We start from the raw sequence: 64,253 nt of genomic DNA, 5'->3' as shown, positions 1-64,253 counted from the left end.
ACTTTTGTTTTTATTATCCGATGTATCCGAAATATTGATATGCTTCTTGTTATGATTACCTTATGTACGTTTTTAACACAAAAATTAACTCTAATTTTCATTTTCAACAAATATTAATCATAAAATAATTTTACTGATTATCTTATTACCATATTAGTAAGTGAGTCATTTTAAATTTGCGCGCGCGATCCGAGCGTCTGCTCGTTTCCACGGCAGACATTTCGCTCTCGCTGGTCAATAACTGATTACGTTTACGATTAAATATCGTATACTATTTCTCTGATTAGCCCAAACTTTTGTTATATTATTAAAAAGCTGAAAAATTCTTCTTTCACTACTAACTTTTTCTATTACGATCTTAAGTCTACTTTACGGGATATTACATGATATCGTAGTATGGAAAAGTAATCTACATAAGAATACATGTTAAAAGTGCATTTTTTTAATGACTTGTTTTCAAAAATTTGCCTGATAAAGGGACTTAAAATTTTAAGAGAAGATGCCTTATAACTTTAATAACAATCCATCCAAGTTTCCCTGTAAGTTTAAGTAAATGGGTTAGGTGAAGAACCACCTTAACCCAACGCTGTGCCCTACATCCGTGCTACACGTAGCACCCTCTAAATCTTGCCTTGCATTTAAAAGGACTACCTAGATCTCCACCTGCCAATTAAAGTCACTTTTTAATGAAATCAATTATCATTCTAAGTCTAGGTCAAATAAATCTTTTTAATGTATTTTTCACTCATTTTTTATGATCTACATATTGTTTTGTCTTTTTTTTTTCGAACAAAACTTCTGTTGTTACGTTCAGTACAATTAAATTATATAATTTTTTATTCCCAGTTACTATCAAGGTCGTACAGTTGTACATTGAGTGACCTACAAGATTTTGATAAAATTTAACATATTAGGTTATAAGTACCCAAAAATGATTTAGTTAAAATTTTGTGAACCTATGGTGCGTACAGAAAAACTTATGGGCATTTTACTACTCATCAGTTAAATACGGCGCGGCGGTTGATTTCGTACTTAAAAGAAATGACCTGCAACATTTTTGTAAAAATTTAAGAAAAAGACGCTAAAAAACATGAATTACATTTTGATCACCTAAATATTAATTTGGTGCCCGTAAGATCTTTGATTAGCCATTGAATACGAGTATTGTATTTATATAACAATACATGTAGATATACTAACGCATTGCCATTGAGATGAATTTTTTAGTTGTTCAATGAGGACTACCAAAAGATCTGCGTCGAACATTTGCAGATACTAGGAACCTCTTACCTCTAATGGTTGTCATGCTAAAGCTCACAGTTTATAATACAGCACTAATTACATTCCTTAGCTTATTACATGTAGTGCTACATATAGTGCCATTTTAGAAACGACTAACTGACGTAATTGCAGACGATTGGTTTTCAAGATTATTGAGCTCTGTACGTTTCACTTAAGGTAATAACAGCTCGTTATTTCATTAATTTCGTAGCTAATGCTTTTGTAACGTAGGAAAATAGAACATCAAATTTTTCTATCAAGTAGTAAATCATGGTTACGTTTTTTTCCCAGATCCAAAAAAATCTTCTTAAAATGACTGATATATTTGTTGCTGCATAAAAGGGAGTACCATCGCTGCAAAGAGATCTGTAATGTTAAGTCCATTAGTACCAACATCGCTGTGGATTAAAATAATACCGAAAAACTATAAAGTGTTTGTTAAATTAAATTGTCACTATTTATTTCTATCAAAATTTGACAAAAGACTTTGTTTATCCAAAAAAGTTAAAAACGTATGAACACAACATCATTTCTTCTATAAATAAAACTCTGTTACACATTTAAGAGTCCCCAAATTTTTTTTACAATATTTGAAAAAGATTATAGAGTATTTTCCTATTTAACTTTCACTTTTTTTAAGTTACTCTGATCTTGAAGCACCACTATCATGATAACATAATTTTTAAACATTATCTTTCAGACCTTACGGAATCGAAAATGTTAATCGTAAGATTGATCAATGTATTGATTATATTGCCTTACGGTTTCGAACTATCAAAATGAGCAGTTTTCCCTGTATAATAAAATTTCAATAAAAAGTTGATTGGCATAACTAAAAAATAATAAAAATTACATCCATTCAGCTGAACCTCACTACTAACATTTTCTTTTTTTTTTTTTTTTTCAAGAACTACTTCAAAAATTTCTAATAAACCTGGACAGAATAGAATAGATTCGACGAACCCATACGCACACGCATTTAACGCACATAACTCTCACGGTAATTTAATCCTCTTGTGTTCTATTGCCAAGAACGTTCTGGAGGTAGTAAATTACGATTGATTCAAATAATCTGTACATTACTACGAACGATTGTCATCATTAATCCAGGGTGCTTATTCTCTGCTTTAATTATTTATGATTTATAAAATAATAATGCAAGCAGCAACCCCTATACAACCCGGGGTACTTACCAGTCACTTAATTTGTTGATGATTAATAAAATAATAACGCAAGCGCTTAACACCACATAATCTGGGGTGCTTACTGGTCGCTTTATTTATTTATGATTAATAAAATAATACCGCTAGCGCCTATTACGGGTCGCTCATGATTGATTGATTCAATGATTGATAGAATATTTCATCGTTTAAAAAGCTTTGTAATAGTGGTATACTGAAAGTTTATATACACATAAACAGTGATTATCATAGTAGTGATATAGATACTTTAAAAATGTACAATTTTTCAATATGTATTGTGAAGTCGAACAAGATTAGATAAACATCATACTAAATTTTGTATCGACCTATAATTAATTTGAACAATTTAATGATGCGTTAAAAAATTACTAACAAAAATACTAAATTTTCTTCGGAATTTATAAAAAATAAAATATGAAGAATTTTTGTTACTTTTTTAACATTTGATTGTCAAGAATTTTTCAAAATACAATTTCATCTTAACATTTCACGTAATGGACAAAGTAAATATATAATAAGAATGCTTTCAATTACCATAAAATATTTGGATCGAATTCCCATAGTAAAAGTAGTATTTTTTTTCTTCTGTAACTTATGTAGTTAAAAAAATTGGAGAGAAATTGTAAAATTTGGGTATTCATAATATAACAAACTGTGTTTTAAAAAGCCTTTGGCTTAACAAAATGTTAAATATGATAGTTTTTACATATAGAATAAGATCTGTATAGACATCATTTATTCCATCTTAAGAGATGATTTCAATCAAAGGTTTAAGTCAAAATTTTATTTGGTGATATATTATAAGGAAAGTATAATATCACACGAGAAATAGAGCAGTAAAAGATATTTTCAATAAAATATGTATCCTGTGTCATTTTCAAGTCACTCAAAGAAAAGATAAAAACAACCTCTACAATTCTGACGAGCAAGAAAATTGCTATTAATTAAAAGGCACTCAGGAGCTATCATAGGATCACGTGGCAAAGCATGCTTTCCCCTTATAAATTGTACTGGAAGGGGCAGCCAGTAATCTCCTTTAAAGTGCCTACCACTTCTGCAATCAGCTACCATTTGCTCTTCAAAGGCCAGCCAAGTAGATTTTACTCAAGAGCCACCAAATAACCGTGCTTTGGTTCCTACTGTGTTTCCATGCCACTATTTGCCTTTTCATACTTAACCACTTTTAAATTGTGACTTAACTTTATTATATACTTTTTTTCCGTGTCAATCACCATATAGCGCTGTTTGTAAAGATCGTTTGTTGTTCAAAATGACTTCTCTCAAGATTCGCGTCGAGTCACCAAAAGTCAAGTATACTGCAGACTCTATCATTACTGAGTACGTATATCAAACTACGAAAGTCATCCGCACTGCCAAAAAGACAGACCCAGAATATAAGGTGAGTCTAACAATTTAATTATTTTATTAGTCTACAATAGTTTCTTCTCTTTCCATTACGAATGCCCCTGTTGTTGCGATCCAACAAAAACCAATAAAAAATTCATCGATCTTACAATAGGATTTTTCTATTAGTTTGTGATCGGTATTTGCACCCGTCAACCCAGATAAAATCTTTAATGGTCAAAAATGGATTTTCAATGTAACCAGGACATCATTGAACAAAAATAATCACTCAAATTAATATCCTACCATCCAGATGGAAACCTCAAAACGGGGGGACTAATATATTTTTTACAAAATTCTAATAAAAACTAATAACTAACTTTTCTTTCAATTTACATAAAAAATACTTAAACCCCCCCACTTTGGTGTTGCCATCCGGATGGTAGGACATAACTTTGTCAATTTATTTTTGTTCAATCATGTCCTAGTTATAATAAATGATATAGAAAATCTATTTTTGACCATTTCAGATTTTATTTGAATTTACGGGTGCAAATACCGAGAAGAAACCAATAGAAAAATCCTATTGTAAAATTTTATTGGTTTTTATTGGACCGCAACAACAGGGTGAGATAGTTCATTTCATATGTATTCAACATTTAATAAAATGAGTTCTCATTCCAACTTCGAAATTTATTCGATCTAGGACCCCGTATGAACTAAACAAACTAACACTCACAGAAATTTCTTATTTTTCTTTAAAATACTCGAATAAAATGAATCTTGTAGTGGTCTGAAATTAAAAAAGTTAAGTTTTTTTTTGGTGTGTATTCTTGGTAAATTTTTTTGGTTTTTTACTAACGTTCCTACAGTCACATGCGTTAAAATATTTGGATCTCTTTAATTTCTTTTAAAAGTAAAAGGTGATATCTACTGCTTCTTTGATAGCAAGTATTCCATCAAGTGATGTATTCTTATTTGGAAGTTAATCACCTCAACTATTTAACTTTATCACAATAAAAGAAAATATTATATAAATAAAAAAGTTGACTGATTGTTTAAAAGAATTCAGTATTAAAAAAATAACAGCTTACTTTTACCCAATTTGCTTGGGGTGGATGTTAAGTTTTTTCATGCAGTACTTTTTTTGTATTTATTAATACGCAAACTGAAAGTTCTCCTTGTATAGCCTTGTTTCAAGAATTGCAATATGTACTCCAGATTTATCTTTCAATCATTTGGTTTTTATTAGCATTCAAAGCTTTTGTTGAAAAAAATTGTGGAATGGGTCAAACTTTTTTCTTGCAAGTTAACAAAAAGTACAGTTTTGTTTGTTTTAATACTTGTAATTAAATCAAAGCTCCAGAAAAATAAAAGTTATCACAAAGCACTTATTTTGTAAGACGTATTAGCAGTGAAATTAAAAAAGGATTGTTATTCCAATTTTTACATAAAAAACTTGAGGCATTTAATTTAAAGACTCATCGAAAAGCTTAAGTATAGTTTTTTATCGGTAAAATAGAAATAGGAGTCAAGTATCTTATACTTGAACGTATGAAAATCATAGCTATACTTTCACCTAATTTTCCCAAAAAAAGGTATTACTTGCAAGGCACGATGTCTGATACCCTCGTTATTACCATTCAAAACGTAGGGAAACAAATAAGCATTAATGATGTAGTTTTGATTCTTTATAGCAGTGAACTATATTAAGGTAAATGTCTCAACTATCGCTCTCTCAAGAAGACGTAATGAAGATATATTTTCAATGAATAAAAAGGTGAATTTATATTAAAAAATAGCTTTTTATGCCCCAATCACATTTCATTTATGTTTAAAAAATTCTATATTAAGATATAAAGAAAAATGATCGATAATTAGGATATGAGCGATAATTGGGACCTAACCTACATAAAGTCCAAAATTAATAACTTCGAATTATCCACGATTTTGAGTTATTAATTAACCCATAAGTGGTAGTAGCCATTGAAACCAGAAACTGTCAATTTCGCAAGTTCATAAAAACGTGGTCCAAGCCTTGAAAAAAATTTCTTAATCACAGTTATGTCAAGTGAAAAGCAGATACTTATTTTTATCTCCACGAATATGAAAGAAAATTAGGAAATGAAGTGACCAACAATCTCAAGAAGTTAAAATCGTCAACGTTCAAGTTAACTGAATCGCTGTTTTAACGTAAGTTCTCGTTGAAATGTAGATGGCCTGGAATTTTTCCCAAACACATTTTCCACTTTGGAAAATAATGAAAAAACACATTTTATTTAAAAAATCCAACGCACACTCAAAATAAAAAATACAGACATCGAAAATTCATTTCATAACAAAAAATAATTTCTGACTTCTGTTAAAAAATCTATTGTACCACTTATCTATATAGTTCAATGTATATTTTTTACATAAACTGTGTGAAATATTTTTAAAAACTTCCATAATTATATTTAAACAAGTTTTGAATTAGTTAAAAAGTTCAAAAATTATAAAATACCGAAAGACCACAAATTAATTTCACTTGATATCACCTCTTTATTTACAAATATTCCACTAAAATTAGTTAGTGAACAGCATCGATCGCAAAGCGCATTATATGCACTCTTTGCAAAATGTCAATTGATATATAAAAACATTACACAAACTTATCTATTGTATCCCTGTAGAATCCTCAATCTCACGACCGTTTGCAGATTTGGTGATGGATGATTTGGAGACTGGTAGTTTACTCGTCTGGGGAGAATAGTTCAAATGTCATCCAATAATTATAACAAAATTTAATAATTATAACAAAAATTTCTCAATTTACTGAAAATTTGGTAATTGAAAGTAAAATTAATTTTTTTGACGTAAACATTATCACAAAAAAAATTAAATTTCATTACTTAGCTCATTAAAAAAAATCTCTAGTAAATATCTAGAAGAAAATTAAACTTTCTTTCGAACCATCTGCCAAGCTTAAAGAAAAATACTATCTATAATTTAGTTGACTACGCAATAAGTATACTCCTGTCCAACAAACGCTTTTACACAGCGAATTTCGCCAAGATTTGATAAGAATATGATCTGAGGCTTTCTTTGTTTCCTCCTGTCAAGTGTAAATAATTTTTAACCTTTCATGTGCCAAGAGACGAAATTTTGTTTCCCTTTCTTTTGACGCAGTATGGTTAAATGGTAGTTTTCGTCGGATAAGTGCCATTGTCCCCGAGGCTATTTTTCGGCCCGAGGAACGTAGGGTAGCCACGGTGCGATGGCGCTTATGCGGTGAATCCTATTTTTCCTACCAAGGGCACACCAACCTCTCAAAGACGCCAGAGGTAGGAAAACATTTTTTTTCTGACCTCGGGCGTTTTCGAGAGTTGGGTGAGCCCTCAGTAGAACAAATAGGATTCTCCACATAAGAGACATCGTACCGCGACTACATTACGTCCCTCGGGCCGAAAAATAGCCTCGGGAACGATGGCACTTATCTGACGAAAACTATTATTTTTAACTTTGACGTCTTCCACCAGAATAAGGGATTGGTTAGTGGATGCGGCAATATACCCCTACACAGAGGTGGTGAGTGGATAGCCCTGATAATCAAGCCAATAGACTGTCGCGGTAACCCGGTGAAAAAAAGCTACAGTATCATAACATACATTCGCTGTTGGTAATGTCAGTTACTGTAATACCCTACGAAAATACACATTTCCCTACTCGAAACATCGTTTGTACCACGATCATGGAGTTATTTTTTTCCGTATTTAAAACAATTATATAATAAAAAATAAATATAATTTAATGCTTTATTGAAATATAATGCTGTAAGAAAACTTATACAAATTTTTTATAGTTATCAATTTTTTTCAAAAATACCACGTAGTTTAAAAAAATATATTTAATAGCCAAAAACCATAAAAGGAACTTTTTATCCGAAAAAATCATACAGCTATAAGGAATCCTTTGTCTTAAATGATAAAAAATGATGTCAATAATTAAAGCAATTTGAAAAAATAATATATACAAAAATTTTGTGAAATAAAATTATCATTTCTACTATTTAGTTTTGATATATGCATGCTGCAACAAATAGTTAGTATTTTATCAAATATAAATTTTACTGCATTTAGGTGATTCCTAACCAATTGAAGCTTCATATTCGGACGGACATCAAAGTGCCAAGATTAGGAGTTATGCTGGTAGGGTGGGGAGGCAATAATGGCACAACAATTACTGCAGCGTTACTAGCCAATAAGCACAAATTTTCATGGAAGACAAAAGATGGTATCCAAAAAGCTAATTGGTATCTATTTTTTCCATGATAACTTTGTTATTAAATTATGTCATCAAATAAGCCCTGCCTATCATAATTTTTCCAAAATATCTTAAATGTTTCATATTACAGATAGTTAAAAAATAAATTTTTAAATCTTAATAAAGTAGATTCTCATATTCTTGTGTTTGTCGTATTCACGACATTGCCCAGTAAAATATTTAAAATAAGAAAATTGAGTTACAAGTCACTTATGCATTTATTTAAGAAAATTAGAAATAATAACAACACCAATGTTTTTAACTCAATTTTATTTGTCATTACAACCTTTTGTCAAGTATAACTCTTGACCTCATCAGAATGTGTAAAAGAGGACAAACCAATCATTAGTTGGCCAAGAAAATTTAACGTCATTTTTATAGTAATAAAAATATGTAAAAAGACTAAAAATGAAACTTAAAATCCAAGCGAACTCTCTACAGAGTTATGAACGCAATAAAATAAAGATGTACGTATATGGTTATTGGAATATTATATCTGAATAGCTTTTATTTCACTTCCAAATTTTTCTCCTCTATCTCAAATACATAAGTGTGCACATAAAAAATAATTGGTAAACATGACTAATTAGTAGCAGAATTATATTTTAACACCCCAACGATTTAAAGAAAAAGGAATACGTTAGGACTCAGCAAAATTTACAATAGTTTTTTCATTCCACAAACTTAAATTACGTGTACACGTAAGCAATTGTATATAATTTCATTGATCACTGTAAGTAAATTTCGTTTGGATTGTCATGTAAATCCTTGTCTCTAAGTACTATTTGAGCGCTTATTTAGGTGCTATGTGAGTACCCCTTCTTAGCTGACTATTCATCTATACGACGTACACAGATCTTGTCTATTTCCATACGTATATGTATTACTGTAAAATGGACGTTTAAATTTTCTCGATAACTAATGACTGATTTATCTTCTTTTGCATAGCCTAATAAGATTAGAAATTATACCCAACGAAATGTTACAGCTATGAATAAAACCACGTTTGGGTCATTGGTGTTTTTATTATTTTTTACTTACCTACACAGACTAACAACTGAATACTTCTAATTTAATGTATACATTTTAAGAATAGATTTTCTTTTATTAATGACATTAATCATTTAATCATGTAGGTACGGTTCTTTGATCAAGGCTTCCACAGTGCGTTTGGGTAGCTGCGAAAATGAAGACGTATATGTGCCGATATCTTGGCTGCTCCCAATGGTCAATCCAGATGACATCGAAGTTGATGGTTGGGATATTTCCAGCATGAATCTTGCCGATGCAATGGAGCGAGCCAAAGTGCTAGATGTTGATTTGCAAAATCAATTAAGACCTTTTATGGTAAAAATGGTACCCAGGAAAAGTGCCTACTTTTCCGATTTCATAGCAGCTAACCAGGTACTTCTCGAGAAAAAATTATCATTTTCAATTTAATTCTAAATTGAATATCAGCTGAGGATATCAACAACTTTTAAATATTTTGGCAGGAGTATCGAGCAAATAACCTTATTCTAGGTACAAAAAAAGATCAGTTAAACTCTATAAGAAAAGATATAGCTGATTTTAAGGTATCAAAAAATTTAGATAAAGTAATAGTTTTATGGACTGCAACCACTGAGAGATTCGTCGAGATTATTCCGGGTGTTAACGATACAGCTGATAATTTATTAAAATCAATTGAACTTAGCCACCCAGAGATAAGTCCCAGTACTTTATTTTCTGTTGCTTCGGCACTAGAAGGGGTAAATTGCTAATCATTTGAAAAAGGTTTAATTAAACTGGATATTTGTTATTTCTAACTTGAAAATTTCTAGTGTACATACCTAAATGGTTCACCACAAAATACTTTTGTACCTGGAGCTATTGAGCTCGCTGAAAAATTGGAGACCTTTATTGGAGGAGATGATTTTAAGACTGGACAAACAAAAATAAAATCAGTTCTTGTCGACTTCTTAGTTTCTGCTGGTATCAAACCGGTGTCAATTGTAAGTTACAATCACCTTGGTAACAACGATGGCTTCAATTTGTCAGCTCCCCAACAATTTAGGTCCAAAGAGGTAAGTTGGTGTAAAGAATCTTAATGAAATTAATAACTGAAAGCTTATGTAAGTCTGAGTAAAAAGAAGATATTTTGTTAATCGCATACTATCTGAAGTCAAAAAAACACTATATTTATTTAGTTTCTAAACAAAGTAAATAAAACTCACGTTTAACATCAAATTTTACTATAATAACTGTACAATGATTTTTTAAGCAAAAGTTGAAAAGAAAATTACTACCTCTTTTACATGTGGGTTGTACTAAGAAGTGGAAAAATGTGTATTATTCATAGTTTAATTAGTCGGCTAATAGCTTGTGAGTTCAATTTTATAAGGTCACATTGAAAGTCAATATTTGACTTAAAATAACGGTACATAGCAAGCATTACTTATTTCTTAGAACTCAGGTATTTTCCGTTGTTCTCAGATGACACGGTCAGCATTTTACTGTTTAACGAAGAACTATCTCAGTGATAGAAACAATGAAAAAACTATAGTAGTATCTATAGTTCAATTAGGCTGCAATTAGCTTACAAGCTCAAGTTTAAAATGGTCACATTTGAAGTCAATATATAAGAAATATAGACTACTTTAATTGAGAAACTATCTATTTATAATTTTTTCATTATTTATTATGCTGCTCTAGCCTTTTATCGCACCTTGATAGAAGCATTTAATATATATAGGAAAGGTGACTTATACAGAGTTACAGACACTTTATGTGCTGCACACACACATACACACGCACACATACTAGTGGCTCTTCCGTTTCGGCTTCGCCCGAGACTCACTAGGTAGAAGAAGACCGTAGTGTATTAATATGTAACGTGAAGCTATCAGTTGAAAAATTTTCATCTATTCCTGACACTTCTCATAACAAAAATCTTCTAATTTAAGTTATATTTGTTCGGAATCTATACAGTTTATTTTGTCAAAGAATAAGGTGTAAGAAGTGAAAAAAATATGATTATACCAAAAAGTACCGTGCGTTCCTTATGCCATGAAATGATCGTTGGCCCTAAAGGGCTGTGTTACGTACAAAAATAGCTATTTTTCCAGCTGTGAATATTTAAAACTCATTTTATATATATATATATATATATATATATATATATATATATATATATATATATATACATTGAAAATTATTTTCCTTATTTCACAACATCATTACTAGATCAAAAAAATCCTGGAGCTCTATTTCTACATTTGTATCACCACAAAAATACAAATACATATATTTTACCTGTTTAAAAATCTGGAAGATTCAGGAGATAACTGTTAGGGTTCTAATAAAAAGTTGATCTCTCACTTGATACATTTTTTATTTGTCGATTTAGATGCTGCTTTATTATCAATAAATGTTATGCATTAGTTTCTTGACGCCTAAAATTGTATACATTAAAAACATTTGAAGTTTTTCTTCCAATTTGCCCTCTTGCATTTTTTAGCATGTTTAAGACTTTTGAGAGCCCTAAAGGCTGTTTTTTATCAACTTTGTTAGGTTCTAATATATTTGTTGGCAAGATAGTTCGACGTCCAACGACCCTAAAAAAGACTGGTGAGCTTCTTAAGTAACCTCTTCCTGGACTAAAGTTTCTATAGCTAACGTGACTATCTCTATAACTCGGGATGATCTTCTTTGGCCTGTGACTGTAGCACCAGATTCATCGGGAGGAAAACTACAACGTCTGAAGCGTTGGGGCTAGTTGTAGAGCTCTTTTCCAGTGCCTCCTGGTATTACGCCAAAGACGTTGGTGTCTAAAGCACCTTCTTTTTTGCAGACTCAGTTGTTATGGTGATCTAAGGTGGGAAAAAAGTTCAGGATGCTTGCCCGTCGGAGACTGTCCCGTTTGCTAAAGTTTATTTTTCCTTCATAGCTACTTATTAGGTTTGCCCAGCGCAGATCTCGGAGAGGATCGGTAATTCCTCGTTGAATGTTTAGAGTCACGAGGGTAATGCAAGGTCGTTGGTGGCTTGGGTTTCCACAGTCTCACGAGAAACAACTCCACTCGAGACGTCTGCCAGTGAATGACTGACTTGATTTAATAGTGGCCGGCTTCGTACAGTCTTTTAATTGACGAATCGTTGCCAGAAGTAGTAGTAAAAATGTATTTGTTGGCAAGGTATAATAGTTTAATCTTAGGTGGCCCTTATAAGAACCTATGAGATTGATGGTTGAGTATAGGGAACATAAATACTTATAATGGCCTTGAAAAAGGCAGTGGTGAAACTTTTAACTATTCCTTATTATTATTCATGATGGAGAGCTGGCTGCGGGTAGATTGACTCTTACCCCCAGAGTTTCTGTATTCGCTATGTGTCTATGTCAGGCGGCGCTGTTGAGCGAGAGAAATTGTCCCTCACTAAGATCACCAGAATGTATGGAGCCTTATAGGAAATTTTTTTAAAAAATTTAAAAAAACGTTATTAAGAGTGAATTGATCAAATGAATCAGTGATTTGAGTGTGTATTATGTTTGCGTACAGTTATAAATTTTATTTAGTGTTATTACGTGTACTATAAGGTTGGAAAAAATAAAAATATGGATTGCGACTGTGATAACACACCATATTTGGGTGCATTTACATGCTTACACTTGTGTACAACTTATAGAATACAAGTAATCCACGGAAACGTAATATAAATGTGTAAAAGTTAACCTAACCTGTCATTAGTATTAACATTTATTTAACACTGTGTAGTGAGAAATAGATAAATGTAAGCAGTACTTATGTTTATCGAGCTTCTCACAAGTGCAAGCATGTATATGCACTCATATATACTGTGTTATTACAGTCGCAATTCATGTTTTTATTATTTCCCATCTCGTAGTACACATGACGACACCAAACTTAATTTATTACTGTACACTGACATGATACACACTCAAATCACTGATTCATTTGGTCAATCCACTTTTGATAACCTTTTTTTAAAAATTTCCTATAAGGCTTTATGAGGTGATCTTAGCGAGGGAAAATTTCTCTTACTCGACGGCACCACCTGACATAGACGCATAGCGATGACTACGGAGAAGGACGCTGTTAGGGATGCCCAAATACCTCAGGGTTGTTTTCCCTAGCTTGCTATTATAGCAAAGTCTGTTCTGGTTGACCCAGAATGGTTGGAAGAATGGCCACAAAAACTCATAATGCTAGAGCAGATTATGCTCTGGCTAGACGCGTCTCCTGGTATTTTGCCAGAGACGTTAGCATTTAGAACACCTTTTTATTGGTGGCACTTGTTAATCTTGGTGGTTTGGGATGGAGATCGACGTAAGTCGCTTAAGCGACAATTGTCCATTAGAGAACAGTGTCTTCGGTAGCTGGGACACCTAGCTGCATGATTCCCAACTCTATGTTTCATGTACTGCCGGTGATGGACTGTCGTATTCGGTACTTTGCTCGGGGATATAGCAATCAGATTTACTTAATTCTATTGCAGGTGGCTTTGATTTTACTTCCACACCATCTACCAGATTCTACTGAACTGAAGCAAAAAGCTTGCGCATTTTTACTAAACTTTGAGCTTATTTACTGCTATTGTTAATAATTTTTTCAACATAAAAATTATACTAAACCATCTCGACATTGTAAAGAATTATGCAAAATTTCCGCAAGATCGGTTGAGTAGTATTCGTGGTTACCCTATCTAAAGTATCTATATTGATTCATCGTTGAAATCAATATTGGTTAAATGTTAAAATCAGCGTTGATTCACCATTAATCAGCGTCGATTCAACTGAAATCAATGATGAAACGCCACGTTGATCAATGTTGATGAACGTTGATCTGTGGATTACAATCAGCGTTGACTCAACGTTGAAAACTATCCTAATTTAATTATTTATTGTAAAGTAGTGGAAATTGTTTTATGAATTATTACGTAATAGAGTAAAATAAAATTTGTTGTAAATAATTTGAAACTTCATAAGTACAGTAAGTAAAATTTATTTCACTTTTATTTTTTTCTGATCAAATTCTTATTCAACAAAATAAAATCAATTTTAAAACTCGTTTCACGAGTTACTCTTAAAAAGGTTTTTTAAATTATTTTTAATGATATAAATGTAAAAATGCAGTTACACGTATATATTTCCAGACTCTTCTTGATTGTATAACAAAATACAAAACTATACTTATGTGATAAGCAACTACAGATATAATAACTAAAAATACATTTAAAAAAAGGTTAACAAACATATTAATTTAACTTTTGTTACGTTTTGTCTAACTATCTAATTTTGTAGACAATTTTTTTTTTAGAAATAACATTTAATCTTATTTTCTTTAGCATCGATGTCATAAATAATGTTTCTCTTAAAAGAAATAATAGTTTTTTACGATGTAAATATGATTAATGTAATTACATACATGCTCACAAATTTCTCTTTTTTTCTTTGACACCGAAGTTGTAATCAGCGTTGGTCCACATTGAAATCAATATTGATCAACGTTGCGTTTTATCATTGATTTCAATATTAAACTCAACATTGGTCAACGTTGATTCAACGTTGATTCAACGTTGATTTTAACATTCAATCAATGTTGATTTCAACGATGAATCAATATTGATACTTTATAGATAGGGTAGCGACTACAATAGTGTGCATGTGTGTGTGTGTGCACGCGCCCGCACGTCCGTGTGTGTGTGTGTGATACGTCATACTATAACTGTGTTCAATAAACGTAAGCTTTTAAAATTTTGATAAGACAAATACAACCATATATGTAATACAACTCCTAAGATTGGAAAAAATAAGTTAAAAAGTATTATCCTTTTTTGCAGATATCGAAGAGTAATGTTGTTGATGACATGGTCCAATCAAACAAACTGCTTTACGAACCAGGAGAAAAGCCGGATCATTGTATTGTCATCAAGTACGTCCCCTATGTTGGTTAGTCATCATACTTTATAATCTGTTGCCAATAAGCTGGCACGAAGTTTCCTTTCACTAAGTTCTTCTGCTTAGTATTTGATTAAAAGAAAAGTTAGACATTTTTATATCACTTTCTTTAGTGGATAAGCCTATAAATACTGAGTTTCAAAGAAAATATTTAAAATGAATTTCTATCAACCAAATTAAAAATACCTGCAAGTAACAGATTAGATGAAACGGTTTCAATTCATAGGGATCGAAAATACTAAGTGTTTTAATTTACATACCGTGAATAATTGTCATATCACTGTTTAAAAACTAAGTCTTAACAATGAAAAGTATTTTAATGAAGAATTATGAATATATGGAGCTATCATTTTTATTTAAACTAAAGTATATCCCTATCTCAAGTTATGACGTCAATGATGACATCATTCCAGACATCGCAAAATACGTCATTTATGACGTCGTGAATGACATCACATTGACGTCATTTGCGACGTCACATCAAGATGGTAACACCAAAACAGAGGAATTCGAAAAGTTTTTGAATATAACAAGGCCATCAAATGCTTTTAAACACCCCTTTGTTAAACAACAACCTATGTAAATGACGTCTTTTGAGACGTCGTGGAGTACGTCTTTAGCGACATTGTAAATGACGTCATGTTGACGTCAATGTGATGTCATTCACGACGTCATGAATGACGTATTTTGCGATGTCACACATGATGTCATGATTGACGTCATATATTGAGATAGGGTAATAATTAAAATCATTTTATTTTTAAACAAAAAATAAAACGATTTTCCAAAAATCTATCAATAGAATTATAAACCATAATGTGGTATAATACTAAACACTTAAAAAGATACACACATTTTGAAAAGGTGAATGCATAATGTAATGTTGAAAAATTTCTCATTTAAAAAAATTTGTTATACACGTTTGACAACTGATTTTTTGGTAAGTATTTTATAAGTACACACAAGTTGAACGTAACTTTTAAAAGGGTACAAAAATTTGTGTAATATTTATATCACGCTATATCACGCTCGTAATGTAGCAAGGTCAACATAATTTTTTTTTTTCATTTATATTTGGAACAGGTAGAAATCACTTCTTTGTCCTAAAAAAACTCATTAAAAATTTCAAGTGAAGTAATTTTTTTCTCTTGTTGAAAAGATCAATCCGAAGTTTTGTAATAGGATTTCAATGAAAAGTACTATGCATGATTTTTGACAAAAATTCAACTTTTTTAGCGTTGAAACAAAAAAACAGATATTTCTACTGAATTCCACAAAATGAATTATGACAAAAACGTATTTTACACTCAATTAAAAATATTTTTTGGTACTTAAAAAATGATAAAATAACAGTATAACCAATAAATTACAGACATTTTTTTTCTTTTCAATAATATATGTTTGTATGGTATTTGTGTCAAAAAGATACGTTGGATTTTTTTTTTTTTAGTGTTACTGGTATTTAATAGCTGGTGAAAACCATTAGAATAAATTTTTTCATTGTTAATCTCCGAAAAAACTTTTGGTTCTTAGCGTCACGGAAAGAAGATCAAAATTATTTTGGCACTTGAATGGAGACTTATAGACTCGATATAATCGATTTGCATTCTGTACGATAACGTAATGACCCATATGGGCAAGTTGGATTCCAGTATTTTTATCGTATTGTATAGAGTTTTGTCCTAGCCACTTTATCTTATAATCGACTTGCCTTCCAGTCGTTAAATTGATATAAGTTCAGCAAAATTCTTTTCGTCATTCGTTCTTTCTTTGGCTTCACACTTGAGGACTAAAGTCAAAAAGTGTTCTAAACTGATCGCGGATTTTTAGGGTCATTGATTACGATTTAGGTGTCGAAATTGCGATTTTACAATTGACAGACCTACTATTTATAACATAAGCTGTTGAAAAGTAAGAAAGTTTAGTATATAATACCAAAACGTCTTTTCTACAAAACTTTTTAATTATTTAGGAGTTCGAAATTTGTTGTTTTATATGTTTTAAGGGATAAAAGTTAAAAAACATACTTCAAGCAATTTTTTCATTAGTTTGTCAGTTATTGCTTATAAGAAAAGTAAAATAAAAATTTTTTATTAAAAAATTCAAAGCGGTTGCACTAAAGAAAGAAAGTTGTTGGTTTATATATTTTTTTAATTAATAATAACAAGATATCTTTTTTTTGTGAGATTATTAGGTTTTTTCCTTCATCGTAGAAAATACTTCATTTACTTTTCCTTCGATAGCCTTAATGCTTTTGTTAATGTCCAAGCCGCCGATGTAGATCAACAAATTACCAGTAAACATACTGTTAACATATTGAGGGATTTATTCCATGGATCGGAAAATAAGCAAACACACCTTGTAAAAGTTAATAATGTTTAATAAAAGGAGAATATACTTATAAGAACGACGCACATCACAGCCAACGACCAAAGGCTGCTTGCATGCATGACCACATGCTTCGACGGACAGACGAAATCTGCCTTGCGCTCGCGTTCGAGCGCCAAGCGTCCGCAAATATCTTACAACTGTAGTTGGCTAGAGATGGCGCCACGAGTCCATTTCTCATACGTATACATATATATTCGTTAGTATAAATGTACAATATACCCAACACGCCTCTTTACATTTATACCAAATTCAACATACTTCTAAATTTTTCAAATTTTAACCTTCCAATAGATTTCGTAAGAACATCTGCAATATTACTTTCTGATTCTACTTTTACAATAGCAATAATTCCTTTTAAGTAACTTTCATGAATATAATATTAATGCACCTTAATATATTTCGAATTTTTTGTAAAATTTACCAATTTTGCAATGTTTAAGGCTCCTGAATTATCTTCATAAATTTTTATCGGTCCAGTCAACTTTAACTTAAAAATGTCTACCAAATCTTTTTATCAACTTTGATTCACTTACATCCTCTGACAAAGCAACATACTCCGCTGAAATCGAAGACTTTGTTACACTATTTTGTTTTCGCGTTTTCCAATAAACCATATTACCTAAAAATCTGATTACATAGCCAAATGTGGATTTTCTATCAAGACTGTCACCTGCCCAGCTTGAATCAACACAGCAATCTACTGTATCTATTTTATCATTTTTCTTATACATTAGGTTTAAATCTCTTGTTAGGTACATGTATTTCAAAATCCTCATCACACACTTAAAATGTGATTCATTATAACAATTTTGAAATCGAATTAATAAATTAACGCTATAACTTATATCAGGTCTCGTGCCTGAACTAATATACAAAAGTTCGCCAATCAAATTTCTATACTTCAATCATTTCTAATTTCTTTTGCTTGTTCTAGCTTTCAATTTATTTTCATTCGTGTATAAAATAATTTAGCATTATCTAGTTTGTACTTATTTGCCAAAGATTCAATAAATCTTGTTTAATTCAAAAACTTTACATTTTTTTTTACATTATAAGTAATATTTATTTCCAAATAATTCTTTACTTTTCCCAAATCCTTCATGCAAAATCTTTTTGACAATTTTTCCTTAATCACATCAATAGTCTTTCAACTTTTACAAAAAATTAATAGATCATCAACGAATAAAATAATGTAAGCTTTATCTTTTCCATTGCTTAAAGAATATAAACAATTGTCTACTTCACTATTTTCAAATCCTAATTTTTTTTTTAATTCATCAAAACATTCAAACCAAGCTCTAGGACTTTCTCTAAAATCATACAATGCTTTTTGCAATTTACATACTTTATTAGAATTATTGTCAAAACCTTGCGGTTGTTTGACATATACCTCTGATCTAACTTTCCCATTTCAAAATGCAGTTTCAACATCCATTTGATCAATGGTTAAGCCTTCTTGGCAGCAATACGATAACAGAATTTTCAAAGTTTGCATCTTAGCTACAGGAGAATAAATATCTTCAATAAGCTCTTTTTGTTAAAACCCTCTTACTACTAACCTAGCTGTAAATTTGTTTTTATCCTTTTTTGAATAAACCCATTTCACATCTATAACTTTCTTATCTTTTGGCTTATCTATCAATACCCAAGTCTTATTCTTATTTAAACACTCAATTTCTTTTTTCATCGCATTTTTCCAATTATCAGATTCAAAACTTCCTACAGCTTTATCAAAACTTTTAGGATTTTCTGCACTACAATAATTAATATAAATCGTATTATGTACATTGTCATCATCATATCTTTCTGGACGCTTTACATTTCTTTTTGGTCTACTGTTAACATTATTCTCTTTTTGATTTCGACAATCATTTTCTTTTTCAATAATATCATTGTCATTTTCATACTCAGCATCTTCAAATTCGTCTATTGACTCGGATTTGTCATCAACAATTTCATTTTCATTTTTTGATTCATCATCATCATTATCCCTTAATCCAATACAATATTCATCTTCTTCAGTGACATCTACATGTTTTCCTACAGTAACTTTATTATTAATCAAAATTCGATATCCTACATTTTCATAACCTACAAGAACTCCTAAATCTGCTTTTCTATCCCATTTTGACCGCTTTCTTTGTTCAGGCACAGGTACAAAGACCCTACTTCTATAAATTTTTAAATGTTTAACATTAGGTTTCATACCAAAGAACAACTCAAAAGGAGTTTTTAAATCAGCAGTATTTGCAAGTGTCCTGTTCTTTAAATATGCTGCCGCGCATACAACTTCTGGCCAAAATCTACTTTTAATTCAAGCTTCAGACAAAAAACATCTAGCAATGTCCATAATGCTCCTATTATATCTTTTGGCAGTACCATTTAATTCGTGCACATACGGTAGACATGCATCTAGACTTATTGCTTTTTCATTCACTAGATCAAAAATTCTTTTATTCATATATTCCTTACCATTATCACACCTTAATTTTTTAAATTCTTTTTCCAGTAATATTTTCAACTTCATTTATATATGACACAAAACAATTATAGACGTGATCTTTTGATTTAATTAGATATACTCTGACTGTTTTGCTATAGTCGTCAATAAAAGTTAAAAAATATTTTTTCCATTTAATCCAGTAGTATTATGAGGCCCATTTAGACCAGTATGTACTATCTCTAAAATTTCCTTGGCTTTTTGTCTGTTATTTTCAAATGGTAAATTATGCATTTTATTTTCCATATAAACAGCGCTTTCATATAGTCACTCTCAATTTATTTTGACAGACCTTCCGCTAGTTTATTTTTACCACAAAACATTCGAATATTTAAAATTTACATGTCCCAAAATACATTGTTATTTTTCCTTTAAAGTAATTTTATATTTATTTTCGGTACTGATATAATTAAAGGTAATCTAATGTTCATTTCGAACTTCACTTTGCATTCTGTACAATTTATCTGTTTTATACGCGATAAGATAAAGCGTACCCTCACAGTTATAAATTTTTGCCGTATTATTTTGAGCAAAAACTATTTCTATTTGTAACTTTCGATAAACTAAATAAATTTTCTTTCATTTCTTTAACATAGTACACATTAGATACTTCAATACTCACTAATTTATCGTACACTTTGAAATAACTCGAAATTTTTTGTATTTTAGTCGTTTTTAAACTTCTACCGTTTTCTATATTTATGTACGTTCACTGGATTTTTTAATTCAATAAAATTTACAAAAACATCATCTTGATTTACCACATGATCAGTACAACCACTATCTAAAACCAGTCAATACGTTTACCTTACGTTTCGCTATGCATCGCAGTAGACTCGACGATCTTCGCAGAGAAAGCGCTGAACGAGCTGTTGCCTTGCTGCCACATTTCTTGTTGCAACGCGTAGCCTCTGCCTCGTTGTCCGCTTGAGCCTCTGCTTCTGCCTCTTCCTCTTGATGCTCCTTGTTCCATGTTATTTCCACGAAATTGTTGGCGTCTGCCCCTTTATGCTCGGCCTCCAGCCAGCATTGTTTACATTCGGGCAATCTTTCTTAAAATGTCCAATTTCACCACAGCTGTAACAGGCTCTTTCTTATTTTCTTTCTTGTTTCTCGTGACCTTTTGATTTTGACACGAAAGCATTCGATTTCATGCTCACACTAGCACTTTCACTTTTATTTTTAATTTCCAACATTTTTATTTTATCGATCACATAGCTAACTGTTTGATCCTCCGGTTTTAACGTGTCTATTAAATCGCAAATATAACTATAAGATTTTGGTAATATTCTCAATAAATAATTTAACTTTTCTTTTTCATTCACTGTAGCACCAGCTGATTTTAACTCGTTCACTGATTTTTAAAATTCACTTATAAAGACTGACGATTCTTGAAAATCCTTTAACCTGATTTTCTCCAGCTTATTCCGGTATATTATCTGCAAAGCTGTTGATTCCTCTAAATACATAGTATCAAACTTTTTCATAATCTTGAATGCCGTGTCAAAATCACCGACAAATTCCAGTTACTTATTCGAAATAGCACTGAAAATATAATTCATGGCCTTCAAGTCATTCTAGGCCCATTCGTCCGTCGATATTTTTTCTCTTTCTATCACCATTGCACATTTCTTTAACCTTAAAAACATCATTATTTTTTTCTTCCAATAAGCATAATCTTAGCCATTAAAAACAGGTATCAAAATTTCTGCCATTTTAGAATTGGTTATTTCCTCTCTTAAATCTTCTAGATTTTTCGATTCTTCTGCAGACATGTCTCCTTGAAAATATACTTTTTCGGCACTAGTATGTCTTTGATCACATTTACAAAAATTTTTCTTAAGCTTCTCAGTGTTGGATTGACACTCTTTTCTTCTGTGATCGCTTGCATATAATTTCTTCAATTTTTATGCAAAAATCTTACAACTGTAGTTGGCCATAGACGGCACCAAGAGTCAGTTTCTCATACGTATAAGTACATAAATATTCGTTGGTATAAATGTACAATATACTCAACACATACAAAAGTTGACACTATCCTTTAAGTATTCCAGCGAAAAAAATATATGTATCAATTAGAGTAAGAGAGTGGTTTTACATTCCTAATGTGGTAGATCAAGTTCTTCTGTAAGAATTTAATTTTGACCAGACATATAAACTAGTATTATTTTTCTGTTGTTCATCAAGTTCTTTAAAAAAGAGATACTTTTTGGAAAGTTGAAGTATTGCAAGATCACTAAAGAACTTGTACGGTTGTGGAATATTCCTTAAACATCAAGATAGAGTGCAAATTGTACTCTGATTGTTAAAGAAGCCTTTTTAGATGTTTCTGGTTAAAATAGCGATGTTGTGTATGTATGCGACAATGACGTTTCAGCCAGAGCAAGGCCGTCCAAACATCACGTCGCAAAGATTCTTCTCATCTCTCCTACCTCGTTTTTACTCACTGGATAGTAGACTCCTCTTTTCTGAAAGATCAGCCACCGGTTTCTGGCAAGGAAACGCTAGAAACTTCTAGAAAGGAAACTATGAAGGAAAACACTCCTGACAAATCTCACCCGAGATCTCATGCCAAATTCTCATCTAAGATCTCAGGTGAGATTTCTGAAAAAAAAATAAAAAAAAAATTTTTTGCAACGATTATAATTAATTCATTAATAGAATGATTAATGACAGTTATAGGAAAAAAAAAAAAAATCGGCTTATATGGGACACGAACTCGAGCCCCCAATTTATCAGGCAAGCATCTCACCGCTTGGCCAGAGTGGATGCAATACTAATCCGACAATTTACGTCTATATAAACTGTAAGTACAATTATTAATAGATATAATTTTTCCCAATCTTAGTTCTAATAGTGAACTAACTAGATAATATTTAGCAATATTATTTTCTTTACAAACAATATTTTCTCTCTTAAAGTTACTCCAGAGGTGGATTTATATCCAAGTAAGGCATAAGTTTTCTAAAATTATTATAAATGTTTATTTAAATGCTATAATAAAGAAAAACTACAATATAAAACAAGGGGACTTAATGTGTTGTGAATAAATTATTTTTAAAAAATCCAAATTGCTTGCGTGTATATTATCTTATTTTGAAAAAAACACTTATAAAAGTTGGAAATCCTTAAAGCTATTCATGTTATTCCAACTTTTCAAAGCTTATTATACTCCATAAATAATTACAGATGAAGTCATCACTGGAAATTTGTTGATACAATTCATGTTTAGTGAGTTAAATGTAACTGTTTTTCGAAAACGCAAAAAACGAGTGAAAACCTACAGTTTTGTATAAACAATTCCACCTAACTCATTACACATGTATTGTATCAAAAAATTTAGAGTAATTACTCTATCTGAAATTTTTCAAGGAGTATAATAAGTTTGAAAAGTTGGAATAACATAAATAGCTTTAAGGATTTCCAACTTTTATGAGTCTTTTTTTCAAAATAAGATAATATACACGTAAGCAATTTGGATTCAATTGTTAAACACATCAAGTCCCCCTGTTTTATATTGTAGTTTTTCTTTATTATTGCATTTAAATAAACATTTATAATAATTATTGAGAACTTATGCCTACCTTGGATATAAAGCCCCCTCAAGAGTAACATTGAGAGAGAAAATATTGTTGGTGAAGAAAATAATGTGTGACGTTGTACTTTCGCGACCTGAGACACTATAGGGTGTCGCAGCCAGGGCGGTCCCGAGACAACATCCAAAGACACTTATACAAATCCTCTCGCCCAAGTCCGCCGTACCCTAAAACGCGAAAAACCCCTGTCCCCACTCTTACGATGTCCACTGCTTGGCCCAGGAGACTCGTCCCTGAGGAGGTCCCGTTCGCGGTAGTCTGTCGGGATCAGACTACTCTCCCAAGGAGAAACGAGGCGCGACCTGTAAATTCGGAAGGAAGGAAAAACACACGCACGACAATAGACGAGGTAAATGATCTTTAAGAACACTTCACTTTGTTTTTGGCGAACTTTTACACGTGGGTTTTTAGGCCCGAATCTTGGCGCAATCCGGCGCTATCGCAACAATCCGTGACAATCACGCTTTTCCCGGACTATCCCGTTCTCGCACTCCACGCTTCCTGGGGGCGTCCTACACTACCCGATCCCCCAGCACACGTGTAAATACACACACGCTCGCACACTCTACTTTACCCTTACCTCCGGGTTTACCATGTTCCGGGTCAAATCAACTATCGGGCCTGCCGATGACCTGGTCTTGCAGATGACAGCTGGGGGTGGCGGTAGGTCTCGTCTCCTCGATCGTCAGTCGCAAGGTCGTTCCCGGTTGGCTTGGAAAGCTGATTCCGCTCTTCTCTTTCTCTATCTCTCTCGATTCTCTCGATTCCTCTTGAAAACGCGAAAAAAACTTGGAAGCTCTGGTTCGCTCGGATGCTACTACAAGAGTGTCGCGTTAGGCCCACTAATTAGTGCAGACTCGCGCATTACCGCACTATATTTCCATACATACTTCTGAATCTTACCGCCAGGACATTATTCTCACGCACTTAAACGCGACGCAATTTATAGTACATACTCTTAATACGGATACATAGGTATACATACAATCTTCGTCGATAAAGCAGTACTGGATTAGCACAATGGTGCGGTAATTACAAATATTCTATAATACGCAATCCCACAGATAGATCCTTATGTGCTAAAACTACACATTTTTGGGCTTTTTTTCGGCGCTATGTCTTCTCTTCTCTCTTTGGCGCTTCTTCTTGTATCCAATTACTCTCACGTAGCACATGAATTATACAGACCCGGACCTTTATTAGCTTCTTATAAACAAAAATAGATTCCACCTTGATGACGCGTTTCAGCGCTTAATGCTATAGGGTCAGAGAAAAATGACTCCGTCATAAATGTTTCTGTATATTATCTAGTTAGTTAACGATTAGAATTAAGATTGAGAAAAATTACATCTATTAATAATTGTATGATTCAGTAGTGAATAAGAAAAACAATAACACATGGTACTTACACTTTATATACACGTAAATTGTCAGACTAGTATCTCATCCACTCTGACCAAACGGTAAGATGTTTGCCTGATAAACTGGGGGCTTGAGTTCGTGTCCCATATCGTGTCACACAAACCTCGTATCTACTATTCACACAGGCGTTCAATCAATGCAGAATATCCTGGCGACGCACAGTGGGACAGAATGAAATAATTTGTTCAGACATCAAATATCTCCAGATAGATACGGGCTAAAAAGACGGTTTTTTAGAACGAAGTTCTTTATGTCGCGTACGGGAAGGTGCTGGAATTTTAAAAACGGCAGATTTAATTAAACGGAAGTGGAAATTAACTCCTACACACCTTTGCCCACCATTCCCCTTCACACTCGTAGGCCATTAATTTTTGAACAAATTTTAATTTTCTCTTCCCACAGTAATTTTTAACTTTGAATTTTTTTGTTCTTAAATTCTAAAAAAAAAAAAAACACTTTTCTGTAAAGAGATATGAACCCTCGACCTTCTACATACGAGTCGAGTACCTTACCCACTCTGCTACGAACATTGCTGACTATACTGTTTTGGTTTCTTGTACTTATAGTGTGGTTCGTAACTTATTTTTTATTTTCATATGAATTCACTGATAATACATTTAATTGATGATAAATTGTTTATTTAATTATTTATTAAAACGAAGTTCTTCATGTTGCATGCTTCGGGGGCTGGAATTTTAAAAACGACAGATTTCCATAAAACGGAAGTCGGTTACTAGAAGTCTCTTCCTCCTAAGAAATAATTATTTTCTAAATGATAAATTTAAAAAAACAAAAAATTTAATTATCATAAATAGAGTTATGTAGATTAAATCGAATAAGGCGCGTTATTACGCATTTAATATTAGTATTTTATGCATTTGTTGCATAAAATACCAACCGATTTATTTGAAACATGATGTTTCTTTGGAATTTAAATAATGCTATAAATTACTGTTATAAATAAATTATTTCATAAACAAATAAATTATTAAAATTAACTCAATATACAATAGAGTTGCAGAACGTACCAATGGTTTGTAAGGGCCTTTATTTCTAATTCGACAGAAAAATTATGTTACAATGTCACGTAACTATATAAATATAGTAATTTATTAAACCAATAATATGAAATGAAGTAAAAAACAAAATTGAAAAAGGAAATAAAATCAGAAAAAAAAATTTTAAAATGAAATGAAATGAAAAAAAAAAATATATATATAAAAGAAAATGAAAGAAAAATACAGGAAATACAAGTTTAAAAAATGAAAAAAACTAAATGCATTAAAAAAATATTAAAGAAAAAAAATAATGAAATGAAATATGAAAAAAACAATGAAATGAAATTAAAAAAGACATGAAAAAATACCATGGAATGGAAAAAAAACGAAATAAAAAAAGGAATAAAAAAAAAAGATTAAATAGAAAAATAAAAAAAATATGAAGTAAAGAACATACAAAAAATGAAGAAAAAAAGTTATGAAATGAAATATGAAAAAATAATGATATAAAATATGAAATAAAATAAAACAAGAATTAAAAAAAAAAAAAAAAAAATTAAAAGAAACAAACCAGCGAGTATAAATGGGTCATGGGATCCACGGTAAGAACGAAGTTCTTTAAACATGAGATGAGTGTAAAGACACACAATTTTTCAGGTAACAAGAGAAACGCGAGACCCATAGGAAGAACAAAGCTCTATAAAAATTAGTACTGCATTCATGTATTTCACTGAAACAAAAACTTGAAAAACAAATTAAGAAAAAAATTTAAAAAATTGAGTTTTGTACTCACGATGGTTGAACTTCGTGAGTACTGTATTTATGCATGCATGTATTTATGCATTTGTTCTTCCTATGGGTCTCGCGTTCCTCTTGTTACCTGAAAAATTGTGTGTCTTTATACTCATCTTATGTTTAAAGAACTTCGTTCTTACTGTGGGTTTCATGACCCATTTATACCCCCTGGTTTGTTTCTTTTAATTTTTTTTTTTTAATTCTTGTTTAATTTTATTTCATATTTCATATCATTATTTTTTTTTTTCCAAGAGGAGACAGAGTAGATTATGTAAAAACTTTATGCTGTGATCAACATTGTTAGGTAAAGGTAGGAATCACTATTGAACATAACAACTTTATGAAAAAAAGTTTTTAAAAAAATAGTGCAATGAATAATTTTTATTTATATTTTGCTAACGCTAAGGTCATTTTTAGATAATTTGTAATAAATTAATGTTGTGGCAAACAAAATATTTTTTAATTTGTTTAAAAAATATTTGACCATTACATGGGAAACTGTACTTTTTTCGTTTAATCAGTTACTTCGAACGAAATGGGACAAAAAAATTTAAGTTAAAAAAATTCCTAGTAGTTTTTTCATAGGTCCTAGATTACATGGTTTATTAAGGGGGGGGGGAGAGTGATGTCCGATACAAAAATCGTATTAATTTGTTACTAATTATCTTAAAATAATTTAAGCACTCAAAAATTAAAAGATGAAAATTATTTATTGTACTATTTAAAAAAAAACTTTTTTTTTCTCTAGAGAGGTTATGTTTCATGGTAATTCCAACCCTTATCTGACAATATTTATTACAGGATAGAGTTTTTACGTATCCAACTCTGTCTCATGTTTAATTAAAACAAAAAGTCTCTCTAGCCCATATCTGTCTGACGATGTGTGATTTTTAGACGAATTATTTTTTTCTGTCCCACTTTGCAGCGTTATGATCGAACCCTCGTGATTCATGATTGGTCGCACACGCACACACACGCTTACTCAGATCGCCCTAAACGTATAGAGATATTGCATGAAAAGCATGATACAAGCATGAAAACGTAATTGAAAATGTAATTGATTATCTATTAAGGACTGACATAAAAACTTATACAAAAGTTTACATAAGTCTTTATTCCTGTTTTTGTTATGAAGAAATAAACTTAAAATTTAATGATAATACAAATAATGGGGTGTTACAGTATTTTTAAAAAACTTAAACTTTTTATCTTCTTTATAAATATTTACCTTACTACTTTGTATACACTTAAAAAAAGTCTAAAAGAATTGTTAAAAAAAATTATTAAAGTATTTTTTTAGTATTCTTCAGCTATTAATTCTCATGTATTACTGGAGAATTAAAGTGGTGTAGCCTCCGAACACGGTACAAGTATCGTGTACTTTTTTTTGTTAGTTATAATCCAATAGTTTACAAATTCATATAGCTAAATTGATTTTGTGTATTTATTCAATAATTTGCTGACAAACTATTACAAAACATGTAATAAAATCAAACTAAACTTGAAAAAAAAAAAAAAAAAAAAAATTATAATCTTTGTAGCAAGATAAAAAAAAGAAATGTTATTTTTAAGACACAAATGTTTATATTTGGTTAGTCAAAAAAATAAAAAATTTTTTTTTTGATAAAGTTGAAGTTACATGTAAAATACAATTAGGTACGTAATATTTGTACCTTGTATGGATATAAACTGTTAACCAAGTATTTATTCCTCTTCAGACAAGTCAAGAAGGTACATGGTTTCTAATCTAACGGATCAAGTTTGCGTCAGTTTTTTTTCTTGTTTTACTATTATTGTAGTTATTTTTTATGAATTTAGGTGGTAAAACTATAATTAAAAATGTTTTTTTTAATTCACACTGAGTTGAGGTACTTTTCAAAAAGGATTCTTATTTTGTTCTTCTTGATTAATTACAGTAATATTTTTACTGTGAAAACAAGAATTCTTTTAGACTTCAAATGAAGCGGACATTCATGTTTACTGAAAGACGCAAATAAATATTCTTTTTGATTACTTTTTGGAAAAAAGAAGTCTTTCAGAACTTTTATTGTCTACATAGAATAATCTTCATGCATATTAGGTTAACACCTTCATTTTTAGTAATGATACGTATCATGATATTTTATTGTAAAAGTTATTGCAAAATTAAAAAAGTGCCCTTTTTCATAGTTTTTCCTTATAAAAAACAATTATTAACCAGTTAAATAAAGACAAAAATATTTTTCCAAAATTTGATCATGACTTTAAATTGGTGAGGAAAAAAAAAACAAACGTTGTTTCACAAAGACAAATAATTAAATTTAGTATTAAATCCACTTTAATATTTCACCACGTTCATTACGTTCAACTAATTTTTCTGATTTTTTCTCGATCGAAAATATGATATTTATGAAGAAAAACTTTTTATGCTAAAAAATCTAATGACAATGGCTAATTAATTTCCATTAAAAATTACATTACAGGTGACAGCAAGCGTGCAATGGATGAGTATACGTCAGAAATACTCATGAGTGGTCATAATACCATCGTCGTTCACAACACTTGTGAAGATTCGCTACTTGCGTCACCCATTATACTGGATCTGGTACTGATTGCCGAGATCTGTTCACGGATACATTTTAAATACGCTGACCAGCCAGACTCGCAGTACAAGGGTTTCTGTAGCACCCTTTCCATTCTCTCATATCTACTAAAGGCACCACTTGTACCACCAGGTAGTCCCATTGTAAATGCATTGTTTAAGCAGCGTGCAGCCATTGAGAATATTTTTAAGGCTTGCATTGGCATTCCACCGGAGAACAACATGCTATTGGAGTTCAAGATCAACATTGACTAAATTACTATATCAAAGTTTTTTTTTTTTTTAATTATTTTACTATTTCAATTTTAAGGAAACCTACCTATTAATTTTAAGCCCAGCAATGACAATAACAAGTGATAATAAATATTCTATCGTTATGTAGACAAAACCATAACCTAGAGGTTACAGTTCCTTACTTAATTAAAATTTTTTCTTAGCTAAATAGTACTTTAACAAAAATAATAGCCATACTTTTGTTGTGCAGTGTATTTATTTTTTAGCGTAGTGTCGTCAATTTAACTGAGTATAAGACTAGTGAGTAATTATTGATGAGTATCAGTACTTTTTTTAATTCTAATTTTATAAAATAAATTGAATTTAAGATAAATAATTGTTTTAATACTATATTATAGCAAAAAAGTGTAATTTTTTCCAGTTCACGAAAAATCATATTAATAAACTACTCAATCTCTTATCAAAAAGTTTGCCACACAACTACTTGGCACACACTAGAAAACTACATAATACAAGTTTTCTGATTACTGGCACTATTAAGTGCTGGTAATTGTAGTCAATAACACTGACAACTTCTACTAGTTGTTTCAAGAAAAAATATTTCTGTGAAAGATAATAAAATATTGACTCAGTGCTATGTACATACAACTATTCATTGACACTGTTAAAGATCTATCAAAAATTTCAGAACACTTAACCGTTGAAAACCTAAAAAGTAGCTTGTTAAAAGTTGTGACTTCTACGTTAAGTCTTATGATGATTTAATATTTTAAGCACCAAGTGTAGCATTTCTTATGTATGTACAAACTACAAAAAATCAATTTTTACAATATGCACCTTTAATATCATAATAACATGTAACGTTCATCATTATTTAGACATTAAACAATTTTTTTTTTTCTTTGAATAAAATGGTGATATGGGTTATGTTAACTTTTGACAGAAGTTTTATTATGTATTGTAAGGCTTGATAGATTATAGTTGTGTACAGTTTATAAGCAGCTGTAATTAACATTTTTTTTTTTATTATAATTAACAATCTCTAATTTTTTTTACAAATAAAAATGGGAAGTTAAATGACGCAAGTAATAAACAAGCTATTTCAGTTAATGAAAGGCCTACATATTCTAATTTTTTAATGATATCTAATTTTTTTCTATAAATCCAGTTTTCATCCGACTTTAAATTTCCTCTTTTTCTCAAGTCTAGTTTTCTTGGCTATCTGAGTTTATGTCAATAAAATTGTCTTTTTGAACTTATTTGAGTTTTCCCATCAAATACTTTTTTGTGAAAACAATAATATCATAAACATATTTCAAAATAATCGTTGTACGTTAAAACTGATATCATAAACGTGCTATAATTTTGTGTTTCTTTTTCATAAAACAATATATCTATAATAAATAAAAAATTTGAGCTTATATTTATATATTGACCAATCCTTCTATAGTTCATGTATGTACACATTTCTATATCATGTAGCTAAAGATGTAAGAAATTTCAAATAATCCTCCCATTTCCACGAAAGTACCCTCCATCGACCCCGACAAATAAAAGAATAAATGATAAATTCGACTTGTTTCTCCATTATTTTAACCCAATCAACGTTAGGTAAAGTATCCTCACTAGCCTTCGCATGATTTTTCTTAACCCCTCCGCCACCTCCACACAATATTTCTTGCCCTTCACTCACTTTCAGGTATTTATATGTACCCTTGGAAAAAATTGTATGTAATACAACCCCCACCCCATTTTTCTGAAAAGACAATTGTACACAGTTTTTCAGTAAAATTTTGTTATCAAAATTAAACTTTTTTATCATGTTAGAAACAATTATTACTACAGGAGAACAGATAAATTTATACATAATAATTTACTTCTTTCATTTCATTGAGAACAGTTAAACTTTAAATGTACTAATGCTTTACATTGAAATACATGATAATTAATCCCTCTTATATAAAATTAAAGTAAGTCTTATGAAACAATGTTGGAAATTTTTATTAGTAAGTATTAAGTTCTTGGTACATTAATTTTTTTTTTTTTTGTTTGTAAATATCGACGCTCCAGACGAAGACTATGCCCAAATCGAATAAAAACTATGACATTTCGACTTCCCAGGCAAAGGTATGCCTTTTTTTCTAGTCCGGATGAAAACTATGCCTTTTTTTGGTCCCAGGCGAAGACTACGCCCTTTTCTTTGTGTCGAAACAAGTATTATACTCTTTTCTCAAGCCCAAACGAAAACTATGCCCTATTTCCTAGTCAAGACAAAAACTATGCCTTTTTTGGTCTCAAGCGAAGACTATGCCCTTTTTTTTGAGTCTGGACGAGTACTGTGCCCTTTTTTCAACCCTGGACGGAAACTATGCCCTTTTTTCAAATCCGGACGAAAACTATTTCATTTTTTCTCAGTCTGGGCTAAAATTATGCCAACGTTTGGACAAAGACTAAGTTAAAAAACATCCAAACATTATTTATTGATGTCTCTTGCGTTGTACTTCCTCTAGAACAAAAAAGCCCCTCCAGATTTGCTGATTCATGCTTTTTTCAGCTAATACCTACTAATACGCTGAAAGAAGCTCATGAATACGAAGTTCCTGAAAATGATTTAATATTTTAAGGTTTCGCTCTAAAAAATTTTGATTGTTGATAATAATAAGAATTATTTAGTGATTTTACCAAAACTGTTTTTTATTAAAACAAATTTTTTTAGCTTTTATATTAAAGAAATACAAATTAAAAGAAACAAATCAGGGGGTATAAATGGGTTACGGGACCCACGGTAAGAACGAAGTTCTTTAAACATGAGATGATTATAAAGACACAATTTCTCAGGTAACGAGGAGGTCGCCAGGCCCATAGGAAGAATGAAACTCTATTAAAATAAGTACTGCATTCATGTAGTTCACTAAAACAAAAACTTGAAAAACGAATTCAAAAAAATTTTAAAAATTTAGTTCAGTACTCACGATAGTGCAACTTCGTGAGTACTGTATTTATGCATGACATATTTACGAAGTTCAACTATCGTGAGTACTGAACTAAATTTTCTTATTTTTTTTTATTCGTTTTTCAAGTTTTTGTTTTAGTGAACTACATAAATGCAGTACTCATTTTTATAGAGTTTCATTCTTCCTGTTGGCCTAGCGACCTCCTTGTCACCTGAGAAATTGTGTCTTTATACTCATCTCATGTTTAAAAAACTTCGTTCATACCGTGGGCCCCATAACCCATTTATACCCCCTGGTTTGTTTCTTTTAATTTGTTTCTTTTTTTTTCATTTCTTGTTTTATTTTTTTTTTCATTTCTTGTTTCATTTTTTTTTTGTCATACTTCATTTCATTACTATTTTTTCTTACTTATTTTTTTTTAAATTGTATAGCCAATTAATACAATTTTTGTTTTATTTTTATGTAATTATTTAATGACATTTTATCATTATTTGTTTATTAAATTCAAAATAAGTGCCCTTAAAAACCATTAAAATGATATATAACTCGAAATTTACATATATAATGATTTTACATAATTTATCTGTTATTGATTTAGTAAATTACTATATTTATGTAATTATGTAAAATTTTAATATAATTTGTTTATCGAATTCAAAATAAGCGCCCTTAAAAACCATTGATACGTTCTGCAACTCTTTTGTAGATGTTTATTTTAAGAATTTATTTATTTATCAAATAATTTATTCATAACAGTGATTATAAGCATTATTTTAATACCAAAAACATCATGTTTCAAATAAATCGGTTGGTATTTTATGCAACAAATGCATAAAATACTAATATTAAATGCGTAATAAGGCGCCTTATTCGATTTAATCTACATAACTCTATTTATGATAATTAAATTTTTTGTTTTTTTAAATTTATCATTTAGAAATAATTATTTCTTAGGAGGAAGAGACTTCTAGTGAGCAACTTCCGTTTTATGGAAATCTGTCGTTTTCAAAATTCCAGCCCTCCATGCACGTGACATAAAGAACCTTGTTATTAATAAATAATCAAATAAATAATTTATCATCAATTATATTTATTATCAGTGAATGCATATGCAAATAAAAAATAAGTTACGAACCACACAATAAGTACAAGAAACCAAAACAGTATAGTCAGCAATGTTCGCAGCAGAGTGGGTAAGGTACTCGACTCGTATGTAGGAGGCCGAGGGTTCAAATCTCTTTACAGGAAAGTGTTTTTTTTTTTTAGAATTGTAGAAGAAAATTAAAACAACAAACCAGGGGGTAATAATGGGTCATTGGACCCACGGTAAGAACGAAGTTCTTTAAATATGAGATGAGTATAGACACAATTTTTCATGAGTACTGTTTCTCGTGAGTACTGTATTTATGCACGACGTTCTCACGAAGTTCAACCATCGTGAGTACTAAACTATTGTTTTTTTTTTTTTTTATTCGTTTTTCAAGTTTTTGTTTTAGTAAACAACATGAGTGCAGTACTAACGTTTACAGAGCTTCGTACTTCCTGTGGGTCTGGCGACTCCCTTGTTACCTGAGAAATTGTGTCTATACTCATCTCATATTTAAAGAACTTCGTTCTTACCGTGGGTCCCATGACCCATTAATACCCCGTGGTTTGTTGTTTTAATTTCCTTTATAATTTTTTCATTTGTTTTTCTTTTTTTTTTAATTTTTTTTTTTATTTTTCTTTACTACTTGTTTCATTTATTTTTTTTTCATTTCTTGTTTTATTTTTTTTCATATTTAATTTTATTACATTTTTTTTATCGTTTTGTATTTCCTTTATTTAATTTCTTTTTTTTATTTTCATATTTATTTTTTTTTTCCTTCCCTTTTTGTTACATTTTTTTTATTTCCACTGTATTTATTCATGTCTTTTGTAATTTTATTTTATTTTATTTTATGATTCATTTCATTAATTTAAAAAAAAAAATTTTTTTTTTCACTTATTTGTTTGCGATTTTATAGCCCATTAATACAATTTTTATTTCATTTTTATATAGTTACTCAATCACATTGTGCCATTATTTGTTTATCAAATTCAAAATAAGTGCCCTTAAAAACCATTAAAATGATATGAAACTCGAAATACATTTTTATAATGATCTTACATAATTCATTTATGATTGAATGATGTTAATGACTCCAATAACAGCGGGTAGGACGAAACGCAATAAATACTAACACCAAACTAGTTTTTAACAGCAACGGCTATTGGAGTTAGTATTTATTGCATTTCATTTATGATTTATTTAATGAATTACTTTATTAATGAAATTATGTGATATTGTAACATAATTTGTTTGTCGAATTCGAAATAAGCACCTTTAAAAACCATTGAAACATTCTTGAACTCTATTCCACATGCTTGTTTTTTTTTTTTTTTTATTAAGTTTTTATTTATTATTAATTTATTAAGTATTTAGAAAACAAATACAAATATAATTTATCATGAATGGAATGTATTATTAATGAATGCATGTAAAAATGGAATATTTCAGGTATGAACCACACCACAAGTACAAGAAATAGAGTTTCTACAAGCGGCAGCGTTCGTAGCAGAGTGGGTAAGGTAAGGAACTCATATGCTGGAGGTGGAGGGTTCAAGTCTCTGTATTGGAAAATGTTTTTTTTTTTTTTTTTTTTTAGAATTTTAAAAGAAAAAAATTGAAAGTGAAATAAAAATTATTGTGTGAAAATAAAATTCAAGATATGCAGAAGAGTACGAGACGGTTGGCAGATATAGATATATAGTGGGGAGAGGGGAAGTGTATAGAGAACTGTTGGTGAGGGGGACGGGGTAAGAGGAGAAACTTGAGAGGAAGAGTAAACCACTTTTGTTTCAAAAAAAAAAAAATCTGTCGGTTTTAAAATTCCAGCCCCCCTGAGTAACGCAACATAAAGAACTTTGTTCTAAAAATTTAAAGTTAATAATGACTATGGGAAGAAAAAATTAAAATTTGTTCAAAAATTAATGGCTTGGGAGTGTGAAGGGGAATGGTGGGCAAAGGGGTGTAGGAGAGTAGCGCGGTACGGTAGGAAAATGTATGGTGGGGTGAGGGGAAGTGTGTAGGGAATTGATGGTGAGGGCGACGGGGTAAGGGGGGAAACTTAGGAGGAAGAGACTTCCGGTAAGCCACTTCCGTTTCATCAAATCTGTCGTTCTTAAAATTCCAGCCCCCCCAGTACGTGACATAAAGAACTGTGTTCTAAAAAGTTTTTTTTCTTCTTCAAACATCAAAATAATATTTGAGTTATAAGCTTTTGAAAATAAGTTTATGAGTCCCAAATCATCATGATGTGTCCCTTACGAGGTTTACTTTGGGAAGGCCATAACAGAATTCGTAGAAAAGTTTGTTCAATTCCCCGAGAAGCGTATGATCGATTGCGAGTAGCTTACTGCTCTAGTTAAAGAAAATTTAAAGAAAAATTTTGAAACATGCAAGAAGCAGCAAAATTCTTTTAAAATTGAACTTAATATTGACGACAATGTTCTCCTGCCTGTTCGCCATCTTTCCAACGCGCTAGATAAAGTTACAAAAAAATGTTTTGACCTCTATAAGGGTCCCTATGTAATTTCTGGTATCATTGGTAAAAATGCGTATAAGTTTTCAGATATTAATAACAAAGAAATAATTGGCACTTGTGATAGGACAAATCTTCGTGAATATCGATCTATATAAGATACTCAGTATCATTAATGTATTGTCAGATGGGAGGGCTATTTATGTACGATTTAAACAAGATGTAAATAGTTTTATGTTTAGCGATAGTATATTGCAAGTTGTGTACATGTTGTGCGTGGTTTGGCGTGTGAGCAAAAACAATTATGTGTGGGAAATACGCCAGAAAGCGAATATGCGCTAATAGATGTAAGTTCCATATTCAAGGACAAGAGCAATAACTTTCCTAACATTATAAGAATGGTAAAAATGAAAGCCGAATGACTGATTACGGGTAAAATTTGATGATGTGTATTTAAGAAGTCAAAACAACACGTATGTAGCGAGGCATAATTATGTCTCCAGTATTTATGCATGTTGCATTAGACGTTATCATGATCTTTGACTATGTATTAATGTGAACTCACGATTCACGTTATCTCGAGTCTTTCTTTTTTTTTGTGAAGTACGTTCCATATCAGTTTGGACCCTTTCTCTCTCGTAATGGGGTAAAAGTGAGGGGGAGTATGTGACGGTCACGGTTTTTCTGCCAAGGATTCTCCCCTTCTGACACGATGTCGTGGAAGTGGGAGATAACAATTCAGGCTAATTGAAAAGGAAGCCTCGCGTCGCCCTCTCGATCGTGAGATGTTGTGGCAGATACACATAATGCTGAAACTCTGCCGAGAAATAACGATCCAGGAGGTGACGTATTGCCCGTACGGGGCTTTCTGGTGATTCGACCCTGTTGACCAGGGCCATTCCGAAATGGCTTTCTGGACTCAGGGGGAGTCAACGTGACTGACGATTGGCGGGGCTGGTGGTGTATCTAAGCCAAACTCATCCGAACGAGGAGCTATTGCCCGCAGATTTGGTGTCATCCATGGACCGCCCTGTCTTTTACTAGCTGAATCTCCATTACGCTTCAAGGTGGTATACAACCTAGTATTATACGTTTTACAAGACTCAAAGCGACGCATCGTTTCCGGTAACGTTAGATTCGTGCTACCTTAGATATTATTACGGAATTTTTTTTGCATAAGCCCTTAATTTAACTATATTAGAATTGCGAGAAGCCTTTGGCTAAATCTCTACGCTTAGCTTCAGCCAAGACAAACCGTCTTTGCAATAAGACCGTCAAATATGGGAATCGAAGCCCACCTTAATCAAGGCGTTTGTTTTGAAGTGTGATTTGTTTAAAACTAAAAAGTTATTAGAATATATGTGCACAAAATCGATAAGAAAGATATTGTAGTCCGCATAACATTCTCAATTCATTCATTATTCCCTTAACTGATATTCATGCATGAAAAGATAATTACACACACAACAATGTTATTTAATTGTACCGTTAAAAATAAAACCATTACATGTAAAAACAAAGGACAAATAGTATTTATACCTAGAATCACTTTAAATACCGGAGATCATTCTTGTTTACAAAGTTAAAAGTTTCTATTAATTTCGGCTTTTTCTATGACAATAAATAGATCACAGGGCGAACCTTTTTATTTCATAAGATTATACTTAAAAAAACCTTCATTTCTCCATGTCCAATTAAATGTAGCTTTATCTTCATACAAAAATTCGAAAAATACTGTTTAAAATGATTCTGACGATAACTCAAATATAAAAACTATTGTCAGGCAAACAATTTTTTAAATCTTAGAATATTCCTATTGAATACGATGTCGTCATTATATTACTGTATCAAACATCAATTTATTTAAAGAAGTACTCTGGACATGAAAATATCTATTATTGCTTTAAGATATTGTTACGTACGATAGCATATGGCTATGCGTGCGTGCGCCTCTGCTGGCTTGAGCCTGAAAGGTAGGGGAATGGAAAAGAGAGGTGATAGGAAAGGGAGAGAAAAGGGACAGGGAGATTAGCTAGACACGCGAAAGTGTAAGGACGAAGTCCGCGAAACGAGAATACACGCACAACTTCCCTCAAATATAAGTAATTCTAATAAAGCAAAAGTAACAACAAGTCACGCTTCTATTTATTCCCGCACCGAGAATCCCACGTAACAGCTGGTGTCAGAAGTGGGATACAGATAAACATTTTTACGGTCTGTCGCGTGCGCGGAAATCACTTAGTCTCTTGAAACAAAAAAAAAATTTTTAATTATTATTGTCTCGACTTAATTAACGTAATAAAATAAAGAAATAAAAAGAATGTATCGCTCGTCACAAAGAAAAAAAAAGTGTCAAAAGTGCCAGACGCCGAAGTCAGCGTGTCAAGTGCCACAATATAAGGGAAATTGGAAAAGTTCTTTGGAAATCTTCGATACTGCAAGGATACCAGACAAGGAAAAACTGCATATCAAGCCAGTAGATCAATATACCAGGACACTAGAAGCAGCTACCGTTCACTAAACTCGGGAAAATACAGAAAAAGAAAAGAAAGCACAGTACGCCAAGCCCGGACTTTAGCCACAGAGGGAACACGGGATACACGGCACAGGAGAAGGGAACAACGAGTAAAAACAGAAGCTGAGCAACTCCAGGAAGGATCAATCAAGGGACTCATAAGTATGCACAGGATTATCGTTATGCTGACCACTGTCACGGTGATCTGGTAAGTGAACTTTCGTTACTCGTATATACTATACTCATAACCCCCGAGGGAAATACGTACCTAAAAGAAAAAAAAATTATATATCGATATTATTTCTAAATCACAATATCCAAAGACCTTAGTGGCAACCCATAATTGCATGCAAAAGCATATAACCGATATACAAACGACAATCATCTCATACAAAATTTTTTAAATTAATTAATAAATACAAGGAGTAGCTAACCGAAAACAAAAACGAAAAAAAGACTATCAACTAACACTCAATAAAGTGTGCGTATCTATCGGGCTAACACAAAATACACAGAAACGACAGCGTCTTACGATTAGAAAAAAAAATATACTTACGAATTAGAAAAGCACAAGACGAACTACAAAAAAAAAAAAGAGACTAAAGAGCAACACTATGAGTGACGTAGAAACAAATGATACACTGGGAAGGGGAGTACAAGAAGCCGTGAGGTGCACAGATATACACGAAACAGGACCAATTGACACAGATGACGAAGTAATACAGATTAATTTAGAAGATGATCCGGAAACATGGACAAAGTGGCGGAAGGCCAGCAAAAAACAGAGGCTTTTTATGATGAAAATGTTAAGGAAACTAACGCCAAGCATCAAACGCAGACAGTTATCTCATAGACAAGACGTAAGCGATAACGAAACTGATGCGCCATCCCACACAGAAACACATAGACCCCCTGTATTTGAAAAATTAACTTTATTTACCGAACGTGAAAACGCGACAACTGACATGAATCGACGAGTCACTAATCCACATAGCGATAAAACAGAAGCCAAACACGACACTAATTTACATGATATAATATATGTTGATGTTTTTTGAAGAGAAGCAGCGGCACAAGCGGTGCAACAATATACAAATCGGTAACGGTAACAACAATAATTATAGAGGAAATTATAATTATAACAGATATTATAATAGGGATGAAAATTATAATGACAGAGGACCTCCAAATGAAACAAATGATGCACCTGACGAAAAAATATCTACGCGTAGCACGGAACATTTAAACTCGCAGGACGCTCGTCGGGCTCCCCAAGCGCCGAGCGGGCCCCGAGAATAGAAAAGGAGACAGAGCATAAAAACGAAACGGAGTCAGCTGAAGGAGAGGAGCAAGCAGAGTCAAATAAAATACACATCGGAGGTAAGGATAGCGAGACATCACGCAAAGAAAAGTGTATGAGAAATGAAACAATTAAAGTATCGCTAGAAACAGACTCCGAACAGGCTCTTCAAACGGCTGAGAATTCTCCCAAAGAAAAAAGAATTGAAACAGAATTTATAACTAGTAGCCCTTTAGCTGGTAAAGAAAAAATCCATGAAAACATTAACCTACCTCTCTGCAGGGTAAATATATCGAGTACTGGAAGCACACCACCATCAGTAATATTAAACAGCAATCAGCTGCAATCTTATAGCGCAAAATTTTAAGCGGATACTGGTGCCAAAGTATCAATTATAAAAGAATGCTGTCTCACTACAGACACGCATATAGAGAGCAAAGAAAAAGTCCTAATAACTTGCGTCACACACGGAGCACGCTGCATGTTAGGGATGACTAAAATACCTTTTAACGGTATAATAATGAATCTGCACGTAGTCCCCGATACCTTCCCGATATAAATGAAAGGCATTATTGGCTGGGACGCTTTTAAGTTGAATAATGGCCTCATAAGCGCCAAAGAAAATTATTTAGAATTAAAAGGCATCAGAATCCCATTACTAAAACCAGAATATTTTAAAATACCCGCAAAATCGAGGAAAATAATATTTGCGCGTATAAAAGATGAGAGCAGCCACGTACAAGTCGGCTGGGTCCCTCTACAAAATATAAAGAAGGGAATCTTATATGGAAATTTTATAGGAGAAAATAAAAACTTAAAGATATATGCAGAAATTATAAACATATCAGACAAACAAATTGACGTGCTAGTACCAGAAGTAAATGTTTTCGAATGTAAAACCAGACAAGGGGCGGCACCATTCAGCATCGCTGGGGATGACGTTAAAGGGTTGAACGAAGCCATGATTGGGCTTTTTAACGCTAAGAATTCAGACAGAAAGGTGAAAAATAATGAAATTATAAAAGAAAGAAATGCCGTGAGCGGTAAAAATAATGAGGATATAAAGAACAACATCGAAAATTTCAAAGATGTTAAGAAATCGGATATAGCGGCTCGAGTAAGCAAAATAATGGAAATCGTCGATACATCTGGCTGTAACATGGAAGAATTAAACCACATCCGGAGCCTCATAGAGTACAATCCATTCGTATTTGGCCTCGACGGCGAGCCACTAAAAGCTACAAACTTACTTAAGCATCGAATAACAACGGCAACAGAGAAGCCAATAGTCGCCAAAAGGGTACGCTACCCAATAAAACTAAAAGAACAGATGCAAGTAAAAATAGATAAACTACTGCAGCAACAAATAATTGAGCCATCGACATCCCCATATAACTTAAATATGTGGATTGTCCCGAAAAACGTGGGACCAAACGAAGAAAAAAGCTGGAGGGTCATAACAGATTTCCAGCTACTGAACGAAATAACAGTCGGTACGTGCTATTCACTGCCATTCCAGAATGAAATTTTGGAAAATTTAGCGGCTGCAAAATATATAACCGTGGTAGATCTGAAGAGCGGGTTTTTCTTAGTAGAGATTCACGAAGAGGACGCTCAGAAAACTGCGTTCTCAGGACCAAACGGACATTACTAATATAAACGAATGCATATGGGATGCATAGACTCGCCAAGTACATTCATGCGAGTGATAACACTGGCACTAGCAGGCTTACAAGGACGGGAGATAGAGGTATATATGGATGACATCATGGTATTCGCAGAAAACTTGGAACAACACGAGATAAGATTCAAAAGGCTCTTAAAACGGCTAGCCGATGCAAACCTCACAATAGAGCCAAGAAAATGCCAATTCCTTAGAAAAAAAGCGAAAGTGCTCGGTCATATTGTAGGCAACGGCCAGATCAAAACAAATCCGGAAAAAATTAAAGCAGTAAAAAGTTTTCCTAAACCAGCAAATGCGAGAAAAATGAAACAATTTCTTGGGTTGGCGGGGTACTATCGACGCTTCATCAAGGATTACGCAAAAATAGCCCAACCTCTCTCAAAGCTTACAAGAAAAACAGCCGAATTTAAATGGGAAGAGGAACAAGAACATGCATTTACAAAACTTAAAAACGCTCTGTGCAGTGAGCCAGTGCTGAGAGCTCCAGACATAAACGAACCCCTTATCGTAACAACCGACGCATCTGACTACGCTATCGGAGCAATTTTAAGCCAGGGAGAGATAGGCAAAGATCACCCTTGCGAATATGCATCCACATGCTTAAAGGGCAGTGAATTACGATATCCGACATACGACAAGGAATTATTGGCGATAGTATACGTGTTGGATATTGACTGTAGTGGACTGTATTGCAGTTGGCGTGGCTGAGCTTGAAAAAGCTCATTACAGTGATCTGGGTAAGGTTTGTGAATAGATGCTCTTCGTGCACTCGAAAGCACACGAAGAAGCAGCAAAAATATGGAGGAAGACTGAGATGTAATAAAACTGTTGGAACTATTTATTTACAGACTATTTTATGGATTGGAAAACGCGGTCTTTATGTATATGCAAGGCGTCGAGTCTCGAGCCTCCTTACATATAGCGAGCGAGTACTGTGAGTTGCTTTAGCTGTACGCGCCGAAAGCAGACTGACTCATTAGGCTGCTTCGCAGAGCAGTGCGCGAACAGATATGTATTTGTTAGCATATATGTGTACTGCTACGCAAAACAGTGGCTCGTGTGAAACTAAAATATTGGAAAATAATAGAAAGAGAAAGAGAACTTAAGAAAAGATAAAAATTGTCTGTAACATGGGTAAAAGTCTTTGTTTACATTTGCAGTGTGACTGCTCGCAGAGAAATAAAGATGTACAAGTCAAGGTGAATTTCTAAGAATAGGTTTAATGTATAAACGCGGACTAAATTCACTTCAATCCTGAACAATACGCCAAGGAGCAATTCAGGCCATATTTGTTCGGTCGTAAATTTACAGTCATAACTGACCAGGAACCATTCAAACATTTCCACACATCAAAGAAACCGGACTTTAGATTCACAAGCTTGAAGGCAGAACTCCGTGGATATGAGTTCGATGTTTTTTATAGGCCGGGGCAAAAAAATAAAGCACCGGATGCTCTTTCTCGCAATCTAGTACTCAAAGAAGGGGAAGAAAACCCAGAACTACCACGCCGGGAGCTGTATGAGCTTGCGGAAAAACAGGAAAGGGACAATTACGAAGACATAAATGCACCACCAGCACGAATATACAAAATGCGTACAAAGCGACAGAGGAATCTAATACGAAAGAACAGAAAAGTAAAAATCGCAACGTCTGACTCAGACGAGTCAGACGAGAAGGCAATCAAAAAGAAGCCCAGAAAACTTAGAGAAAGCAAACAGGTATCAAGTACCCACAACTACAGTAGTACAGAAACAGGATCAGAACGGGAAAGGACGGAAAAACTAAAAGATAAGGCAGATAAAAACACCCTTACAGCGGTTAACGATAAAGAAAAAATTCTGTCGCAAGGACCAGCGGACGATAAACTGGCGTACATGTGCAAAGAAAAAAATATGGAAAAAGGGGTAAAAACAACGAGCACACCATTTATCAACAAGGGTGTAACAGAGAAAACACAACACAGAACCTATAAACGACAGTTAGATACTCTACATAGGATAATCGCAGATTTTTCTATCACCGCCGAGCAACCGCACAACTCAAAGTAAATTATTATCGCGCATTGTGATACACCAGCAACAACGCAGAGGGATACCGAGCAAGAAAAACATTGGGGTTACCAACTAGCGCGGAATAGCGAGGCAGCAGAAAGAGCGGAGAGAGAGAGAGAGCGGAAAGCTAAGAAAGCAATAGGGGAAACAGCAGCAACAAAAACACCTGACAGAGACAAAGAAAGCGAAGGAAAATCGGAAAATGAAGGAGGGGTACATGACCAGAGAGAGAGTAGAGACAAAATTAGGCAGCAAGTAGATGAGCGGGAGACGGAAATGACCAAACAAAGCCGAACGGCACCAAACAAACACGAGAGCCAACAAATGCCAGATACACAGGTACCCAACGGCGGAAACGATAAGTATAATAATAACAAAGGTCAAATTACCAATTTAAGGTCAATATTTAATGAATCAACCAATCGATTTCAAGCAAAGGTCTCAATCGACGTTGAGAAGAAAGACATCAAAGGAAAAGAGGGTATAAGAATCGATGTATGGGAAAGCGGTAGCACACCAACCGCAATGAACGAAGAAGAGGATGCAAAGATTCGAGTATCGGGGACCTAATGCCCATAACCTTAAAGACAGCTAATAATGATCGATGTCCCTAGAGACGGAAGTTGTCTGTTCCATTGCCTAAAACTTCTTTACGGATTGACAGAATCAACAGACGAGCTCAGAAAAATTCTACGCGGGTCAGAATGGATAAATAAATGTAAGGACCCAAAAGGAACCAAACAAATATTAAATAGCAGCCATGAATTCAACGACGGAGAACGTGCTTTTTCATTTTCACAAGAATATGAAGCAAACATATGTATACACCTACAAGTATCACCCGATAAGATAGTATACCAACAAATCATGGGGGGGAAAGACGAAGAATTTAAACACATGCATCTCAGAAACCAACACTATTAAACCCTCGTAGAAGGAACTAGCGGCGATCACTCACCCAAATATAATAATGAGAATCAAAACGACGATTCCGATACTCAGGAACCTCGAGATAACATAGAGGGAAATTTTGAAGGAGATAGCAACGACCACGCCGTAATTGAACAAGACGAAGAAAACGATGTAGAGGATGCATGGGATACAAGGGCGAGGAAAAGAGTGAGAGGGAGCAAGAAGGAGTGTGGGAGCCCAACGAAAAGCGCTCAAGGCCCCCATCTGAACCACCACCCCCACCAGACCTTAAAGCGACTGTGAGCCATTAACTGAAGAGAATACAACGACGATAGTTATAACAATATCAATAATTTTAATAATAATAATAATAGTAATATAATAATTATAATAATGTCAGAAGCAACACTGAGTATAAGAGTAATAAAGATAGTATACCGATAAAGTATATTGTATAGGAAGACAGGATACACAGAAACGTAAATGTATAAATATATATAGGGAAAAGCGTTGCTTTTCATTAATTCGCGGCCCTCGGACGAGCCGCGAGAGAAAGCAACAAATTATACGGAAAGAAAGTACAAAATAACTAATAACTGCGTGACCAACAGACTTTCAGTTAATTAACACCTCCCTTTTCTAAAGGAATAATATCGATAAAATAAAAAAAAAAAAAAAAAAAAAAAAACTTGTTCTCGTTGTGACCTTCAGACGCACGCGCAAAATAAAGGCGAAGAAAATAGTAAGAAAGAGAAGAGTATACTTATGTAAATATTTTGGCTGTACAACATTAAACTTACAGAAAAGTGAGTAATAGAACAAAAGATAGAGTTATCGTATTTTGCAACCCTTAAAAATAACAGGCATTGTCAAAAAAAAAAAAAAAAACCAATAAGAAATATTGTTTATAATAAGAATATTATATGTTTATACTCGAAACCATAAAAAAAAATATAATAAGAATAATAATAAATAGGTAAATAATATTAATTATTATTGTTTTCTATAAGAAAAAAAAAACAATCAAAAGAAAAACATTGTTAACAATACAAAAAAAAAGGGACTTAATAACAAAATAATTACAAGTGCAATTACGATTAAATGTGACACACTTCAGAACAGTGTTATTAGTAGATTTTAAAGGACGTGAGACATGCAAAGTTTTAACAAAAAAAAAAAAGGTCTTATTTTCAAATGATTTTGATTTTAATTATCAAAAAATACAGCTGCAATTGAAAAATTTTTACCAATCGCGCACTCAGCTATAATCCGTCAAGTACTTTATTTATAGCCAATCCTGATATTCCTTACCTACTATCAAAATCCACGGTTATCAGAGGATGACAACAACTACTGAAAATTCTGGAGATTCGGTTACATAATAAGACTAAAATAAAACTGAACTAGGGAAATAGTTACACACATTTAGTTTGGAAGCCATATAAGATAAGATTTCCGCCACTGTATAAGGGATCAAAATCACAATTAAATCTGAAACAGCATTTAACCATGACAATAACAGTAGCATTTACATGCATGGTCATACAACATAGCAGAGCCTACAGGGGATAGTTCTCAACAAAAAATAAATGAAAAAAAACACATACATACATTCAGATGTACATACATACGTATTTACATGGGAAAAACCCTATAATATGAGTCATCAGTTTCATAAACGAAGCCAGAACATCCTAAGCGGACACCTGTGATAAAAATTCCTCAAAATTTACAGTGGACATAAAACATAAATTACCAGAACAATGGAGCAATCCTGCTACTGAAACACTACACAATATTATCAGTGAATGCCAGCACTACCATAGCAGAAAAGATACACACCAGTAAAAAAAAAACAGCTCGATTATGACAACGTAAAGGGGAATCAAAAACCCTCGTATTTTCTGACAAGAATATGTATTCAGTGAAAAAAAAAAACACCAAACATTTGCAAATCATACAGAAATGAAAAACAAAAAGAAAACAAACAAATTGCCGCCAAAATACCGACGAATTTTCTATAAATTTCCCTCCCAACAACTTTCACGGTCACTAATTAGAGAAAGGAATAAATATGTGTTATAGCTGAGAAATATTTTAAATTGACATTGGACGAAAAGAAAAAAAACACATTTCGTATATGATTGAATCGCGTATGCAATCAACACGTCCTTGAGAGTCCACAAATGTAATCAATGAAAAAAAAAGAAAAAAAAACAATGTTATATTTAATAAAAAAATTAGTATAAGCATTTTGTACACAAAAAAAACGAGTTGTTACAGAAAAATAAGAATTTAACATTAGGCCAGAAAAATATATGTGTATAAGGGGTGCAAAAAAAATAAATAACTAATGGCAAAATCTATTAGCATATAATAAATACTAAACGAATTATTTTTACCCTGTTACGTTGAGTACAATGATTCAGCATATTTACTTAACTTGCCTTCTCTTTCTTATCACAATGGTCGAATTTAAGTACCGTTCCCACGGGGGGGCCCGCTACTGACTTGTTATAGAGTGATTTAAGGTAACAAGCGAAAGAACACCAGTCGGAGAGCAAACGAGACGTCACTGGACAATAGTTTGGCATTGAAACCAGCTATAACTTTACAGGAAGGTATCAAGATGAATCTAAGTGGCATACTGATACAAGGGCAATAACTGACCAAGCAACCAAAACGAAGAAAAAATTTATTAATAATAAATTTAATTAACGCAGTAAGACCTGGACCCTCGAGATCCTTGACATAAAAAAAAAAGAAAAAATATGAAACTAACAATTATATTAATTATTATCTAATGCGAGAATAAATTGTTATCATAACCCTGTATAGTGCATATGTACCTTAATAAAAAGCAAGAAAAATTCAGTTAAGTGATTATATAATATAGGTAACTAAGTGAACTCTAGAATAAATTTTTTTGTACAAGGGAAAAGTGCAAACAATAAACAAAAAAAATGTATAAACATAAAATACAGCGGATTAAACCAGTAGCGGAAATAGGGATAGAGCGCTTCAAACCACCCTCTTTCCTCTAACCAGAAAATGCAATACAACACAAACAACATAACGCAGACGTACACATCAAAAAGAAAATCGCTGCCAAGGACGTCGGCGTCGCGGCTTCGGACGTGTTACGTACGATAGCATATAGCTATGCGTGCGTGCGCCTCTGCTAGCTTGGGCCTGCTGACAAACCGTCTTCGCAATAAGACCGTCAAATATGAGAATCGAAGCCCACCTTAATCAAGGCGTTTGTTTTAAAGTGTGATTTGTTCAAAACTAAAAAGTTATTAGAATATATGTGCACAAAATCAATAAGAAAGATATTGTAGTCCGCATAACATTCTCAATTCATTCATTATTCCCTTAACTGATATTCATGCATGAAAAGATAATTACACACACAACAATGTTATTTAATTGTACCGTTAAAAATAAAACCATTACATGTAAAAACAAAGGACAAATAGTATTTATACCTAGAATCACTTTAAATACCGGAGATTATTCTTGTTTACAAAGTTAAAAGTTTCTATTAATTTCGGCTTTTTCTATGACAATAAATAGATCACAGGGCGAACCTTTTTATTTCATAAGATCATACTTAAAAAAACCTTCATTTCTCCATGTCCAATTAAATGTAGCTTTATCTTCATACAAAAATTCGAAAAATACTGTTTAAAATGATTCTGACGATAACTCAAATATAAAAACTATTGTCAGGCAAACAATTTTTTTAATCTTAGAATATTCCTATTAAATACGATGTCGTCATTATATTACTGTATCAAACATCAATTTATTTAAAGAAGTACTCTGGACATGAAAATATCTATTATTGCTTCAAGATATTGTTACGTACGATAGCATATAGCTATGCGTGCGTGCGCCTCTGCTGGCTTGGGCTTGAAAGGTAGGGGAATAGAGAAGAGAGGTGATAGGAAAGGGAGAGAGAAGGGACAGGGAGATCAGCTAGAGACGTGAAAGTGTAAGGACGAAGTCCGCGAGACGAGAATACACGCACAACTCCCCTCAAATGTAAGTAATTCTAGTAAAGCAAAAGTAACAACAAGTCACGCTTCTATTTATTCCCGCACTGAGAATCCCACGTTACAATATTCAAAGCTATTTTATTTTCAGACATTGAGATTTTTAAATGTAAATATTGCATGTTAACGTTTAAAGATTACTTTGTAGTAACAGAAAGTACAATAATTCATACAAAAAAAATTATACATGTACCTTTTTTGGAAAAATAATAAACTATAAAAAAAATTTTTCGCTAAACTTGCAGAAGCACAAATTTTAAAAAATCTATACATGTGACACCTGCCACAACAGTTGAAAAGGAGCTCATTACTTAGAAAAGGACTGCTTAACGCACAAAAAAGTCATCAACAAAAATATTTGTAGATAATGTGGGAGAGGATATTGTAGAACAGTTTCTCTACTTAGACATTTAAATTAACAAAAGATCAAATAAGTAATTGTTAAATAATGTACTTTGTCAATTTAAGGGATGCCTTTTAAAGAATGAATTAAACGTTTCTGAAATATGAATGAGCATGTATCATTGAAAGTCCCATTGATTTATATGCTACTTTATTTCAAGACATTGTTTATTATGGAAGGGGAAAGTGAGGGGCAACGTAGGAAAGGGGTTGAAAAGTAGTGGGGCAGCGTGTGCAAGAGGTGAAAAAGCATAGGGAAGGGTAGGGCAGCGTGAGAAAGTTTCTAACAGTCAGATGAAGCAAAAAAATTAATGAAAAATAAGGTAAATTGTAGAAAAGGGTAAAGATTGGTCAGGAAGCGTGGAAAAGGGCCTGTCAGCGTGGAAAAGAAAGGGGCAAGGTGGGAAAGCAAATCTTAGGATTGAGTAAAAAAAACTGTATTATTAACGAAGATATTATATATATATATATATATATATATATATATATATATATATATATATATATATATATACATGTAACGTGGTTTGATTCCCGGCCAGTGCGACTTTTCGGGCAAGTACCTCTGTGAATTTTCACATGTACTTTTTCACTATGCAATTTTCTTCAAGTAGGGTTTAGGCGATCTTCTCGCAGCAAAAATTGCCTAATTTCCTCCTACCCCCCTCCTGTAATGAGAGGCCTCGCATCCCTTTCCTTGTCCCTTTCCAAAGTGCTAAGTGCCGATAGTAGTGCCCTTATTAAAAAGGAGCTGGATGTAGAGCACTGTAATATAAAAAAATATCTCCCTATATTATATAGTTGTATTGACGAAAGTGAGTCTCAGCCCCCCCCCCGCTCTCCCTCGATCTACGTAGTTATTTTCTTGTTTTAACGTCATTTTTAATCAAATTATATTTGAGTGAGCTCCCCTCCGCTCCCCTGCAGCACCCCCTCCACCACCCCTCCATAAAATACTTATTTATCAAATGTTTTACCATCATAAATGTTAAAAAATATACGCAATTTAGTACCCAAGTCATACCTCGTTTTTAGGGTTTTTTATGTCACTGATCATAAGTCTCCCTCTGTCTATTCGCTTCCCCTTACTTACTATGTGTCTCTGAAGTACCATTATTTGTTTAACTTGATTGAACTTGTACATTTCAAATCTCTTTCTGGTCTATGTCTACTTTACCCAAATATAAAATTCTTGATTACCTGAGAACTTTATTAACAAAAAGACAGAATTCAGGAGGAGGTATAATTAAATAGACAAATACAATTGAGTTTTTGAAACAATAATTCATTCTATTAGCTTAATGTTGTGCCATTTCATGTGTCGTTTTAATCCATCTGTTCTTTTAAAACCCTTTCCACATTTTTCACATATTTGTTTTTCATAGTTTTTATGAATTAACATACGTCTGTTTAAATGTGATGATCTTCAAAGTTACATATTTTTGAATTACTCAAAAATTTCTAGCTAAACAATATTTTCAATTTCTGATTTATTCTCGGATGCAATTTGAATAAAAATTCTTTTTGGATTCTTACATCTTAATAAAGCTACGTATAATTGTCCGTAAGAGAATAAAGGTTTTTTAATATACAATCCTAAAGAATCAAAACTCTGTTTCTCTAAATTGTTAATAAATATAGAACACGCTAATACAAAGGGAAACTGTTTTCTATAGAAGACAAAAGGTAATGATAATAAGATGCCAGTATTCAATGTTATTCTAGGAATGTAAACTTTGCTTTTTTTTTCTTCCATAACTATTTCTGCTTCTATAGTATACTTAAATAACTTTGTTATTTTTAGTCTTGTGCCGCTACAGAGACCGTCTGATATACTTAAAATTCTTATTAACACTACTATAGCATTTATTTTTAATTTTTTATTCGTGTAATGGAAGACCCTCTCTTATATAATTTCAAAATACTTTTGGAAAATTAATATTTATGTTATTCAATTATGTTCACTTAATCATATGTTTTATTAACTCCTTTGTGAGCCACGTACTCTGCTGTTGTGAACTAATTTTCAGCCTGCATTGATAAATACACGAGTAATGTCGTTATTTTGTCTTCTCAATCTGTTAGTGGGGGGTTGGCGCGCGGAGCGCGCAGGGGGGCATTAGCTCCACTAGTATATATATATACACACACTTAACTAAAACAAAACCTTATAGTTCTTGGCAGATACATCACTTTATTATGTTCAACGTATCATTTACATAAAAAAATCGATACAACAGCGTCAAGAAGTGCCTCTTATATTGTTTTTTTAAACTTATTATTATTATTTTTTTCATTTCTTTTTTAAAATAAAAAATGTTTTAATAACCCAATATAAAAGAACAAAAATGACGTAAGGCCCTCCAACTACATGTGGTGACTTCACTAAAATACAAAAATTATCGTACATTCTCGTAATATACAACTAAAATCGTGAATCTGTTCAGTAGCGTGGCCCAAAAAACAGATATTCTTTTTTAAGATTTGTTTCAGAAATTGCCTAACGTAATATGAAAATATACCCGTGGTAACATCTCAAAGTAATGGTTCAACAAGATATTTCATTTGTGATTCCTTGTAGACATCACATCCATACCTTTTAAAAACTAATGAGAGGGCTTTTTCACAGTATATGTTTGTATGAACATATAGATATCTTACATTAGAGCTGACTAGACTATAATATATAAAAATAATTTATATACGTCTGTCAGAGTTGCTATAAGTATGTGTGTGCACATGAGCCTAAATTTATTCCAATCAATTTCAACATTTAAAAAATAGAAGTATCAATCCCGAGTGGAGTATCTTCTCCCAAAATAAGTCTTAATAAAAAGAAAAAGAGTTTGATAGAATTATAGGCTGAATGAAATCAAACCTTGGAGATTAAATCAGAGCAATCTAGAGCAAACCTGACAACGAGAGGTTAGGCAGGATCAGAGCAGCCGAAGTTTTATCGGTGTGAAAAATTTGGGCACATGTCCGGTCGATGCCCTTTGGCTACCTATGAACTTTGGTACAGTTTTAACTGCCAAGACCTCGGAGAACATAAAGGAGACCTGTGCCCGAGTAAGGACTTTGAAAGATGGGTGTAACAAAGTTAAAGCTTATGATAATAACAACAAAAAAAATATGCATAATAATCTCAGAGGTAATAAGAAAGACGGAATAAAAGGGTAATTATAAATTCAGACGTAGTAGCTAAATGTACAAAAAATAAGGTTTTTTGAAATTTTAAGTAAAGTAACAACAGTAAAGTTAGTTAAAAGCAATGCAAACAGGTAATAACAATACGATAATCAGAACTGAAATTTTTCTTATGGCTGACTCCGACGCAACTCATCACATTGTCAATAAAAAGTAAATTTTTTGAAATTTCAAAAAATCTAACGATGAATTAATAAGAAGTACAAATAAAAATAAATTTGCTAACATCGTTATTGATGGTAAAGGTACTTTAATTCTAAAATTAAATTCGAAAAACAGATTAAATTGACAAATGTGATTGCTACAAAGGACGTAACAAATAATCGATTCTCGCTAAGACGATTTACTGATTCAGGACTTGGCATATATCTGGCAAAAAAAGATTAAAGATCTTTAATGAGGTAACAGGAGCAAAATACATATCAGAAGAATAGAAAAGATTGAATTAGATTATAGATTTCGCAGTCATAAATAACTTAGAGAAAATTTAGATGAAAAATTATAATATTTATTTATTTTAAGCACATATAGTCTCTTTACACAAGATCATGAAACAATCTCAGACAGACGTAATGGACTTGCAAGAGAGTCAAAATGCGGAAATCGTAAACGACACTAGCAACCCTTAAGATGACCAGTCTGAGATTGGAAGGGAGAAATGCAATGATCTCGTCAATTTAAAGAAAACTTCAAGTCAAAACATGATCTCAGATCAACATAAGTGCATGCTTTGAGATGATACAAAATTAGATGTTATCCTGAACTTGTAAGAAAAAGTAGATAATGGCTGATTGTGGCATATTAAGATGTAGTATATGTCCTTAAGATATTTAAAACAACTACAAGAATCAGAAGAAATATGATCAAAGATTAAATTCACAGATTCTATAGTTGTTAGCAGTATGGATATGTGGGTATGTGATCGGGCAATAAAATGTACAACACTGTCGATTTTATTATAAAACACGGACACGTTTATTCTCATTATCTTCAGTGTATGTTATCTTTATTCTTTACAATCAAGGATACAATCGTAAGCTGAACTGAAATAAAGCAAGATCAAATCAAAAGGAAAATACAAAAAGCAGGGAGTGCGTATCGACAGACTGACTGACCGCGCGAGAGTGGGTAAACTATAGGTATTAGACGCTGAAGTGCAGCGTCACGGCGTCTCGTCTTCTTGCTGTTGCGCATGCGTTAGAATTCAATTACGAGCGCCAAATATACATCTAACACTCCCTACCATTCGTATCTGAATTTAACAAAACAATATATAATGAAAAAAAGAAAGACATATTGGATTATTAACTCTGAGTAATCACATTTAGATGAATAAGTAATCAGCTGAAGATGTGGAACAGGTCGGCTTCTTGATCTCACATTGGGGTTGGTTGTGACGAGCTAAAACATACACAGAGAGAATTTTTAATCGGCATGTTTACGATCATTATTTATCTATTATCAATTTATTAATTTTACTATCTCAAGTTCAAGTTTAATTATCATGCAATTAACACTGATTAACATTCAAAATTTCTTTCGTTAGTCTTTCATGCAGTTCAAACGGCAGGGGTTCTGTAAAAATGTCTGCTAGTTGTTCCTTGAATGGAATCCATTTAACGATTATTTTTGCTCTGGATACACATTTCTTAACGTAGTGAGCATTGATCTCGGAATGTGTCTCAGTCTTTTGCCACCATCTATATCAGCACTTGCTCCGGCGGCTTGGTTGTCACACCAAAGGTCCGCAGGCAACAGAATGTATGACAGTATTAAGCTGATTGAGTGTTCCAATCCTATCAGCTCCTGCCTTCCATCACACATCGCCACGTATTCTGCCTCGCAGGTTGAGATTGCAACGTAACTCTGCTTTCTCGTCTTCCAAGCAACTGTATCGCAATACAATCTTATGAGATATCCACCTGTCGTAATTGAGCCTTTACAGTCTGCCAAACTCGCATCTGAAAATACTTCCAGCTTATTTTTCCGGCCTCTTTAGGTTAATCCCAGAGTTCTGGTGTATTACAGATATCAAAGGACTCGTTTTACCATTCTCTAGTCATCAGTTGGGCAGATTTGGTGTCTGTTTAATATATTCACAGAGTGCTAGATGTCTGGTCTGACTGTGTTAGACAGATACAGCAGGCTTCTAACTGCTTCTCTGTGAGGTACATTTTCTGCAGTTTTAGTTTTGTTCAGTTCTCCAGTTTCTTCCGATTCTTATCTGTCTTTTCTTTGCCGATTCAGGGCTTGATTTATCACCATTGGTGTTCTTTGTGGTTTTGAGTCGGTAAATCCAAACCTTTCCAGAACTTTGTCGAAGTATGGTGTTTGCGTAAGTGAAATTGAATTATGTTTTCTATCTCTTTTTACTGTGATAACTAGGAAAGTACCAACCTTGCCAAGATCTGATATCTCAAAGTCAGACTGCAGACCAATTTTGATTTCTTTTGGTTTACTTACCAATTTCTTGCTATCGTGATATCATCTTCATATGAAATCAAAATTAAAAGGCTAACTTTTTCATTCCATGCGTAAAGGCAAATTTCACTGGTGTGCGTTTGTGAGACTAGTTTTAGTGCAGCACCACACGAAAACACTCGTTCCATTTCTTCAAGCTGATCTTAAGTCTATAAAGGGCTTTTTCTAGATTACATACTTTATTTTTCTCAAGTTAATCTTTGTCAAGCAGACCTTCAGATACCTCTATTTTTATTTCTTCTTTGATTGAAACATTCATGAATGCTGTCTTGACATCCAGCAGACAAGTGTCTAAGTTAAATTTATTAAAAGTTGATATTACCGATCTCACAAGAGCCAACCCAGATACAGGAGCATAAGTCTCTTGCAAGTCGTACTTATTCCTATCTTTAAACCCACGAATCACCAACCTCACTTTAAACGTCGTGGTTTCCATCTTCGTCTATCTTCTTCTTTAGGACTTGTCTGGAATCTATGATGTTTGGCTTGCTTCCTTCAACACTCATAGTTGGTCTATCTACAATTTTCCATACTTGATTTTATGCATCGATTCCAATTTTTCGTAGATTGCTTTAAAGTTTTCTCAAACAAGCTCTTTATTCTTCCTCGGTCGTCCTCATTTTATTTTGACTCCTTGTTCTCCCTCCGTTTCTAATAATACTTCAATACTATCTTTACCAAACTTAATGAACCATTCATCTTATTTAATGTCTGTTTTATGATTATTTTAGTTTGCTATTTCATCATTTCCCCAGACATTTCTAAATACAAGTCTTTCATGAAATCTTATACATAAATTTGTATCTTTTAGGATGAGTTGTTTCGATGCCCTCTCTCTTCTAGTGTTCAAAGGCAATCTTTAAATTTTAGCAATATGACACACCTTGCATAATGCAATGAAGTGATCGTGCACAGACTTATTCAAATCTTTATTGTCCAAAAATTTTCTTTGCAATCCTTAAGATATTCCAACGATAAATGCCCGAATCTTGCGTTTCAGAGCATGGCTCTGCTATTTCTTCTAAGTATTTTATACCTTTATATAAAGGGACTTTAAACCTCTGAAATCTCACTGATCATTAGTTCTTTACTATCATTAATTTCTCTATCTTTAATGGTTTTCTCAAACTCATTTTGTTGAGCGGTATCTAAACAATCGTTTTCAGATCCATTGTTTGGGATTATAGGTCAGCTCTTACTATAATTGGTACTGACTTCCTAAACCTTCTCAGCCATTGCCGCAGAGGCACATTCTATCATTAAGCAATCTATAATTTCTTTACGCTTCTTGTTGTTGCTTGTTCTCTGACCATCTTGCACTAGTTCTACTATCCAATGAAGACTCTGTAGGTATCGGAAATTAACGTCTCGTTAGAGCGTGGGTCAAATATATCTATCTTAAGGTTATCTAAATAGATACAAATGCATCTATTAACAAGCTGACGAAGCGACATCAAGTTTCCAGCGAGCATATTGGCGCATGTCACTCTATCTAGGACCATTTTGTTTTTGTTATTACTACCCGAAACCCACCTTTCTCCCTCCGCTCTCAAGTTCACGGAGAAAATTTTATTCGCGCATTTAACCAATTTTTTTCATAAATTTTTGGTTTCCTCCGTGAGCGTAGAGAGCAAAGTTTCAGGTCCAACAACAAACATACTACTCGATGCATTAGATCTAGGCAATTCTATAGTACTTTAACATTCTTTATACTTTACTTAAATATTTGTAGGACAAGCCATTCTCGCTTTTAAACTGTCTATTAGAATCTGCAATTTTCACATCTGGTACTTTATTGACAATCTTATGGTAAAAGCCACCTCTGTTTTCATCTTCAAGAAAACTCTAAATTTTACTGACAAGCTCAAAATCTATCAAAATCCATTCAAAATCCATCTTAGTCCATCGAGGAATTTGCAAAATTTAGTTTCACTTTGCTTGGCGGGATCAAATCTAACAGTGTGAATTTTGTTGTACATTAAATACGCCTTCATCAGTATATCACTTCATTTCATACCCTTAATTTTTGCACTATTACCGTAAGATCAGTAAAAAAAATACTTTGCTTTAATAATCTAAGGATAATCTATCTAGTAGTAAATTTAATTCTTTAAATTATCTTTTCTATCGTTCAGATCCTTTAACATGCTATCTATAGTTCATATATTAATCAGATCTTTTTATTTTTTTATTTATTTTTTTTTTTAAATATTAAATGTGCTATCTTATTAGGATAATCTTGTGTTAATTGAATCTATCTTTCTATTTTTTTTTTTAAAGCTTTAATTTGCTTTCTTGATAAAATAATCTTACATCAATCAAGTCTATCTTTCTATTTTTCAAAGCTTTAATTTGCTTTCCTGTTAAGATAATCTTGTATCAATCAAAACTACCTTTCTATTTTCAAATCTTTGCTATTTTAAGTTCAAAACTATTTTTCCAATTTTATATCGTTAATTTGCTATCTTGATAAGGTATTAATTAAATTTAATTTTCTATCTCTCAAATCTTTATTCTTGTCTTTAGATGAGGTATTAATCAAATTTATTTTTCTATCTCTCAAATCTTTATTCTTGTCTTTAGATGAGGTATTAGTCAAATTTATTTTTCTATCTCTCAAATCTTTATTCTTGTCTTTAGATGAGGTATTAATCAAATTTATTTTTCTATCTCTCGAATCTTCATTCTTGTCTTTAGATGAGGTATTAGTCAAATTTATTTTTCTATCTCTCAAATCTTTATTCTTATCTTTAGATGACGTATCAATCAAATTTATTTTTCTATCTCTCAAATCTTTATTCTTATCTTTAGATGACGTATCAATCAAATTTATTTTTCTATCTCTCAAATCTTTATTCTTGTCTTTAGATCAGGTATCAATCAAATTTATTTTCCTATCTCTCAAATCTTTAGTTTGCTATCTTGTTAAAGGTTCCCTTTGTTTATGTCTATCCTAAATTTTGTTTGCACGTGACTAATTGTATTCAAATCTTCTATCTTCAATCTATCTAAAGAACCTTTAACTGGAATGTGCTGCTTGTGTTGAGGAATAGTGTAAATTATACCTCCACGTTTTTCCATTAAGTTAAACTGATATTCTGTATCGTAATCGTCACTTATATCTCCTATAATAACGTAGATCAAGTTATCTATATTACTTCCCAGTGACCATTTTAACCCCATTTGTGTCACCGGAAAACATGAGCAAGTACGCACACACGAGCTCAATGCATGCGCACTACTCATGGGACGAGATACATCAGATGACTTAAACATGCAAACGTAACATGTCTATAGTCATACACAATAGCAGCACGATTCCAATGCCATCGAGCACAATCGTATGCCTGTTATTACGATGTGCTGACGCGTATTACACCAAAATTAGAAATTTTAAATTTCTGCATTTTAGTTTGAGTCGGTATTTACCTCTAGTCTGAGCGTGAAAATCCACGAAGAGGATCGAGGCCGCACTGTACGGGGACTTGAAAAAGTAAACAAGTCTATCTAAGATGGCTGCTCTGTGCGCGCCATCAGCTACCAAGCCTACTGAAAGGAATACATACGCCCGGTCTGACCGAACGCAAGTCATGGCCAAAACGAAAGTCCCTCTCCCAGCTTTGAGGCGTCCCTCTCAGCGGTAGCTATAGCTGTAGCAGCTAAATGAAAATCCTCGTACCCCAATGCAAGCCTGCCTCACGCGAGGAAAAACACGTGCCGACTCTTTACCTTTAAGAATTATAGAGTACTAGCTTTATAAGACGCTTCACAAATCCTATCTACTGTCATATTTATCATATTTATAACATATATTATTACCACTCTTATGCAATTTCGGTTTCGAACCATCGAAAAATAAAACACATTATGTCAACATAATGACCGATAAAGACATCATAAGTATCATTATCAGTTACTTACTTTCTTTCTTCTGTAAATTTTTTACAATCTTTCTCACCCCACCAGCTGTCACCTCCCCGATCTGCTCGGTCTCACTAGTGGCTGATGTCAATCTCTACGCCACCTCGTCGATGGCCCGTAAGATAAGGGGCGCAAGAAAACGCGGAGGGCAAAAAAAAGCGAGTAAATGCGAGATGGGCTCGATCACAGAGAAAAAAATGGCGGCTAGTGGAGGTCTTGAATACACAACCACACTACGCTTTTTAAGGCCCACCACCTGTTAGCAGTTTGGATGTGTGGGTATGTGATCGGGCAATAAAATGTACAATACTATCGATTTTATTATAAAACATAGACATGTTTATTCTCATTATCTTCAGTGTATGCTATCTTTAGTCTTTACAATCAAGGATACAATCGTAAGCTGAACCGAAATAAAGCAAGATCAAATCAAAAGGAAAATACGAAAAGCAGGGAGTGCGTATCGACAGACTGACTGACCGCGCGAGAGTGGGTAAACTATAGGTATTAGACGCTGAAGTGCAGCGTCACGGCGTCTCGTCTTCTTGCTGTTGCGCATGCGTTAGAATTCAGTTACGAGCGCGAAATATACATCTAACAATAGTTGATTGCGAAATATGTAAATTAGCTGTAATAGAATAATTGCCATTCCCAGAAGCCAGAGCCAGAGCATCTAAGCCTTTAGAAAGGAAACATTTGGACATTATGGGTCCAATAAAACCAGATTCATATTCAGGTGAAAACAGATTTATAATTGTGTCGATAGACGGCTATTCTAGATACGCTACGGCATATATGCAGTAAAGTTTAAAGGTCTAGCAGAAGGTTGGCTAGAAGAATATCATAAACATGTTAAAAGTTTATTAGGCAGTAACGATAAAGCATTTTCTATTGGGACGGATAACACCACGGATTTCACTGCTGGATAATTTTTAGAAGTAATGAAGAGAGCTAAAATTGTTGGTAAAATCTCACCACCACATACTCCAGCGCTAAATGGTACCTTAAAGCGTTTTAATAAGTGAATATAATAGAAAATCAGAGCACTGATGATTGACTCAGGTTTGTCAATCAGTATGTGGACATTAGCCACTGATGTAGCAGTGCTCATCTACAATAGAACTCCACACTCCAGCATCATGTTAGAAACTCCAATAAGCCAAGCTAGTAAAACTCAGAAGGCTCATACAGATAAAATTAAACGTTTTGGATGTTAAGATTATTCTAAAATCCCAATAGATACATACAAATCCTCAGGAAGGGCTTTAAAACCCATAATATTAAGCTATACGTTGCCTGGTTACTTGTTATGGCACTCTTTGGCCAAGAAATTTTTAATCCCTTGAAATGTTGAGTTTAATGAGTAAATCGTATATGAAAGTAACAGTTTAAACATGAGTAACTTAACAGAAAATAATTTGACGAAAGATTTAATGTTTTAATCAGGTTTTAAGTACGACAATCTTAACAATTGGAGTACACTTCAGAGTCTGATCATTCAAACACTGTCACCAAGGTAAAAAAAAGGCGACCGAAAAAAAGAGAAGTTGATCAGACAACTAAGAAAATAGACACTAAAGTTAGAAAGATACGAAATAGAGAAGCCAGAATCACCTAATCTACTTGATCTTTTCTTAGACTGGCAGAAAAAGATCCGCTCTTGAAGATTTCAGTTGAAAACCTGCTATGAACACTGGTAAACAAAAAAATTTAAGATTAGGGAATGAAACGACTTATGTTTTCTTAACCAAAACTAACTTAGATTCAGCCTCGTACTAAAAAGCCTTTAATTCATATGATAAAACGCAGAGGCTACAAGCTTTTAGAGGAGAATTTGAATCTATGACAATCAATAAAGTGTGGAAAATAGTAAATAGAGCATCATTAGATAAAAATGGTGTCACTCAAAATGGGTGTTGAAAAGAAAAGTCGGCCTAAATGGAGAACCTATTCACAAAGAACAATTGGTTATCAGAGATTTTAATGACAGGAAGAAGTATGAACTGAGACAAACCTACGCCCCAGTTTCCAGACTGGTGTTAATCAGAGTGGCACTTGCCATTATTAATAATTACGATCTTGACGATTGTTAGAGGAATCTTAAATCTGCCTTTCTTAATGTTACTTTAAAATCAGATATTTATATGGAACTCCCAGACCGAATAGACTGTAGTTTAAATAAGTACAATGGCAAAAAGGTATACTGGCTTTAAATATGAATCTATGGTCTTCGTGTAAGTTCCGTAAGATGAAATAAACCTTTTACTGAGGAAACGTTAAAACTTGGTTTTGGAAAAGATATTAATGAGCCTTGTCTCTTGACTTAGAGAAAAATAATAAAATAATAATACTAGGATTGTATCTTGATATTTTACTAGCTGGAAATGAAATAACTAAAATGAATGAGATCTTCAAGTCCAGCTTAAGTACAACATTCCAAATGAACAACTTGCGAGAACTTAAACATTATCTGGGCATGGAAACTCTCAGAGACAGAAATCAGAGGATTTGATTTCTGTCCTTACTCAATCATTGTATAATTAGAAAATTATTGAGAAATTCAATATGAGTGAGAGCAAACCCCAAAATACTCCTATGGTGACGAGACACGTGAAAAATAAGGAATTAAAAAACTCTGAGCACAATAGAGCAAAAGTAGCGCAGTAGACTAGAGTACCTTAAGAAAGACCACAGGAAGTCTTCTTCATTTAGCCAAAGTAACTAGACTAGATGTATCCTTTGCAGTCAATGACCTGTCCAGGTGACAGTTGAAACCCACTGAACTGGAATAAAAAGAAATTTAAAGAGTGTTTCAGTATCTTAAAAGCACTCCCGATTTAGGTCTAGTTTTTAAAGCTAAAAATGAAAACATAGATACACTATGACTGACACTAGTATCAAACACTTGGAAGACTTCACCACTACCGGTGATTTCATCACAAAATTAGTTGTTTAAGGACACAATACATTAGAGAAGCCACAAGCAGTAAAAAGTAACCCTGTTCACCTAGATAGGAAACAATTTTTTACTAATGAACTTGAGTTATAAGCCTCACGCAATTTATGTTTCTTTATATTGGATGTACGAAGGAACAACGTATCAAACACGATCGTTGCACTTCATCACACTTAGTACCGCATCGTTAGTCTATAGTAATGGTTGGAACATCGTACCAGGCCTTTTTCAAGGATCTTGCCTTCCTGGACGATTCGATCTTCACATGGGAACACGAATTGCGTCTATTGTCCAATGTTTCACTGGCCTCGGACGAGTGGGCTTGCTCCAATCGCCTCTTGCGCGATCGCGTCACTGGCCCGGACGGCAATTATCTCGATCGAGTTGGAGCACTTTCTTTTTTTTGGACTTCTTGCTCCGGCTGCAACGATGGAAGGCCCAGACGATGCATCCTCCACCAAGTCGACCAAGTCTGAGCGCGTTCTCTTTCTTGTGCTGCATGGCTTTCCTGCAAGGACATGGGACACTATAAATTAGTTACATACATGCTTTTTTAAACAATAAGTAATGAAAAAAAAAAAAAAAAAAACTATAAATGATATTGACCCGAATGGTGCTCCCGTTCGCAGTTATTCTGTTCGTATAATGTAGCTTTGAATACCGATTGGTGGTCGCTGGTCTTTTTGTGAGCTGAGCCATAAAGGTTGCATCCCAAAAGCTCAGCCCTAGCTTGTACTTTTTGGTTGAGATTGTCCACGCCGTTGTTAACGGTAGAGGACTTGAATTACTCTTTGCAGTTCCTCTGCGCTTGGTCCTGGAGATCGTTCAGCCAGTAGGGGTCAGGCACTTCTTGGCAGTGAGCGTACGAGCCGAGTACCCAGGGATGTTGCATCAACTCAGACAGGCCCATGCGTTTGTTTGGGTTAAGTCAGAGTAGGCCCCTTAGAACTCCGTGGCAGAGCCGAGAGTTTGTGGCTCAGCTTTGGGCTGTCGAAGTTTATGTCACGCTGCTTGATGCGATAAGCCAAGTCACTCACTGCCTCGGGATATTTGGGCTGGTATCTCGCCCGAAAACATTGCGTACATAACGGCCCCAAGGCTCTAAATGTCGCAACGATCGTCGTAGCCCGTGCTGCGCGTTATCACCTCGGGTGCTGCGTATTATATCGAAAAGCAAAACGTGCACTTGCGCTGGCAGGCGTTCTTTATTTGTGCAGATCCAAAGTCGATTATCTGCTCGGAATTAAACGATTATACCAAGAAAAAAATCCATGGAATTCACAAAGCCAACAACAATAGTAATAAAAAAACAAAGAAATAACAATAACAATAACAATAATAATAATGATAACAATAACAATAACAATAATAATAATGATAGTAAAAATAATAATATTGGTAATGACAATGATAGAAATAATAATATTATTAACAACAATAATAAAAAACTATAACAATAACTACCTTGACCGTGAGATTGTTGCCTTGGTTCTTAAATACGATATTTTCAAGTTTTATGTCCCCGGGGACGACGCCTTGCTCGTGCATATACTTGACCGCAGAGGCCAGTTGTCTCATTATATAGCTGGCTTGGGTCTCCGTACTTTTTTTTTTTTTGTTGACGGGTGCCAGCAGCTCGCCACCCGCTAGAAGTTCTGTGACCAAATACACGATGCACTGTCCTCGTGCACATCGATCAGCTTCACAATATTTGGGAGGCTTTGACATGCGTTTAGTAACTCCAGCTCCTGCCAATACTGGGTATCGCGCTTCGTCTTTATCTTAACGGATAAGTCGATCTTTATTTAACGATACTGGCAGCGATGACACACCTAGTTAGTTCCGTCGCCAAGCAGTTCATTATTCTCAAGCTCGTACTTTACGAAGAAACTGGACTCCTCGTAATGCATATGAGCCTCGAGGGCCGAGTGCCGGGGGTTCACGAATGGCCGTGGTGATATCGAAGATCGGTTTGCCAGCAGAGGATTCATCTTGTCCAGCATTATGTTTCGAGCAATGACTGGTGACACGTAAGTGTATCCCTGTGGGAAAAAAATAATATTATTTGTAATTCATTTTATCGCGTAATATATTAAATAATAAATTAAACTGCAAGTGATGAAAACACACTCTAAACGTATTCTGAAAGAGTTTTCCGTCATACTCGACGACGTTGATCTTATTCAATTTCTCCGAAAAATTACTCGTGTCAAGCTCGTCGTGCGACCTCACGCCTCGCCAGCGCCTCCCAGTCGAAGCCAACGTGACCAAAGAGCTTATGTTCTTTGATCTCCACGGCATCCCTAGGACCGCTTCCCAGTCGCGAGCGTGGATTTTTATTCAGCAAGCTCCTTACAAATTTTTGGAGGTTTCGGCTCATTGAGCCCAGATATAAAGGCTCGGATCTAAGGATGCGCTGAAATATCGTCGAGCTGTCGGATTTTTCGCTCTGCTGCGGGGAAAATGGTGAGACGCTGGTTATAAACTCGTAGGTAAGGATTCCTATCCCCCACTAATTCACTGCCTGTTGTTGGTTTCGTGAGCATATGAAAGATCAAGATGAGTTTGTTATACTATTAGGCCCACTGATAGAACAATACTGGTACTTAAGAATACTATTTACAAAATCATGGCCATCCTGTCCTTTAA

General features: G+C 33.2%; 2 protein-coding genes across 2 annotated transcripts in view; one reads left to right on the top strand and one right to left on the bottom strand.

The window, feature by feature from the left end:
* The first annotated feature begins 3,572 nt into the window (after window positions 1-3,572).
* Inos (Inositol-3-phosphate synthase) lies at window positions 3,573-31,140 on the top strand. The gene is made up of 7 exons (XM_014359726.3): window positions 3,573-3,882; window positions 7,946-8,118; window positions 9,266-9,533; window positions 9,623-9,877; window positions 9,950-10,192; window positions 14,966-15,074; window positions 29,248-31,140. The coding sequence occupies exons 1-7, from the start codon at window positions 3,754-3,756 to the stop codon at window positions 29,619-29,621; spliced, it is 1,551 nt and encodes a 516-aa protein (XP_014215212.1). The 5' UTR covers window positions 3,573-3,753; the 3' UTR covers window positions 29,622-31,140.
* A 32,296-nt stretch (window positions 31,141-63,436) lies between these two features.
* LOC149374142 (ribosomal protein S6 kinase alpha-5-like) overlaps window positions 63,437-64,253 on the bottom strand; it is a 1,482-nt gene continuing 665 nt past the window's right edge. Inside the window, exons 3-4 of the mRNA XM_089594746.1 lie at window positions 63,832-64,056; window positions 63,437-63,646 (exon numbers count right to left, since the gene is read on the bottom strand). Of these exons, the coding sequence (XP_089450872.1) occupies window positions 63,437-63,646; window positions 63,832-64,056 (435 nt within the window). The remainder of the gene's footprint in view (window positions 63,647-63,831; window positions 64,057-64,253) is intronic.

The sequence above is a fragment of the Copidosoma floridanum genome, unplaced genomic scaffold (assembly GCF_036245765.1).
Source record: "Copidosoma floridanum isolate Cflo_tuat_1 unplaced genomic scaffold, Cflo_Japanese_pri ptg000021l, whole genome shotgun sequence".
NCBI lineage: Eukaryota > Metazoa > Arthropoda > Insecta > Hymenoptera > Encyrtidae > Copidosoma > Copidosoma floridanum.
The sequence above is the reverse complement of the archived record's forward strand: the minus strand, read 5'-3'. Positions and strand labels throughout refer to the sequence as shown.

What these genes read in the sequence shown, in the direction of transcription:
- Inos (XM_014359726.3), top strand. Translation starts at nt 3,754, where the DNA reads ATGACTTCTCTCAAGATTCGCGTCGAGTCACCAAAAGTCAAGTATACT. An exon ending in AGACAGACCCAGAATATAAG is followed by an intron (nt 3,883 to 7,945) that starts GTGAGTCTAACA and finishes TACTGCATTTAG; the next exon opens with GTGATTCCTAACCAATTGAA. An exon ending in AACAATTTAGGTCCAAAGAG is followed by an intron (nt 10,193 to 14,965) that starts GTAAGTTGGTGT and finishes CCTTTTTTGCAG; the next exon opens with ATATCGAAGAGTAATGTTGT.